General features: G+C 40.2%; 1 protein-coding gene and 3 long non-coding RNA genes across 5 annotated transcripts; 1 reads left to right on the top strand and 3 right to left on the bottom strand.

Annotated features, from left to right (window-relative positions):
• Positions 1 to 5421: 5421 nt before the first annotated feature.
• LOC306893770 lies at positions 5422 to 8386 on the bottom strand. The gene is made up of 4 exons (XR_013786623.1): positions 8344 to 8386; positions 8048 to 8190; positions 6191 to 7019; positions 5422 to 5871 (listed from the first exon to the last, which is right to left on the bottom strand). It is a non-coding gene; the product is annotated as an uncharacterized lncRNA (long non-coding RNA).
• Positions 8387 to 19381: 10995 nt separating this feature from the next.
• Positions 19382 to 25232, bottom strand: LOC306894096 (uncharacterized protein). The gene is made up of 2 exons (XM_079456338.1): positions 24247 to 25232; positions 19382 to 19704 (listed from the first exon to the last, which is right to left on the bottom strand). The coding sequence occupies exons 1-2, from the start codon at positions 24966 to 24968 to the stop codon at positions 19671 to 19673; spliced, it is 756 nt and encodes a 251-aa protein (XP_079312464.1). The 5' UTR covers positions 24969 to 25232; the 3' UTR covers positions 19382 to 19670.
• A 10764-nt stretch (positions 25233 to 35996) lies between these two features.
• LOC306894094 lies at positions 35997 to 38014 on the bottom strand. Its single transcript, XR_013786657.1, has 3 exons — positions 37794 to 38014; positions 37564 to 37688; positions 35997 to 37309 (listed from the first exon to the last, which is right to left on the bottom strand). It is a non-coding gene; the product is annotated as an uncharacterized lncRNA (long non-coding RNA).
• Positions 38015 to 38348: 334 nt separating this feature from the next.
• Positions 38349 to 44694, top strand: LOC306894603. 2 transcript variants are annotated; one of them, XR_013786708.1, is made up of 5 exons: positions 38349 to 38487; positions 40161 to 40368; positions 41364 to 41630; positions 42470 to 43310; positions 43728 to 44694. It is a non-coding gene; the product is annotated as an uncharacterized lncRNA (long non-coding RNA). The 2 variants fall into 2 exon arrangements; XR_013786709.1 differs by having other exon boundaries at positions 41364 to 42302; positions 42386 to 43394; positions 43476 to 44694.
• Positions 44695 to 72089: the final 27395 nt, after the last annotated feature.

Below are 72089 nucleotides of genomic sequence, written 5' to 3'. Positions count from 1 at the left end.
AGTAGCAGAGTTCAAATTAACTCGGTTATCAGTACTTTTTTTTTTTAATGCCACTTGTTCTATGTTTTATGTAATCATCACCATTGTATTTTAGTCAATGGCTGACATTTAAGTCCTTGTAACTGAAGTTTCTTTCTTTTTTATATATACATTGTTTTTTTTCAGGGCCCTGTTGCTTTTCTGCTGAGACATTCATGTTGAGCATTGACCAAAAGGTTGTCAATGACCACATCACTTCGTTCACCTCTGCCCTCTGCCTGATGTTTGGGAGTTTCTACTGCTTCAACATACACTACCCAGTGGAACTACGATCAACAATAGAGTTTCTCCAAAGGTACAGTTTATTTTTTGCTAGAACAGTAAGTTCTTTGATTTGGTATTTTCCGAAGTTTCTTAATGAGAAAAGTTTCTTTTTTTATTACAATTAATTGTTTTGTGATTGAGTCAACACTCAAGCTGTTCTATGCAGTTTTGTCAATAAAGTTTGAAAGAAAACTGTCATATGCTGTTGAGGCTTTTTGGAATACAGAAGTGGGTATGGTTTAATGTAAATTGGGTTGTAAAAGTGATAGGTGCTGTCAGGAAGGGGTTAAATAAGGTTAAGCTAAATGTTGATGATGTAAAAAAAGGCTGTGGTCATTTACTTTCAAGATATTTTTGGGGCTTTTAACCTTTATTTTAGGGAGACAGCTGAAGATTAAGAGGAAGGTGGGGGAATAACATGCAACCACAAACTAGAGACCTAGAGCATTTAGATGACGGATGGTTGACAATAAGGGAGTTTTTAAACCATTTACATAAGAGAAGTGCTGCGCATCCTGTCGCTTAAAAAAATTCTTCTAGATTTATCCAAGCGTTTTTGATGCCATATCACAATATTTCTCTGGTGTTTCCCAAGGTTTTGGTGTCTTTTAAACACCAAAAACAGTTTAAAGTCAACCTTTTTTTATCCATTTTCAACTGGTCAAAAATTGTTTTTTTTTGTCATGTCCATTGTATACTAATATCATAATGTGCATAACATCATCATGTGTTTATATATTCTAAATTTTAATTGGTGACTGGCCAATGTTTATTACGTATTTCTGAATAAGAATTAATCTTCAGATTCCCAACTTTTACATTATATATACAATTTCTGTGTGGAATACTGTTGACCTGCTATCTCTCCCTAAAAAAAGACACCTAAAATGTTCTGTTATTAAACGATATGGAGGGGTGGAGTGGAATGTTAAAGAACTGAGCTGGTAAGTTGGCAACTTATTTAAAATATATTTTTTAAATATATACATCGGATCAGATATACATCAGTCTCAAACCTCAAAGTATTGTTCTCCTTCCAATAGGCCAAGCCAAACATCTCCAAAAATCCTGAAATTGATTGGTGACATTATTATCTCAACTCAGTATTGTTCTCCTTCAACGTGGACAGGTTTCTGCATTCAGTCATGACGTTTATGGTAAGTAATTCCACACAAACAAGTTTTCCTAACTTGCTGCTGTAGAGTGACACTTGTGGGGCATTTGTTCAATCTATTATAAAATAGATCTGAGAACTTAATCTAAAATGCTTGATATGCTCTTGCTCTATAATGATGTTTAAACTTACTGTATTCCCCAGACAGAAAGTGAAAGAGAGAGACTGACAACACTCATAGACGAGAGAGGGGCATGTAAAGTATGGACTGAGGAGAACCAACGAATACCACGTTCACCATGCCACTGCACATGCAACAAAAGTCCTGTGAGTAATGGCCAATAACTGTTTTTTATTATGTATTAAATGTATTCCCTGCAAAAGAGACAAGGAAATAGTTTATTCTGGTAAGTCTGGCAAGGACTGATTTTTATAATATCTGATTTTAGGATATTATACCTTTGCCCCGCAACAAAGCTTTTTTTTACACATTTTTCAAAGATTTTGCCATAGCAGGCCATCATGTCAAAATGTTACCAGCAGAAACACCATGTGATTGTTCTCTCTGTTCTATCTCTGATGCTGGTGCTAGGTCCTGGGATCCTGATCTGCAATAACTCATTCCACCGAACCTGGCGGGATCCTCAATATTCACATACTGCTCCCTTGCCTCAACAACTACAGGAAGACAGCACCGTGGGAACATCTTTACACCTTGCTTATCTATTGAGGTCATTTGGACTTTTGTCTGTCTGTGGACTGTAGGAGGAAGTCAGGGCAACCCTGGTAATTCTATTCAAGCACATTTATTTCATTTCTCTCAAACATCCTGCTGAGCTATAAGTATCATACTGAGGACTGATGTATTTTTATTTTATTATTTAAGAGAAACATGATTTAATATTTTCATCATTAAAATATTTTAAAAAATGTTGACCTTGTATATATTTTTGGTGAGCTAAGTTAGACATTGAGGTTTTACTAAGAAAATTATTAATTATATTATAACAGACTGTTAATTGTGTAAAGTAAAACACTTTCACGTTTCATGGCAAAACCTTAGTTTTTGTGTGGCAGGAATTTATACAGAATAAAGTATTCTATATTGGATACTGTTAATTGTACAGTATAGCACTAATATTTATTGGTAAAACCTTTATTTTATGGTTATTCCTGTGGAATAAAGTGCCAACATTAATCTTTAAATCAACAGTACGAATATCTTAATACCGTAATAGTAAAAAAGTTCCACTGTATTTATTACAGTGAAATTCTGGCAACCACAGCTGCCAGTTTTTTACCGTTGAAACAAAAACATTTTCCCTTAATTATACGGTGAAACACATAAATATTTAACGGAAAACCTTCATTGATATTATATTTTAATGGAATTTATACAGAATAAAGTAGTATTTTATATTAAATACTATTAATTGTACAGTAAAACACTGTAATTTTTTAGGCAAAACCTTTATTTGATATAGTATTTTTATGTACATTTTAAAGCAAAACTATGTTTCTTTTGATGGAAAGAATATTGATTAATACGTTTAAATATGGAATAAAATACCAACATTACCTGTAAAATCTATAGTACAAATATCCTTTTACCGTAATAGCAGAAAAAGTTCTACCATAAATATCACGGTAAAATTCTGGCAACCACAGCTGCCGGTTTTTAACCGTAAAAATAACAGTTTTATTTTTACAATGAAACACCGTAATATTCAATGGCAAAATATTTAATTTATGCGGCATTCATACGGTATTTTCTTGTCAATTATATGGCAAAACAGCGTTTCTTTTTATGGAAGAACCTTTTATTTTTATGGTAAAATATGGAATAAAATGGCAATCTTAAATGTAAAATCAACAGTGCTAATGTCCTTTTACCGTAATAGCAAAAAATGTTATTCCGTATTTATTACGGAAAAGTTCTGGCAACCACTGCTGCCAGTTTTTTACCGTAAAAACTGCCGTTTAATTTTTTACAGTGTATGGCTTTTATTTGTTACTAAGATTCTGTGTAACTATACAGTAATGTACTTTTAAAATATAGCTTATCTTTGTAAAATAACCGAGAACAATGGATAAAACCCCAATAAGTACATAAAGTCAAAGACAAAAATATTAAATAAATATATTTTAACAAAATGTTTGGACAATGGAAAAATAATCATCAAATGTTGTTTCTCCCAGTAAAACAAAAACTATAAAAATGTAATGGGTCCCTCCAATCAAACAGAACAGTAATTTTTGTGAATTGCAAACAAACGTTTAATGTTAATTGGACAGTAGAAATACAAGCAGAGCATGAAAACATAGCTACATTATGATAATAAAGGCCTTCTTAAGCAAAGAGATGTGTTTGTAAGAAAAATATCCATATTAATAACTTATAATCGAAATGATCAAGCTTCTGCCAGACGACCGTATGCATTCATATGGTGTCAGAAGAATCGTCCATCATAGATTACACAGATTTCAGATTAAAAACAGTCCTCCATTTCCACACCTGGGTTGCCATGGTCATCTGATGATCCACAAGCACATGTTTATCTATAATCTGAAATCACAAAAGAGGGACATATTATAAAAAACTATTTAAATTTAGGGTTAGGGCTACACCTTACCATGAATGACTCTTGTATAGTTCACCTTTAAAGTGTAATGGATTAGTTAAAGCATTCTTTTAAATTCACAAACTCATTATGGAGGAAACACTGATTCCCCTTTTCCACCAAGGCAGAGCTGGTGCTGGTTCTGAGAACGCATTGGATTCGCAGTGTTTGGATGCCGATGTATTTTTCGCAAACCCATGAGCATCCATAGTAACGCAACCCATCGAAACTGCGGGAGTGTTTGAAGAGCATTCGACTCCTTGTGCTTTTGGATCGCTTTGGCAGTGCTTCGAAGTTATGATCGGTCTGTGAGAAGATGCATCTCGAACAAGCCTGGTGTGTTTGGTGCTGCGTTTCTGGGAAACATGAGATGTATGCAGTGACGTAAGATCTAGCTCTGGGGTGGCTCTCTAGCCGGTGGAAAGGCAAACCGGTTCTTAGTAAGCTCGTCAGTCGAACCAACTCTGAACCAGCTCTGGCTCTGAACCAGCACCCGGTTCTTGTTGGTGGAAAATGGGTTGTAGAAGTTGTAGAAATTCTTATAAAATGTATAGAAGTTATTGTATATATAAAAAGTTATATACATTTAAGAGGACTAACAGGCTAGGTGGCACCGGTGTCCTCATAAGATTCCATGATATCATTTATTTAGACATAGAATGGTAATATCGCGAGTGGGCGGGGCGCCGTGAGTTACGTTAAGTACGTAGTAACGTCAGTGAGTTGTCGTTGATATTTGAATTTGAAAAAGATGGATAAACCAAAAAAGCGGGTTTATTCGGGGGCTAAAAATAGAAAAAGAAAGATGGAAAAAGTAGATGGCCTGCCAAGGGATGCGACAGCAGCTAAATAAGTGGATGGTGAAAGGCAACAGGTAGGATTTCAAACAATATTCATGTTAACAAACTAACGTTAGCTAGCGACCGTGGAATCATGAATAGATTTGCTACCAAACTTGGAGGTTTGCAAATAAAAATGTTGACTGGCAAGTGTTTGCTAACTTAATGCAAAATAATGTTGCTGCTGATAGCTACATTTAGATTTTGGTTAAACCCTATTGTACCAATGCCATGCATGAAATATCTCAATTTTATTAAAGTAAAATCAGAACTGGTAAATATAAGGTAGCATGCACAATGAATGACTAGAAGCTGGAAAACATTACTTATGCAATAAGGCTGGTTTATCATGGATTTTTATTTTTACCATTAGCTTCTTTTAGCTCAGCTGTGCTGTCAGACATACAGGCTACTTTACATCTGCTGGGTAACATGGAAGCTGTTATTAGGGCCACATTTCTCTCTCTTTAAAGATCTGTGCTATATGTGTATTGTGGGACAATCTTAATATGTTCCTGCGTGTTCAAAATTGGAGGGAGGCCAGTCAAAGTAAAATCTTGAAGTTTATTGATCAGAAGATTCAAAAATACAACAGCTGTTGGGTCAGCTGTTGTATTTTTAACAGCTGCCTCAGAACAAAGGCTCAACCAACGCCCAGTTTTACAATTCTGGATATATTTATAGTATTTGTCGCCGGGTCTCTCTTCGTGCCTTTGAGTGACGTGTTGTCTGGTATTCGTCCAATCAGCTCTTAGTCCATTGTTCTCCGAGTTTCTGCAAAACATCAAATGACAACCCACACACCCCAATTCTACCCAGCAACAACATATTTTAAAAGGTCAGACAATGGAATATGTGTGTGTGTGAGCATATTTATCTTTTTCAGTTGCATGCATTCTGAGACTTCAGCTGTCTCCTGCGGCTTCCTCTATCTTTTGCATGCGACACCCACGCCCCACTTCCTCTTTCAAGTGCACTTAATATCAGCTCCTAACTTTCATGGTTAACACATTATTTGAGGTTAAGGGTTATTGTACGCAAGTAATAGAATAATAAAACACTTCTAAAAGTAATGATGCATATAGAATAATACTGCATATGAAGCATATGAATGAATAAAAGTGATAATGCATATGGAATAATACTGCATAGGAAGCATATGAATGAATAAAAGTGATAATGCATATGGAATAATACTGCGAAGCATATGAATGAATAAAAGTGATAATGCATATGGAATAATACTGCATAGGAAGCATATGAATGAATATCCCACAGTATTTATGTATGTATGTATATAAATCAGCACAGACCTTTAAAGAGAGAGAGATGTGACCCCTCCTTGAACCGCCACCTTAACGTGTTGGAGGGGTTTGAGTACCCGAGTGACCCTAGGAGCTATGTTGTCTGGGGCTATATACCCCTGGCAGGGTCTCCCAAGGCAAACAGGTCCTAGGCGACGAGTCAGACTAAGAGTGGTTCAAAAACCCCCATATGATGAGTAAGATTTCAAGGACCGTGACGTCGCCCGATATAGCGCAACCGGGGCACCACCCTGGAGCCAGGCCCGGGGTTGGTGCCCGTATGCGAGCGCCTGGTGGCCGGGCCTTTCCCCACGGGGTCCGGCCGGGCTCAGCCCGAAGGAGCGACGTGGGGCTGCCTTCCCGTGGGCTCACCACGTGCGGGAGGGACCATAGGGGGTCAGTGCATAGTGGATCGGGCAGCAGTCGGACCCGATCCTTGGACACGGAAACTAGCTCTAGGGACGTGGAATGTCACCTCTCTGGCGGGGAAGGAGCCTGAGATGGTGCATGAGGTTGAGAGGTTCCGACTAGAGATAGTCGGGATCACCTCTACGCACAGCTTGGGCTCTGGAACCACACTCCTTGAGAGAGGATGGACACTGTATTTTGTACAGTAGTGCAAGAGTGAGTGCAGGTGCAAAATAAAAAATGCATCCAGGGTACAACAATGTGCCATTTCCTATTGTGGACAGTTGAGTCCACACTTAACTTGGCATAACAATGCTGGATTATACCAGTTTGGCCAGAAGCTCCGTTTTCTGTCCCCCATCAAAGTGGTTGGGAATATATTCAAGATGGCAGGGCAAGACTGGTACATTATTCTTGGACTTGCTGATATCTGTAGAAAGATGTACAGTAAACACACATTTAATTACTTATGCATGTATATCGACATGTATTTCAATTTATAAGCCAAGTATTTACTTAAAAAAATAAACATTAGAGTCATATTGTCACAAAAAGGAATTTACAGCAGAAAGCACCATTTTAAGGACACACAGTAGGCCAACAAGGAAATTTTGCAAATACTAAAGACCTTCTATATCACAAACCTGATGGTGCAGTACTTGATCCACATGGATCCATTTTCTGTCCCTCTGGCTGTTCACCTCTCTGTCCCTGTATATTTTCTTCATCCTCACCCTCTTCTTCATGCTCATCACCCTCTGGAATTTCCCTCTCTGTGTCAGAGCCCTTACTTTAATCACATGCTCTCTCTCCAACCTCCACTGACTCATCTGGCTCTCCCTCTTCCTGCTCCTCAACACCTTGATTTGTTTCTCTCACTTTTTTGTTTATTCGGGCAAAAAAGGATGCTATGTCCCTTCCTCGTTTCATGATAACTATAAGAAAAATAACTTAGGGGCATGCATTACATTTCTTTGCCTATTATGGGAACATGTGTGCAATATATGTACACAATAAATTTTTGTAAATATAACATGTAATGCTATTTTTGTCTTCATTTATAAATATAACATGTAATGCTATTTTTGTCTTCATTTATAAATATTGTATATGTATTAGCCATTCATGGTCAATGCATATATTGCAGTATATTGAAAAATATAAGCACTAGTTTCCCATATATGGAAATGCATTATGTAATATATCGCATTACATTTTTAAGTATATTCCCATTTATTTTTGCTCCGTGAGGGCATTGTGTAGACCTAGTAGCAAGGATACTGACATTTAGATATTCGCTTCTGCTTCAATAAGTTTGCTTAGATATGAATATGTTTCTAAACATAGCGAAACCAGACATTTACAAAAAAAATTTTATTATCAATGTAAGGAACAAAAGTAACATGGTTATGTGCAAGAACAACAAGTCACTTATGAGATCAAATCATTTTTTCTTACCTGCTTCGACTCTTGCACCAGGAGAAATTGTAGCTCCGCTCTCCAAGAGTAGTTGCTGAGCCGAGCAGGACCGCAGGCGGCTACAGTGTTTGGGTGCGCCGCTTTAATTTACCCGTGTAGAACGTTGAGTCGTATTAGTTCCGCTTTTGGAAGTTTAGCGCTGTTTACTTGATTTATTCAAACAATATAATAATTTATAACAAAAGTATTTATGCCTACATTGTTAAAACTAATGTATGACTGAGTGTTTAATAGACCTCTAAAACAGAGTAACCTTGAAATAATGCGCAACACACCTGTGACCCTGCTTCTGTCTCTCCACCTGGGCTACAGCTGCTTCTGCCAGCTAATGAAATTATGCATCTTAACAATTCAAAGCTCCACCTCCTACTGTATATTTAGCCACATGGGTGATGAATCTGTGCAATAAATGAAATAAAATATTGGTGTAATGCCGCACACACCTCAAAGGATCAGAGCCCATGTTTCAGCTGGCGCTGCGTGTTCAGCTCCTCCAACATCTGCACTGAGCTCCTCTCTCTTCAAGATGAGCATAAGCATCCTGCTCTTTATCCTCCTCTTTCTAAATCCTATGGTGCTGCCCTGTAGTCTCTACAAATGTTAGCACATCCCTACACCGCTGACTTTCCCTCAAACCCTTTCCCAATATGTCAACCATGTTTACCGGCCCACTCCTACTGCTGTTACATAAATTGCTCATCATATTGACTACACTTAACAAAAACATGCTCTACTGTTTCTAACACCATGCACTCATCACACAACCCATTCTCATGCTTTACCATTAATGCCATTGTTGAGTTAAATCTTGTGTGTCCCAACCTTAGTCTTGAAAACACTACTTCTTCCTTTCTATGTCTACCATAGGAATGTTCCCTTTTCCCCACTGATTCCACAATATTACCAAACCACCTGTGCTGTTTTATCCACCTTTGTTGCCAAACTCGTGTTATTTCCTTATTAAACACAGATTTCATTTCCCTTCTTCCCAGAGGAACCTTAATATCAACCAAGTTTTTGTGTAATGCTTCTTTTGCTAATTTATCAGCCATTTCATTACTTTTTATCTCCATATGTGCTGGTACTGTTGTGCGAAAATTGATCTTGTAGTTTCAAAAAATTGCTCAAACAAAGATGGTCCAGGTGTCAAAGAGTAAACTTTATTTGTTCGAATCAAACAAAGTGAGATCTTCCCAAAGCATCTGAAAATACAGTGTTTTCAAGCCTAGTTATAGTAAAACTTGTGCAGGGGGGTTTGTCTGTTACACCAATCAGGTAAGTTCCCGTTATCTCTTATTTTTGATGACCAATAACTCTGTTTCTGCCACCAATAAATCCCAGGCAACAGGACACATTTTTAATTGTGGAATCTTGGTTGGCACATAGACAAATAATAATGTGCCCATATTTGAACACTTTTCCGGTTCTTTTCCGGCAAAACGACTTGGTGAACTCATAATGTATCTCTGACCCTATGCAATAACTCATGAGTTGTCCTTTAGCATACGATAGGGTTTTATTAAAGCTGTCCTCATGTTTTGATATACTAATGTTTTTTAGCGCATCAATGAGGCCATAAGTTAAATTTTAATTAAATTTGTCTTCAAGAATGTGTCAGGGGTACGTGCAGGTGCTCTATGTAAAAAGCAAACACGTGTATGTGGGGCCCACATGGGTTGTAAATGGGCTACAGGGGTTCAGACTGGGCATGGGCTCAAAATGGGCATCTTATCTGGGGCCCACTTGGGTGACCCAGATAGGACCTACATGGGTGAACCCAGGTGGGCTCCCCATGTGGTTTCTAGTTGGGCAATTCATGGGAAATGTGTGCATGGGTTTAAAATGGGCTACAGTTATGTCTTTTCACAAGGAAAATTATTTAATTAATTTGTTTTCTTTTTCTAGCCAAATTTAGTATCCACAAATGTACATTTCGAGGAGACAAACCTATATAGTTGTTAAGGCAGAAATCCTATCTAATTCAATGTAATGTTTAGCAAATATAAAAGTATTTTGTTACTTAGTGTTAATTTAACATTTTTTTTTTTTTATTTTGATATTGCTATAATTTAAATATTGTGTTTTTTGAATGTATTTGCATAATGTACCCAACATTTATTTTTGAATAAAAAAAGAATGGTCTTCACTGCGCAGAACGATTGGCGTATGTCATCAAAGTATCGCGAGATGTAACCCAGAAAGATCCGGTGAGATTTCCTATAGCAATTCCCATCCCCCTATTTGAATCGCGCATTTTCCTGCAAGTGCACAGACTTGGCAGAACTTTGCCTGCAGTTTATAGAAGGTAAGAATTACAAGTTTTAAAAAAAATATATATACACACACAATGTATATACTCTTTAAGTATGAAAATACTGTTTCATTATGGTTCAAAAACGTAGTTTTGATTCTTGTCATGATAGAATTAAGACTTATTTCTGGCGCCAATGCTAAACGATAATGCTGTAAATTATGCCTTTGTTCCCAACGCCGTATAATAGTTCAAGACACGAAAAAGCTTATACTTAAACTACAAGTTTGGCACCATGCGGTGTGCTCACGATTGAGGAAGATTAGCGTTATAATTAGATGAAAGGGCTCATAGCAGAGAAGCTAGTGTATAAAGCAGCTTGGGACAGATCTCTGTCAATGACAAAAAGGCTTTAACAACTTTTAACAATACATACAATTAAAACATTATTTCATATTTATCAAGCAAACAAATCGTTATGCAAGGGCACAAGATCGGTAAAAGACTCTTTAATTTTAAATCTTGGTGTTTGGCGCCAAAATGCTAACTTGACAGCTTGTTTTAACTGAAAAGTGTTATCATGGTTGAGTAATTATTGTCTTTTCACAGGGCTGTTGGGAGAGAGAGGAACGAGGACTGAGGAGCTGCACAGTTTTTTTTCCTGAAAATTGTATTAAAAGTTTAGATTATAATACACAAAGTTGTAAATGTACATATTTTTTTTTAAGTTCTAAATGTACATGTGTTTTATAAAGTTTGAATTTATATTTTATGTATGTATGAATGATGTATGTATGATTCAAAAGAAAAGTTTTAAATTGAAATAAACTTTGCTTAAAAGCATGCACTACTGGTTTTGATTCATTAAATACCTTTAGGATTTTAGTAAGATAAATGTATGGATTTAGCGTAAAATAATTTAACCCATACAAACAATACAGTATATACAAATAAATTAGCCCATATGTATACTAATTGTGGCCCATAAGAGACCCATATAAGACCTAGCTAGGTCCCATCATTAACCCATCTAGGCAAACTCCTGTAGACACCAAATGGGAGCTATCTGGTTAACCCAAGTGGGGCCTATATGGCGTCCATTAAGGGCCCATTATAAGCCCATGTGGGCTAACACATGTGGGGCCTCCATGGAAACTGCGGACAAAATTTGCTGGGTCCCAGTTGGGTTGCCCAGGTGGGCCCCAGATATCAGCCCAAGTGCAACCCATTTGGGCCCCACATGATAATGTTTGCTAGAGAAGAAGCCATAACTCACCAGGTTTGAAGAGTAATTCCAACTTACCAAGGTTGCTCGATGAATCTTAGTATATACGCTTAAAAGAGAAACCGTTAGCACACAAGAAAACTAGAAGGCAAGATGATATTTAGCAGTGTAAACAGAAAGCCCGCTAGCAAGCTTGTGCTATGCTAACGGCGCTGAGTGTTTTGGTTTAAGATCTTAAGTAAATAACCAGGAGGGGTTATTGAGATATCAGGATAAGTTAGCAACGACAGTGATAATTAACAATGTATGCTATGAATAAAATACACTAATATGAAAGAAGTGCAAGTTAAGTGATACAACAACCTGATTTTAGGGTATATTAAAACAATGCTTTATAAACAACAAAAATGCATAAAGAAAGAGCTCGCAGGAAAAGACAGGCAGGAAAGACAGGTTAACCTGAAAGGTAGTTGTTTTTAATGTATTTTCACATAAATGATCTGTTTTTCTACAGTTTGATAAAAATTATTAACAGTAATATACTATAATTGAATGAATTATGACTAAAATATTCTCTGTATTTTTACGTTTTTTTGTATTGTTATTTGACGGAATCCGTCTGGCAACTCTGCTCCCAGAGATTTACAGTTTTTTTACGTTTTTTTTTACAGTGTAGGCATAGCCTGCCAGGGCATGGTAAAACCCTAAATAAACCACATTTAAATTTTTAATGATAATTTGTAAAAAATAATAAATATAGTTAATTTGCAGCATTTGGAGTTTGCTATAATGTAACAGACATCGCCCACTGGAGAAAGTTATTCCTGGAGGGAACATTCAGAAGGGGAATACATATAAAACACTTTCAATTTACTGATTTATGTCATTTTACATACATTTCTGTCATGAACAGGAAAATAATCAATAAAACATTTACGGTAATTGTCTTTAAAAGTACATCTTTTAAATCTGTAAAAATTTAGAGTAATGTTCTGTAGAAAAAAAATGGAATCTGTAAAAATAGTATGAAATGCCTTTAAAAACATAATTTTTATGTCATTGTAAATTACAATACTGTCATTTTAATGGTAAAACTGTAAATTACAGCAAATATCTGCAAAACAACAACATTTTACTGTTTAATGAAAAAATACAGAATATTACCTGTAAAATAACGGTAATTTTTTCAGTGTGATCACTAGTTCTTCTATTGATATACATTACGCTGCCTTTCCAAACTGCACTTGAGCCTGCAATGATCCCAGACAATTTAATCCAGATATTCTAATCGTACAAAACAGCTGCGTTCAAAGAACCGAATTATCCAGATCATGATTTGTGTGAGGGTGAGTTCAGATTCTACATTACAAATAACACATTAGACAGGTTTATTTTTATCGTTGCTTCGTCAATATCCTTGTTACTTTATTTAAAATATAAAATATTATACATTGTCATTTTCAGAGAACCCAGTCATTCAGTGCAGTGCAGAGTATTGCATTGGATAAAAGTGTTTGCCATATAAGATGAACACCTCCCAAGAGAAAATTGAATCTAAATGTTTATGGTTTAAACAACTAGAACTTAAATACATTACAAAACAAGTTTTAAAGCTTGAACTGATGCATTTCTTTCATACAGTCTCCTGTAAAACATGTATGATGATTCAGTACAGATTAAAGACAAACACAACTAGAACAGTAAGTGTTATCTTGTGTTTCTTCAACTGTGAAATGTTTCTCTCCACTCTTGAGTTCTCGTATGCTTCTTGAGGTTACTCATAAATCTTTCCACACTGAAGTGACGCAAAAGACTGATGACACATGAAAGGTTTCTCTCCGGTGTGAATTCTCATGTGTGACTTAAGGTAACTCGTATCTGTAAATGTCTTTCCGCACTGTAGACATACATGAGGTTTCTCCCCGGTGTGAATTCTCATGTGTCTCTCAAGGTTTCCTGTTTGTGTAAAAGTCTTTCCACACTGCAGACATGCGTGAGGTTTCTCTCCAGTGTGAATTCTCATGTGTGTCTTAAGGCTACTCGGATCTGTAAAAGTCTTTCCACACTGTAGACATGCATGAGGTTTCTCTCCAGTGTGAATTCTCATGTGTGTCTTAAGGCTACTTGTATCTGTAAAAGTCTTTCCACACTGTAGACATGCATGAGGTTTCACTCCAGTGTGAATTATCATGTGTCTCTCAAGGTTTCCTGTTTGTGTAAAAGTCTTTCCACACTGTAGACATGCGTGAGGTTTCTCTCCAGTGTGAATTCTCATGTGTGTCTTAAGGCTACTCGTATGTAAAAAACTCTTTCCACACTGTAGACATGTGTGAGGTTTCTCTCCGGTGTGAATTCTCATGTGTGACTTAAGGTGACCCGTATGTAAAAAACTCTTTCCACACTGTAGACATGCGTGAGATTTCTCTCCGGTGTGAATTCTCATGTGAATCTTTAGGTGACTTGTTTGTGTAAAAGTCTTTCCACACTGTAGACATGCATGAGGTTTCTCTCCGGTGTGAATTCTCATGTGAATCTTTAGGTCACCTGTTTGTGTAAAAGTCTTTCCACACTGTAGACATGCGTGAGGTTTCTCTCCGGTGTGAATTCTCATGTGTGTCTTAAGGTTTCCTGTTTGTGTAAAAGTCTTTCCACACTGTAGACATACATGAGGTTTCTCTCCGGTGTGAATTCTCATGTGTTTCTTAAGGTTTCCTGTTTGTGTAAAAGTCTTTCCACACTGTAGACATACATGAGGTTTCTCTCCAGTATGAATACTCATGTGAATCTTTAGGTGACCTGTTTCTGTAAAAGTCTTTCCACACTGTAGACATACATGAGGTTTCTCTCCGGTGTGAATTCTCGTGTGTGTCTCAAGGTTTCCTGTTTGTGTAAAAGTCTTTCCACACTGTAGACATACATGAGGTTTCTCTCCGGTGTGAATTCTCATGTGTGTCTTAAGGTTTCCTGTTTGTGTAAAAGTCTTTCCACACTGTAGACATACATGAGGTTTCTCTCCGGTGTGAATTCTCATGTGTGTCTCAAGGTTTCCTGTTTGTGTAAAAGTCTTTCCACACTGTAGACATGTGTGAGGTTTCTCTCTGGCGTGAATTCTCGTGTGCTGTTTTTCACTCTTTTTGTCTCCTGTTCTCAGAGCTTCTTCAAGTGAAAGTTGCTGCAACTTTTGTGCACGTTGATGTTTCTGATCAGCATCTTTTACTTCATCTTGACTGTCCTTATTCTCTTCCATCATATCTGAAGTGAACAAAACTATCTGTTAAACACAGTTTTACAATTGTACAAAACAACAGCAGAAGACGAGATCTTAGTTTCATTTTCAGGGAACACAGTCATTCAGTGCACTGAGTATTGCTTTGGATAAAAGTGTTTGCCATACCAGATGAACACATCCTAAGAGAATATTTTAACTTTACTCTGTTTAAATTACAACATAAAATGAGCTTATACTGTACATTATTGACATTTGTATTTGATTGACAAAATGTATTCATTGTGCAATCCAGAGAGCAAAGGTATGTTAATTATAATAATTTTTGTTACAGAATTATGTGTTTTATAATTAAAATAATTACTGCCATGATATCTCAGTGGTTTGGATTGAATGAATCAAGTATAAATCAAGAATCAATGCGAAATATTTTCAGGTACAAAATAAAAGTCATCAGATGTGAAATAACACTACATAGTCTTCACTGTATAAATTGAATATAGATCAATTGTTGTTTTATTAACAATAAGAACAGACTGTGATTTATTAAGCTGCTGTCACTTTAAGTTCAGTACAGCAGAAACGATGCCCCCAAAAATATAGTCGAGTAAAAGAAAGAATGACAACTAAAAACCAACAGACTGTGTTTCATGTAGTCGAGTAAAAGAACAAATGCATGTTTTCTTTTCAATAAGACGATAAAAAAACAACAGACTGATGAAAATGTGAAACAAAGGGTCAAAATGCTGTGCTCTACAAACTCAAAGCAGAACGATGGTCACCTTGTATGGAAGCAGAAAAGAGACATAATGTTTTGAAATTTAATAGCCAATGAATACTTGAGTTTGAATTATTTTACTTTGGAAACCTTGTATCTGAATTTATTTGTTTCGAATTTACCTCTATGAAATTTAAATATGAAAATTCTTGATTTCCATTTTAAAAACTTGAATTTAATGCTCACAAATTCAGATACAAAACAAAATCAACTTACAGAATTTCAGATAAAATACATTCAGGTTGATCAAATTCGATTGCTCTTATTCAGATCTAAAATTTCAAGTTAATATTTTTCAAAGAAAACATATGTCTAATTCGACTGCTCAAATTCAGATCGAAAAATTCAAGTTAAATATTCACATGGTAACATCCGGGCTACCCAGGATAGGAAAAACAGTTGAGCCCAGAGCCCGTCTGCAATTGAACCGAACCATTGAACCGAACCAATGAACCGACGTCGGGCGGCCTATCAGAGCACGTCAACCTGACTGTCTGTCATGATCCAAGAAGAGGCAAAGTCACGTATATTAAACCTGTAAAGAAGATGACTTCTAGGGAAAACAAAGGCGCTCCGGTAGTTTGCTGTTTATGTACAATCAGACTCGACAGAACAAAAGTATGTTGTTGCTGATTATTTTTTGGAACACATAACTGTTAGCTATGGTTTGTTGTGTGACTCGTCTCTCTATGTAGGTAAGTCAGCTAGGCAACACGTTATAGCCAGCAGGAAAACTTCTCCGGTTACTTTCGTAACCTCGGTTCCCTGAGAAGCGAGAACGAGACATCTGTATAGGTGTCTGTGGCCTAGTGGTTAGAGCGTTGGACTTGTGATCAGAAATTTGCCGATTCGGATCTCAGTGCCAGCAGGTCATGATTGAAGTGCCATATATGCAACATTCTTGTCCATCACGTGCTTATTTGTACTTTTTCACGTTTTGGTATATAATTCAAATGTTTTTCACTCATGTCTATTAAAAAAATATATAAAAAATAAATTACAACAAAACGAGCAGTTTGCTGATCTTTGTCTTTATTGAACATTACACATTGTTTGGTCTGCTTTGTAACATGACTGCAATTAAAATCTCAGCGCTATGCATACATGACTGTCTCCATATATTATTTAATAATCCCTAAAGTACTTCATTCAGTTCTTTTCTCTCCTTGACAAGTTACAAACGCTGTCTACTGTTGTTAGCCGTTAGCACTAGGTATAAGGAGGGGCTCTGGCATAGATAAGAAACCCTTATTTTAGTTAGATCGAAGGGTCTTTAAGACATCCAACTGGAGAAAGCGTAAAAGCGAACAAAACCCATTGACATCCGTTTAAAAAACTAGCCTGTTGTCTCCTTTGCTGTGTTCCGATGAAGCCAAGGTGATAGCATTAGCCGTTGCGCTTTTGGTTTTGGCTCTGGTGTAGGGGAGGAGCTGAGGAGATTAAATCTCACGTCACACAACAGCAGATTCGACTAGGAGCAGGCACGATTCAGATATCTTAAAATATAATTGAGACTAGTCGAAACTGAATTAGAGATATCTTTAAATACTTTGCGTATTTGTGACGCGATAATTTTAGATATCTATGAGGTCATTACAGATATCTAAAATAGAGTTTTGACTAGTCAAAACATATTTACAGATATCTCGAATCATATTTCTTACTAGCGCAATTATAATTGCAGATATCTCTAATTATCAATTTGACTAGTGAAATTACAATTTTGACTCGTCGAAATACAATTAAAACTATCTAAAATATATTTTATGGATAGTCAAACCCAAGGTTTTTATGTCAAAACGGCTTGCCATAAGAAGTCATCTTCTTTACAGGTTTCATATACGTGACTTTGCCTCTTCTTGGATCATGACAGACAGTCAGGTTGACATGCTCTGATAGGCCGCCCGACGTCGGTTCATTGGTTCGGTTCAATGGTTCGGTTCATTGGTTCGGTTCAATGGTTCGGTTCAATGGTTCGGTTCAATTGCAGACGGGCTCTGGGCTCAACTGTTTTTCCTATCCTGGGTAGCCCGGATGTTACCATGTGTATATTTAACTTGAATTTTTCGATCTGAATTTGAGCAGTCGAATTAGACAAATGTTTTCTTTGAAAAATATTAACTTGAAATTTTAGATCTGAATAAGAGCAATCGAATTTGATCAACCTGAATGTATTTTATCTGAAATTCTGTAAGTTGATTTTGTTTTGTATCTGAATTTGTGAGCATTAAATTCAAGTTTTTAAAATGGAAATCAAGAATTTTCATATTTAAATTTCATAGAGGTAAATTCGAAACAAATAAATTCAGATACAAGGTTTCCAAAGTAAAATAATTCAAACTCAAGTATTCATTGGCTGTTAAATTTCAAAACATTATGTCTCTTATTTGCTTCCATAACCTTATAGCAAAACATGTGATTCTATTGAACCTTTACCAGATCACAACCAGATCAAGTTATGATCACTTTATGCAGTTTAGTGATTCACTTTCAGTTCTAATCTTCTGCATTTGTGGTTTATCAAATAAATTAAAGCTTAATAATTCCTCCACTGTCAGAAATAAAGATTTAAAAACAGAAACCAACCTCTGTGTTCTTTAGTCCTCTGAGTTTCTGTTGTGTGTAGTTCTGGATCTCTCGTGTTCTGTTGAACATTAAAGCAATGTTCTGCGCGTTCTCTTCTCCATGGTGGGGTCCAATCAGATCGTCTCCCCTTTGTCTGCTCTCCAGCCAATCAGCTCACTGCCTTGTTTTTCAAATCCTCATCTGTAACAGATTATACAGGGGGCCCAACATGCTCTGTGCGTAACCTGATCTTAACACACATACATAGTATTTCCTATGGAAGAATACACTCAATATCAGCCCTTGGTTCTTGGTTAACACAACTCACACACTTGGTTATATTTTCAACATGTTATGCACAGTTGGTTAACAATAATGGAATCCTAAAGCATATTGAATGTAAAGGCACGTTTAATACCACAATAAGATAAAATCCTTCAGTGTGCACAAATACCACAATAAGATGCTTCTTGTTCCCCCACACACTTAAGCAGAACATGCAACCCCCACTTACTGACCACATCTTCACAAAACAGATGTTTGTGTTTTAAATAGGCAGAATTTGATATCGATTTTAAAAGCTCAAAACTTCTGTGATTTAAAATACCAGACAGTTTTATAACCTGAGGGTCTTGATGTAACCGGTCAAATCAAAGTCCTTCAGAAGTTATTGAATGATTTAACTCTCATTCTTTTCAATTGAATCGTTTTTTATTCTGAATTTCGATTTGCAGCCAATTTCTGTCGGTTGTGCAAAAATATCGATAGACTACAGCGCAATATTTTTTCATGATAGTGTATCGATAATCCAAACGCTACAATCTGTGATATTTTTCATTGTGTTTTATCGTCATATATGCTACAGTACATATGGCCAATGTCTCAAGAGGGAGACTTTTTATTTGTATTACATTTTATTAGTAAAAATCTATTGCATTTTGACTTAAGGTGATATGTATCGTATCACAAGGCCTTTGTCAATACACAGCGCTAATATAATGAGAGTTAAAGTTAGAAACACTGTAAATAATAAGGAGTTGAATATTTATCCATCATGAATAAGAAATTGAACATTGTTAGATGTTTTTATGACAACTGCTCTCACTTTGCTTGGGTTTCTGTAGTTGATATGTGATGTGGCCGAGATGTTTTTGTCATTTATGTTACACATGGAGATAAATATTGGTATTTGATATAGTGGACAGCATCTTGGTCAATGATGAACATTAAAACAATGTTCTGCGTGTTCAGAATTGGAGAGAGGCCAGTCAAAGTAAAATCTTGAAGTTTATTGATCAGAGAATTCAAAAAATACAACAGCTGCTGGGTGAGTTGCCTCAGACTCAGTCTTTCAAGAGAACTGATATCTCACACAGGACTCACACCCAAAGAATAATTTTACATGGTATTTATAATCCTTTTTGGTGTCCCTTTTTAGCTCGAGAAGCTACTGTCCTTTTGCGGATGTGAAATCCTGGGAACACGTCCAATCCGCTGCCTCTCCTTTGTTCCTCAGCTCACGCTGCTTGTCCCGACTATTTGTGGAGACCCCATACATCACCAAATTTCGATGAGCTCTGCGCAATCTGATCTTTACACACACACATATTATTTGGGTACAGAAAGTTCCCTCCAAATAAGTCCTTAACTCAACTCACACACACTGGTTATATTTTTAACATATCATGCACAGTTAATGATCTTTACTGAAATCATAAAGCACGTTTAACCCATAATAAAAATCACAATAAAAATCCTATATCAACAATTGTTGTTTATAGTGATGTTATATAAGTGAAGCTGAGTTGAGTTATTGACAATGTCTCTCTAACACCTCCAGTTCACACCAACATCAAACCACCAATAAATACCAGAAGGCAATGTTTAAGATCAATATATAAATGAACGAGTGTTTTTGTTTTAATCAATGTATAAGTTTAATAGATGTGTTTTAACCATATAAACATTAAGATTTTGTTTCATTTAATTCCGTTTAAGTTGTTTGTCACATGTTATCTGGAAGAGAGTTGAAATCATGACACCAAGAAAGGGAACAAACACCTAGTTTCTAAGAAGTGCTGTGTAAAATGGAAATGGAGTCAAGGGAGGTGGCAGAACCTGATTGGTTGCTGGGGGAAAATACTGCCCGGAGACTGAGGAGGAGTCAAATACTGTAGAAATATGTGTTAAAGAGAGATCTGGGTTGTTGTGGAGACACATCTTCTCTTCGGTTCTTCAAATTTTTTAACATGCAGGACTACATGAAAAGTCCAACAACAACAAGCAGAAGAATCACTTCAGGTGTATGAACTGAAATCTTCACACAGTTGTTGGAGTTTGTGGAAGAGAAGCTTGAGAATTGAGGAATTTAAGATCAATATATAGATCGATATAAAATGGATGATTGATTTTGTTTAAATCAGATGTATTTTCCTACATGACATGATTGTGAATGAAAGTCTGAAGCTGAGAGTTCTACAGTTGTTAGATTTAGCCTAACGTTCTTTATCTGAGCGATTCTTTGAAACTACAAGATCAACTTTCAATGACAAGTGTAAGTGGTTTGTACTACTGTCAAGTGTTTTTGTTTCGCTTAAAATAAAATTCAATAGCCTAACGTCACATTTGTCACTTACCTGTTATTAGCCTAACAGTGAAAACACATCCATTGGTGTTAATAGAGCTGCCGGTCTTCTGCTGATGATCATGAATGTTTTCTTTTTGTTTCAGTATAACAGACACATCAGTGTTAACAGCTGTCATTATTCTACACCCATAGTTCCCATTTTCACCTCCTTCATTATGCTGATATCTTAAACTCTCATGGAAATGTCTTCACAAAACAGATGTTTGTGTTTTAAATAGGCAGAATTTGATATCGATTTTAAAAGCTCAAAACTTCTGTGATTTAAAACACCAGACAGTTTTATAACCTGAGGGTCTTGTTGTAACCGGTCAAATCAAAGTCCTTCAGAAGTTATTAAATAATTAAACTCTCATTCTTTTCAATTGAATAGTTTTTTATTTTGAATTTCGATTTGCAGCCAATTTCTGTCGGTTGGGCAAAAATATCGATAGACTACAGCGCAATATTTTTTCATGATAGTATATATCGATAATCAAACTGCTACAATCATTGATATTTATAATAATATAATAAATAATAAGCAGTTGAATATTTATCCATCATGAATAAGACCAAAGAAATTGAACATTGTTAGATGTTTTTATGACAACTGCTCTCACTTTGCTTGGGTTTCTGTAGTTGATTTGTGATGTGGCCGAGATGTTTTTGTCATTTATGTTACACATGGAGATAAATGTTGGTATTTGATATAGTGGACAGCATCTTGGTCAACAATTGTTGTTTTTAGTGATGTTATATAAGTGAAGCTGAGTTGAGTTATTGACAATGTCTCTCTAACATCTCCAGTTCACACCAACAGTGATTGACACCTTCAGTAAAGCTCCTCCTACATCAAACCACCAATAAATACCAGAAAGCAACAAGCAGAAGAATCACTTCAGGTGTAAGAACTGAAATCTTCACACAGTTGTTGGAGTTTGTGGAAGAGAAGCTTGAGAACACGAGAGATCCAGAACTACACACAACAGAAACTCAGAGGACTAAAGAACACAGAGGTTGGTTTCTGTTTTTAAATCTTTATTTCTGACAGTGGAGGAATTATTAAGCTTTAATTTATTTGATAAACCACAAATGCAGAAGATTAGAACTGAAAGGGAATCACTAAACTGCATAAAATGATCATAACTTGATCTGGTTGTGATCTGGTAAAGGTTCAATATTCAATTCAATTTTATTTATATAGCGCTTTTCACAATTTGCATTGTTCCAAAGCAGCTTTACAGGGGAAAAACCCAAGAAAGGGTAAAACACACTACATGGTGTGTTATATAATAAATCCAGTTATTCTAGTAAATAATATCTAATGTCAGCATCTCCTGGTGGTTTATTAAGCATATTTGCTTTAAGTGAATGCTTGGCTGTAAAGATGTGTCTTTAGTCTAGATTTAAATTGGGCGAGTGTGTCTGATCCTCGAATAGTGTCAGGAAGGTTATTCCAGAGTTTAGGTGCTACGTATGAGAAAGCTCGACCCCCTTTGGTGGATTTAGTTATTCTAGGTGTTATCAAAAGTCCTGAGTTTTGAGATCTTAGAGAGCGTGATGGGTTGTAGTGTGATAGAAGCTCTGTTAGGTAGGTAGGGGCTAAACCCTTTAAGGCTTTATAAGTGATTAAAAGAACTTTAAAGTCAATACGATACTTAATGTGAAGCCAGTGAAGGGTTGATAAAATTGGGGTTATGTGATGGTATTTTCTGGACCTGGTTAGAACTCTGGCAGCTGCGTTCTGAACTAACTGTAGTTTGTTTATTGATGATGGAGGACAAACACTAAGTAGTGCATTACAGTAGTCAAGTCTTGAGGTCATAAATGCATGAATAAGCTTCTACACGTCAGCAACACACAGAATATTTCGTAACTTTGCAACATTTCTTAGGTGGAAAAAGGCTGTTTTTGTGACATTTGAGATGTGATTTCGAAATGACAGGTTGCTGTCTAATATAACGCCTAGATCTTTTACTGTATTTGTTGGAGTAACGGTACATCCTTCAACTTGCAGTTTATAATCAGAAATATTTGGTTTGCGTGTCTTTGGTCCGATAAGTAATATTTCTGTTTTATTAGAATTTAAAAGAAGGAAATTACAGGTCATCCAATGTTTTATATCTTCAATGCACTCTGCCAATTTGGATAGCTGGGAGGAATCATCTGGTTTTGATGAGATATATAGCTGAGTATTATCTGCATAGCAATGGAAGCTAATTCCATGTTTTTTAATAATGTTTCCAAGGGGAAGCATGTATATGGAGAACAGCACAGGTCCCAGAACCGATCCCTGAGGTAATCCATAATTTACTTGCGTTAGATTGGATGATTCCCCATTTAAATGGACAAATTTATGTCTTTCTGACAAGTAAGATCTAAACCACTGTAGTGCCTGTCCCTCAATACCGGTATAGCTGTGTAAGCGATCTAGAAGTATGTTATGGTCTACGGTATCGAACGCAGCACTAAGGTCAAGCAGGACCAGGAGTCAGATGTTACCTTTATCTGATGCTATAAGCAGGTCGTTTGTAATTTTAACGAGCGCAGTTTCAGTGCTATGATGCCATCTAAAGCCTGACTGAACTTTTTCGTCCATGTTGTTATTTTGTAAGAAAGAGCACAACTGAGTACACACTACTTTTTCTAGTATTTTAGACAGGTATGGGAGATTTTAAATCGGTCTATAGTTTCCAAGTTCATTTGGATCTAAGTTTGGTTTCTTGATTAGAGGCTTAATGACGGCCATTTTAAAGGGTCCTGGGACATGGCCTAGATTAATTGACGAGTTGATAATGTTATAAATGGGCTCAATTGCAACAGGTAGTAACTCTTTTAATAATTTAGTTGGTATGGGGTCTAATAAGCAAGTTGTAGGTTTAGAAGTTGCGATAAGTTTAATTAAATCTTCCTGTTATATAGGTGAAAAACGCTGGAGCCTTTGTTTTTGAGCGATGGTTTGTGCTAATTCATAGGACAGATTTGGAGGTTGAGTTTTTACAATTTTGTCACGAATGTTTTCGATTTTCTCTGTAAAGAATTTCATGAATTCATTGCTACCGAGGTGCGGCGGAATAGCCAGGTCAGGTGGTGTCTGTTGTTAATTTAGCGACTGTGCTAAATAGAAACCTTGGATTGTTTTTGTGGGTTTCTATGAGGTCACCCTTTGCTGCTTTTAGTGCCTTTTTATAACAATTTGCACTCTCTTTCCACGCCATTTTAAAGACTTCTAATTGCGATTTTATCCATTTGCGCTCTAGTTTGCAAGTTTCTCTTTTAAGGGCGCGAGTGGTGCTATTGTACCATGGTGCAATATTTTTCTCATTAATCTTTTTTGACTTCGTAGGTGCAACAGCTTCTAATGTATTAGAAAATAGTACCCAATTTCCTGGTCATGACATCGAGCGATTCTTTATTTATTGGTATGGTTATTAAAGGAGTCAGATCTGGCAAGCTCTTTGCGAAGCTATCTTTAGTAGCGGAGGTAATTGTAAAAGTCTACTGAACTTATCATTCCCTCGTCGGTAGGTAGGCAGTGGTCCTGATAGGATAATCCTCGCTGTGGGCGATGCGTTGCGTACCGTCTCGATCAGACTCCTGAAGTCCCTCTTCAGGATCTCTGACTGCCGCATTCTGACGTCGTTCACTCCCGCGTGCAGCACGACAGCTTCGACGTTAGAGTTGTCCTTCAGGATCGCAGGTACATGCGCAGACACATCAAGAACACGAGCGCCGGGAAAACAGTGAGTGCGCACCTTACCTGTAGTAGATGTAGCGCGTATGTTCCGGACGATCGAGTCTCCGATGATCACAGCGTTGCATTCGGTCTCGCAGAGGGCGGCAAAGCGGTTCCTGGTCTGGATCTCGAAGACCGGTGGCGGCAGCTGAGTCATCTCAACGGTCCTGGCTAGCGCCTTTCGCCGTTGGTGTGCCAGTGCGGGGCTGAAGTTCATTTGGGCTGGTCGTGTTCTCGTAGCCTGGGCTCTGTGCAGAGAAACACGCGGAGTTGAAGTGGAAGAAGTATTATAATCACGATGAAAACTTACTGCGGATTTGCGAGCTTCAGCACGGGGTGTTTCCAGCGCTGTTATACGTTCTCGCAGCCGTGTTTGCTTCTCAAGTAAACCCTGGATCTGCTTTTCCACAGCCTCCAATTCCGACTGAAGCGCAAGCGTTTCCTCATCTGCACTCAAAGGTACAAACACGTCTGAAGCATTAGCATTAGCCATTAGTGATGTAATAATGAGAACAGCGAGTTAAGCAGTATGCAGGCTGGTAATGCTAATAGCCTAAGGGCTAACACAGAATGATCCGATACAAATAATTTATCAGTACGTTTAACAACGATATTTGTTTATGCTATGCTTAAGGATAGGTTTCACTCTCGCTTAATAACAATTTAAGACACAATTCTTCAAGATGTAACAAGAATTATTAGATTTGAAAGAGCTCCCGCTCAAACCACGCGCTCTCAGTAAACTCTCCGCGAACTCGCAGCAAACAGGAAATTACGTCAGTGCCAGCTTCCGTGAATGTGTATACCAGGCAAGGGTCATACACAGGCAGTCCAAACAAATAGGTACAGGTACAATAGAATCACATGTTTGGCTATAAGGTGACGATCGTTCTGCTTTGAGTTTGTAGAGCACAGCATTTTGACCCTTTTTCACATTTTCATCAGTCTGTTGGTTTTTTTATCGTCTTATTGAAAAGAAAACATGCTTTTGTTCTTTTACTCGACTACATGAGACACAGTCTGTTGGTTTTTAGTTGTCATTCTTTCTTTTACTCGACTATATTTTTAGGGGCATCGTTTCTGCTGTACTGAACTTAAAGTGACAGCAGCTTTATAAATCACAGTCTGTTATTATTGTTAATAAAACAACAAAAGAAAATCGTCACTCAAAGCTCTTGACTGGTGTGACTTTAATAAGGATTGATCTATATTCAATTTATACAGTGAAGACTATGTAGTGTTATTTCACATCTGATGACTTTTTTTGTACCTGAAAATCGTTTGCATTGATTCTTGATTTATACTTGATTCATTCAATCCAAACCACTGAGATATCATGGCAGTAATGATTTTAATTATAAAACACATAATTCAGTAACAAAAATGATTATAATAAACAATCCTTTGCTCTCTGGGTTGCACAATGAATACATTTTGTCAATCAAATACAAATGTCAATAATGTGCAGTCTAAACTCATTTTATGTTGTAATTTAAACAGAGTAAAGTTAAAATATTCTCTTAGGATGTGTTCATCTTATATGGCAAACACTTTTATCCAAAGCAATACTCAGTGCACTGAATGACTGTGTTCCCTGAAAATGAAACTAAGATCTTGTCTTGTGATGTTGTTTTGTACATTTGTAAAACTGTGTTTAACAAATAGTTTTGTTCACTTCAGATATGATGGAAGTGAATAAGGACAGTCAAGATGAAGTAAAAGATGCTGATCAGAAACATCAACGTGCAAAAAAGTTGCAGAAAGGTTCACTGGAAGAAGCTCTGAGAACGGGAGACAAAAAGAGTGAAAAACAGCACATGAGAATTCACACTGGAGAGAAACCTCACGCATGTCTACAGTGTGGAAAGAGATTTACACAAACAGGTCACCTAAAGATTCACATGAGAATTCACACTGGAGAGAAACCTCAAGCATGTCTACAGTGTGGAAAGACTTTTACACAAACAGGAAGCCTTAAGACACACATGAGAATTCACAATGGAGAGAAACCTCATGTATGTCTAATATGTGGAAAGACTTTTACACAAACAGGAAACCTTGAGACACACATGAGAATTCACACTGGAGAGAAACCTCATGTATGTCTACAGTGTGGAAAGACTTTTACAGATACGAGTAGCCTTAAGACACACATGAGAATTCACACTGGAGAGAAACCTCACGCATGTCTACAGTGTGGAAAGACTTTTACACAAACAGGTCACCTAAAGATTCACATGAGAATTCACACTGGAGAGAAACCTCACGCATGTCTACAGTGTGGAAAGACTTTTACAGTCTTGGGTAGCCTTAAGACACACATGAGAATTCACACTGGAGAGAAACCTCATGTATGTCTACACTGTGGAAAGACTTTTACACAAACAGGTAACCTTGAGACACACATGAGAATTCACACCGGAGAGAAACCTCACGCATGTCTACAGTGTGGAAAGACTTTTACAGATACGAGTAGCCTTAAGACACACATGAGAATTCACACCGGAGAGAAACCTAATGTATGTCTACAGTGTGGAAAGACTTTTACACAAACAGGTCACCTAAAGATTCACATGAGAATTCACAATGGAGAGAAACCTCATGTATGTCTACAGTGTGGAAAGACTTTTACAGTCTTGGGTAGCCTTAAGACACACATGAGAATTCACAATGGAGAGAAACCTCATGTATGTCTAATATGTGGAAAGACTTTTACACAAACAGGAAACCTTGGGACACACATGAGAATTCACACTGGAGAGAAACCTCATGTATGTCTACAGTGTGGAAAGACTTTTACAGATACGAGTAGCCTTAAGACACACATGAGAATTCACACTGGAGAGAAACCTCACGCATGTCTACAGTGTGGAAAGACTTTTACACAAACAGGTCACCTAAAGATTCACATGAGAATTCACAATGGAGAGAAACCTCACGCATGTCTACAGTGTGGAAAGACTTTTACAGTCTTGGGTAGCCTTAAGACACACATGAGAATTCACACTGGAGAGAAACCTCATGTATGTCTACACTGTGGAAAGACTTTTACACAAACAGGTAACCTTGAGACACACATGAGAATTCACACCGGAGAGAAACCTCACGCATGTCTACAGTGTGGAAAGACTTTTACAGATACGAGTAGCCTTAAGACACACATGAGAATTCACACTGGAGAGAAACCTCATTTCACGAGTTCACCTGCGCAGATAACAGCGATGTTGATAGGGATAATAAAGCAAGAGCTTGGTTATGAAGGTTATGCGTATTTGGCGTGCTGTCCGGGAAGCGGGCTCCGAGCTCGCCAGATCTATCCGAACCCGAAACACTACACCTTGGTCAGGGTGAGTGCGCCGAGCTCGGAACCGGTTTGAGCCCAGAGCACACCCCCCGGGGCTCTTGCAAAAGAAAAGTGAGTTTGGGAGAGGAGCCGGGGTGGAGGAGGGATGCTTAATCTTAGGAGATCGAGCAGGTAAGATGGATTCTCTATTTATGAGCGAGCTCGCTATGGCTAATTGTGTATGTGCAGTGATTGCTGATTGTGGACCAGCCGGCTGATTATATGCTACGGCTCCTCCCGAACTTTGTTAATTAAACATCATTTCACGAGTTCACCTGCGCAGATAACAGCGATGTTGATAGGGATAATAAAGCAAGAGCTTGGTTATGAAGGTTATGCGTATTTGGCGTGCTGTCCGGGAAGCGGGCTCCGAGCTCGCCAGATCTATCCGAACCCGAAACACTACACCTTGGTCAGGGTGAGTGCGCCGAGCTCGGAACCGGTTTGAGCCCAGAGCACACCCCCCATAAAGCAAGAAGTTGGACAGCCGCCGGAGTACGCATACCCCCCCAAAACGCGGTGCTGGACAGTATGGAGGCGTGGACTGCGTTCGGGTAAGGACAAGAGGATGGTGACTCCTTAGAAGGTGTGGTTTGAGATGAGGCAAGACTGGGGCAGGGGTTCCTCCAAGGATGTTTGAGACTGATATGGAGAGAGGATGCCTGCTGTCTTCGTGGGTGTCCCTGGATGAGGACTGATGCTGGGAGGGGGCTACTGAAGGAGGGATCCAGCTGAAGTAGAGCACCTGATGGAGGTTCCTGCTGGGGAGAGAGCTGCTGTTGTTCTTGATCCTTAGAAAGTTGTAGATGGCAGAACACGAGATGGAAGCACTGGCCTCTGCGGAGGCGATCGCTGCGGCGACGCAGGCTTCGACGTCTTAGATGGAAGCGCTGGCCTCTGCGGAGGCGATCGCTGCGGCGACGCTGGCTTCGACATCTTAGACGGAAGCACTGGCCTCTGTGGAGGAGATCGCTGCGGCGACGCTGGCTTCGACGTCTTGGATGGAAGCACTGGCCTCTGCGGAGGCGATCGCTGCGGCGACGCAGGCTTCGACGTCTTAGATGGAAGCACTGGCCTCTGCGGAGGCGATCGCTGCGGCGACGCTGGCTTCGACATCTTAGACGGAAGCACTGGCCTCTGTGGAGGAGATCGCTGTGGCGACGCTGGCTTCGATGACTTGGATGGAAGCACTGGCCTCTGCGGAGGCGATCGCTGCGGCGACGCTGGCTTCGATGACTTGGATGGAAGCACTGGCCTCTGCGGAGGCGATCGCTGCGGCGACGCTGGCTTCGATGACTTTGGATGGAAGCACTGGCCTCTGCGGAGGCGATCGCTGCGGCGACGCTGGCTTCGATGACTTGGATGGAAGCACTGGCCTCTGCGGAGGCGATCGCTGCGGCGACGCTGGCTTCGATGACTTTGGATGGAAGCACTGGCCTCTGCGGAGGCGATCGCTGCGGCGACGCTGGCTTCGATGACTTGGATGGAAGCACTGGCCTCTGCGGAGGCGATCGCTGCGGCGACGCTGGCTTCGATGATTTGGATGGAAGCACTGGCCTCTTGCGGAGGCGATCGCTGCGGCGACGCTGGCTTCGATGACTTGGATGGAAGCACTGGCCTCTGCGGAGGCGATCGCTGCGGCGACGCTGGCTTCGATGACTTGGATGGAAGCACTGGCCTCTGCGGAGGCGATCGCTGCGGCGACGCTGGCTTCGATGACTTGGATGGAAGCACTGGCCTCTGCGGAGGCGATCGCTGCGGCGACGCAGGCTTCGACGTCTTAGATGGAAGCACTGGCCTCTGCGGAGGCGATCGCTGCGGCGACGCTGGCTTCGACATCTTAGACGGAAGCACTGGCCTCTGCGGAGGAGATCGCTGCGGCGACGCTGGCTTCGATGACTTGGATGGAAGCACTGGCCTCTGCGGAGGCGATCGCTGCGGCGACGCTGGCTTCGATGACTTGGATGGAAGCACTGGCCTCTGCGGAGGCGATCGCTGCGGCGACGCAGGCTTCGACGTCTTAGATGGAAGCACTGGCCTCTGCGGAGGCGATCGCTGCGGCGACGCTGGCTTCGACATCTTAGACGGAAGCACTGGCCTCTGCGGAGGAGATCGCTGCGGCGACGCTGGCTTCGATGACTTGGATGGAAGCACTGGCCTCTGCGGAGGCGATCGCTGCGGCGACGCTGGCTTCGACGTCTTGGATGGAGGCTTCTGCTGAAGAGTCTGCTGTGGCACAGCCTGTGACTTGGGCGATGGCCCCTGCAGGCTGGGTCTGAATCCCTGGTGATTGCTGAGGCGGTTGCAGTGACAGTGAGATCTCCCGCTAGGGAGATGAAGGCTGAATAGTGGAGGTTCGAGCCCATGTGGGTGAAGGATGGATTCTTAGATGATTCGGGAAATGAGGGTTCGATGGGCTTCCCTGATGATTGAGAGATCTGACCTGATGTAGCTCTTAAAAGCTTCCGACGTCCAGCGCCCTAGTGCTTGGATTTGAGACTGCGATAGGCCTTTTTGGGCGGCTGTAGTTGCTGCGCCTATGCGGAAGGAGTGGCCGGAAAAGTGGTCTGCGGGAATGCCAGACAAGAGCAATACGGCTTTGAGGTGTTTTTGGAACCAGAAGCGTGTGGCTGGGCGGTTAGATTCATCCACGAAGAGAGGGTCTGATGTGGTTTTGGTCTGAGATTTCCTGAAGTGAAGGTAGGCTAGAAGGGTCTGATAAGGCTGAATCGGTGACTGGAGGTTGAAGATGTAGATGAAATGTCCCCTTCTGGTTTGGTCCGTCTTGCTTTGTTTAATTAAGAATGAGATCGTCTCTGAATCGAGTACTGATAGGTCGGATAACGTTGGATGTATTACGGGGTTGAAGATGGACGTGGTGGAAATTTCAGAACATCTTAGAAAGCCGAAAAAGGCTAGGATAAACATGGAGTCGAGCGTGCGATCTACGTGCTTGGAGTGATATCCTTTACGGAGGGTGGAAATGCATCTGGTCAGTATATCCAGGGTTATAGGTTGCCTGGCGTCTGGGCGAGCAGGCTGGGTTCTTTGAATGCCCTTGATGAGCATAGATGTGTGGGAGCTGGCTATTGCTGCGGATGGAGAGTTGAATATGAGCTTGTGGAAGAACTGGACCCCACTCATGTAACCTTTAATTGAGCTTGCTTGGAGGTTTTTTGACAAGTTTAGGAAGGAGATGAAGGAGGTGATGGAGATTACGGAAAATGAGGGAAAGGGAATGTTGAACGCGTGGTGAAACGCCTTGAAGCTTTTCCATGCGGTGAGATAAGATTGGAGGGTCCTAAGGGAGACGGCTTGGATGATGGAGTTTCGAGATGCATCGAGGAGGGTTTTTAGTGGGTGGTTTACGGGAATATCAGCTCCGAATAGGGAGGTATCGGTGTTGGCAAGGGGTCTGCTTCGGGCGCCAGCTGCCTGAATTTCTGGAAAGCGAAACGAGAAAGGGCATCAGCAATCTGATTTTTTGCTCCGGGAATGTGTTTGGCAGTTAGAATGAACTGGTCACAGGCTGAGATCCAGATGAGGCGTCTGAGGAACGGCATTAAAGCGGGGGAGTGAGAGCGGCCTTTGTTAATGCAATGAACCGTGGCCTCGTTATCGCAATGTACGGTAATACTGGAAGCCGACCACTCTTTCCCCCATAGGGATGCTGCGACGACCAGTGGATACAGCTCGAAAAGTGCAGAGGATGCTAAGGCCTGCGGAATCTCTAATAGCTGGGGGGGCCAAGAGGATGCAAACCAACGACCTTGGTAAAAGCCTCCGAAACCTACAGAAGGGGCGGCGTCAGTGAAAAGGTGAATATCGACGGGGGAGGAGGACATGTCACTGTAGAAAAATGACAAGCCGTTCCATTGCTTGAGAAATTGTATCCATAAGCTCAGCTCGTCAAGGCAGGGGCTGGATATGGATAACATGTCCTCTAAAGCGTGCGCGGAGGACGCGAGAGAGAGGAGGTGTGAGACGAACGGGCGACCTTGCGGGATTATTCTCATCGCGAAATTCAGATGGCCGAGAACGGACAGGAGCTCGCGTTTGGAGCAGCGGGGATTAGCTAACAGCGAGGAAGCGATGACGATTGTTCTGTCGATTTTCTCTTTTGGCAGTGAAGCCTGGAATTGAAGAGAGTCTAATTTTATTCCGAGAAATTCGATGGAAGTGCTCGGTCCTGAAGTTTTGTCTGGGGCAAGGGGGACGCCGAGTTTTTCAAAAACCTGTTGGACTTTTGCTAGATGCGCAGCTGGAAACGAGTCGGGAGACGAGATGATTAAAAAATCGTCTAGTAGGTGGATTAGGTAGGGAATTGCATAATTGTTAGAGAGAATCCAGCAAATTGCCTCTGACAACATGTCGAAGATTTTGGGGCTGCTTCTGCAGCCGAAAGTGAGGCGGACAGAAAAGTAAAATTTATTGCGCCATTGAATGCCGAAAAGGTGCCAGAAGTCTGGGTGGATGGGCATGACTTTAAATGCGGATGTAATGTCGACTTTGGCTAGCCAAGCTCCACGACCTGCATGTTTTATTAAAGTAATGGCTTGATCGATGTTGTGATAGTGCAGCGAAAATTCCTCAATTGGAATGAGGCTGTTGATGCTTGGAAAGGCCGAGCCGTGCGGTGACGAGAGATCGAAAATGAGGCGCTTTTTGCCAGAGAATTTACGCGTTGCTACGCCGATGGGGCTGATGCGAAATACGGAAAACGGGGGAGCTTCGAAAGGGCCGATAATGAATTTTGCGTCAATCTCCTTTTTAATAAGGAGATCGACTGACTCTGGTTCGGAAAGCGCGGACTGAAGGTTGGGGCAAATTAAGCTGCGTGATGGAAGACTGATAACGCCGGGGTCGAAGCCGTTCGAGAGACCGGTCAGAAGGTAGTCCGTGAACTGAATGTCGGGGTGCGAAGACAACTCGAAAGACAAACAAGAAACGTTCACGGGAGTCGAGAGGTAATTTTTTAGATTTTTATTCTGCATTTGGGACATCGGGCATACGATGCGAGCGTGTGCACCGCTGCAGAAAAGGCACACGTGCAGGTAGCGACAACGCTGCCTGGAACATCTGCCAGAATTGAAACTCCTGCATGCTTCCAGACTGCTGGGTTGCCCGTGAGCTTGGTTTGCTGGGCGGTTTGGCAGGCGCGGAACAGAGGAAGTGGATTTGGGAGGCGTAACTGGGCGTGAGGGAAGAGAGGGGGTGACTAGGGGACAGTCGATAGTAGAATGCGCTACTGAGCGACATACCGCGCAGGAAATATTCCGAACGCCTAAGAAAACCCTGTTATGCAACTCAGTGTCCAGTGCGCCCCAGTAGGGGCACTGGTTCCACTGAGCCACACGAATGGCACATTTGGCGGAAAAAAGTTTGTGGTAAGTGTAAAAATGCGCGCCCCCGTAGGAGAGAGCGAGCTCTGCCACGATGGCGAGGTAATCGCCCAGCTCGCGTCTCCTATGAGGGAACGCAGTGCAGATCACGTCAGTGTAACGGGAAAAAGCAACGGTAAATTCGGGGAAAGACAGTGTGCGGGTGTGGTTGGGTGACTGATTTTTAAATGTGAGTGATAGATCACCGTAAGTGATCTGCCGCTCGGTTGACGGGGGTGATAATGGTGAGAGGAGAAAATAAAGGTCTGTGTCCGCACCTGTCAAGATCTGTGCTCTTATGTTCCCCGAAACAGGAGGCGGTTCCAGGGCTGGTGCGTTGATTGGCGCTGGCATAGCTGTCGCCGAGGCCAATGAGAAGCTCGATCGAGCCTGTGGAAGAGAGAGAAGGGGGGGAATGGCGGCCGCCTGAGCGGCTAGCGGAGTCATGCTCGCGCTAGCAGCGGCTACCAGGGTGGCTGGGAAATGGCTAGGAACCGGCGCCTGCATCGCTAGCTGAGGCAGCCTCGCGCTAGCGGCGGCTACCGAGGGGGTTGGGAAATGGCTAGGACCCGGCGCCTGCATCGCTAGCTGAGGCAGCCTCGCGCTAGAGGTCGACGCAGGCGCCGTGGGCCAAGAGCCAGGGGCAGGAAATGGGTGGTAAAGCACCGGAGCTCCAGGTGCTGGTGAGCCAATGCTTTGAGGGCGGCCCGCTACTGCTGGCGGGGTGTTTGCAGGTGGCCGAAGCTGGCCAACGGCGAGAGGGACCGGTGGGTCCGTGGCGATACCTGCGCTCGCGGAAGCCCTGCTGTTCCGGCTTCCCCGCGGGCGGCCGCGACTAGCTGCGGAGGTGGATTGCCCGGGTCGGGAATACGGAGAACCGCGAGCCGTGCCCGGCTTGGTGGCGGAACCCCCGGTAGCGCCCTTCGGTGAGGCGGTGTCCGCCAGGGAAGAGGCGTAGAGGCCGTAAAGCTCCGCCTTGGTCATCCGCCTGTGGAAGTGGACGTCCGCGTTGGACAGAGCTAGTCGTAAGCCCTGGACGGTCCATTTCTGTATGGCGGGGATCGCGTTGTGAGCGGAAGTGTAGGAAGAAGCCGGGGAAGCAGGTGGACGTCTCTTAGAGCCAGGAGACGATGTGCCACCTCTGGGCTTAGCCTTCCGAGGTGTAGAACGGCGGAGCGGGCGGCCTCGTGATGAATCCGGAGAATCGCTCGCTATATCCGATCCTGAGCTGGATTGATGAGCGCTCGGCAGCGCTAACAGGTTGTCGTCGATGACGTGGGTCTCAGACATCGCGTTGATGCTTAATCTTAGGAGATCGAGCAGGTAAGATGGATTCTCTATTTATGAGCGAGCTCGCTATGGCTAATTGTGTATGTGCAGTGATTGCTGATTGTGGACCAGCCGGCTGATTATATGCTACGGCTCCTCCCGAACTTTGTTAATTAAACATCATGTATGTCTACACTGTGGAAAGACTTTTACACAAACAGGTCACCTAAAGATTCACATGAGAATTCACAATGGAGAGAAACCTCATGTATGTCTACAGTGTGGAAAGACTTTTACAAAGACAGGTCACCTAAAGATTCACATGAGAATTCACACTGGAGAGAAACCTCACACATGTCTACAGTGTGGAAAGACATTTACACAAACAGGTCACCTAAAGATTCACATGAGAATTCACAATGGAGAGAAACCTCATGCATGTCTACAGTGCGGAAAGACATTTGCAGTCTTGGGTAGCCTTAAGACACACATGAGAATTCACAATGGAGAGAAACCTCATGTATGTCTACAGTGTGGAAAGAGTTTTTTACATACGAGTCACCTAAAGATTCACATGAGAGTTCACTGGAGAGAAACCTTTTGCGGGTCATCAGTGTCTTTTGCGTGACTTCAGTGTGGAAAGATTTATGAGTAACCTCAAGAAGCATACGAGAACTCAGAGCGGAGAGAAACATTTCATAGTTGAAAAAACACAAGATAAATTGAAGATATTTTGAAATGTTGGTGACCAATAACAGTTGTTCCCTTTTAACTTCTATTGTATGGACATAAATCTAATGCAAGTGAATGGGGACCAAATATTTTTCCAAAATGCGTTCTGCAGAAGAAAGTCATAGAGGTTTGAAGTGACAATTGGTTGAGTAAATTATGAAAATGTTTTGAAGGCAAAATATTCCTTATTCTTTTACATTTATGGCAATTGTAGTGTAGTTCAATAACATTCTGCACACCTAAGTTGTTCCAGATCTTCTGACCTAATAACAGTTCCATATCACTTTGCCAAGATTAAATAAGGATCATAGTGTAGTTTACACGCCTTCACGTCACACAGCACCCTGCTCTTGATCTGTCAAACTTTACTGTTAATGCAAATGAGTGCATTTCAAAAACGATATACATATATTAAAATGGAATAAAACTATGAATTCACTAGAGGTGCGTAATGGTTTGTTTTCCCAAATATATATAAAACATATTGTGATGGATTTCTTTCAAAAGTTTGTGTGGGTTTTTACTACTGTACCAACAATACGAGGTATAAATGTTATCACTGGCTTTTCTGTCACATTACTGCAAACACGCAGGTGTGCGGCCGCTCACTCGTAAACCACGTGGCTCAAGCTTCAGATTCAGTTTGCAGAGTCCTGTGAAATATTTGGCATGCTAAATATATGCACCTGCTGTGTGAAATGACTTTTGACTGAATGACGTCGGCGATAACCTACAGTCAATGAGAAAGCAAGATATGTAGCGGCCCCTTGGTTATATTCATCAAGACGCAGAGTTTCAAACGGGTGTCAATTTATTTACTCCTCTCAACGAGCACCATGAACACTGTGAAAACTATAGAAGAAATACAAAATGCTTCTATGTAGCTTCACATATGAATCATGTTTACACACAATACAAATAATTGTAACAAATTACCAACATGAAATGAAATAAAATGTTTTATATTGATAGCATGTGCAATAAACTCACAAACAAATTAAGTACTGACATTCTCTTTAACTTAAAATCCGTTCTGACAATAATATAAAATCTACACATTTTCCTTCATACCTCATTCCGCTTCTCCAATGACCCCGTCAAACTACAGTCTTTTCAACATATACAAACAAAATATTATGTATCTTATAAACTGTGTAGGAAAATATTAATTTGATTTATAAGACATTTACAAGATACAAGGCAAAATTATGTTCGAGGAGGAGACTGTAACACATACTGATCTCTAGAATCCATCGATATATGAAACACTCCACACAGACAGCCCGGTACAGTTACAACACAACTTTATTTCTCCTACAAGCTACACACGGCTCCTGACTTGGCACGGCCTCTAGTGCTACAGCTTTACTATCAAGAAGACTTGGAAACATTTTTGTCATACTGTGTTGATGAACAAGGTCAATGCAATGTTCTACAATGAGGAATGTAGTGTGTGTGTGCGAGTAAGAGATCGTGTGAGTGAGGAATGGAATAAATACATAACTTATGTTGTGTTTCTTAAATGCAGACATGTGTTAAACAATCTAGAACAGTTAAGTAGACCCCTCTTTAGAAAACGAATTGAGATAATCTGTAAACACATCTGTATTTTCCCATTTCTGTCTAGAGAATTGATACAATTCAGTTTAATTTGACCATTTATTTAATTCAACAAAGTTAATTTGTGCCATATATTAACCGAATTTGAACCGAAATGGATTCAGTTACTTTTTATAACAAACTTCAAACAAACAGGCATTATAATGCAGCAACAATTTAACAAACCAAGAAATATCTCAGCAGCGTACATCAAAAAGAAACATATATGTGGCCCGGTACGTGAGGTAGTGACAACACCGGACACAGAATGAAAAATATATAAAGGGGTACTTTATTCCAGACTGCACTTGGAACAGCGCAGCGTTAATTAAGCAAAATTTCGGGAACTTCAAAGTAGAAAGGGTTATGTAAAGTGAGTAAAATCAATAAAGTTTGCTTCTCACATCAAAATGAGTCTCTCTATCCCTCTTGTTCTCAGTTACAAAATTTAAATGACTCTATCACAAAAACTAGGCTAGCTAACATAGACAACAGCAGCAGCCTCTCATTCTAGAAAACAAATGCACAAATAATTATAACATTTGTTAGCACAGAATACCAGGAAAAGGTTACTTTATGTTACATGCAAAGTACATGGCAATGAAATTAGAAATTACATTGAGTATTTGGAATACCTTTCAAAAATGATTAAACAATTTAACCTAGTCTTACATCAGCAAATAAACACTTGTACAACTTCAAACATTAAATCAAATAAACACTTGTACAACTTCAAACATTAAATGAATGATATTCAAACTTACTTTTCATCACCACTCTATAACCTGTAAACGCTTTCACAGTGAAAGACACACTCGATTTTCCCTCTGATGTTTCACACTAGCCCCAGACACACACTGAGGGCCTACACAGAGCACTCTTCTCCCCTCTTAATTAGGCAAAATAACCACAAATCAAAAACACTGGATCACATCAAATTATACACAAAATAATCTTAACACTACACTGGTATTGGTGATAGTTCATCACTTACGCTTCGATAAGAGTTGTGTTGTTGTGATTTCCCCACACAGAAATGACCATCAATCACCATTAATCAACACAATACACAGCCATCCGGCCAGCAAACACTGAAGTGCATATTTCTCACTATTGTGGTTATATAATCGACTTTTGTGGCCTTGATTCGACACAGCGTCCACATGAGCATCATCCGGAAAACCGTTGGAGAATCGCGCTCCTCTCAGACCACTCTCGCGACACTCCCATACAGTGACGTTTCTTAAAGGGCCAGCGTAACATTCCATCCATGAATGAGAAAAGCACTAAAACATTTTATATGTGCAGTTCACTTAACCAAGGGCTTTGATAACCAGTCCAGTGATTGACTTTAGTAACTTTTGACCTGGTTACATATATAATGAATACACTTATTAATAAATGTAATACAAAATGTATAAAAACACGTTGAGCGTATCGGGTAACGAGTGTAAAACAACAGCAGTCACGGTATAAATAATACCCGAAACTGCCGTAAAGTCTTTCGATGTATTTCAGACAGGAAGTGACGTCAGTTTCGCGCATGCGTGTTTCCGGACGGATCGGGTAGCAACAGGCTAGCAGCAGCAGCACAAAGAGACTGAACGTCGATGACCGACACGATTGTGAAGCAGTGACGGGAAAATACTGAAGCAGCTGCGGGCCTGTCCGTCACTACTCAGGCTAATGTACATAGCGGACATCCTCATGAATCCTCAGTTTTACAGATGTTTGATGTTTGTCGTCTTTCGTTGGGACAGTGAGGGGCAGATCGGGTCACTATGAGTCTGAGGGGTCTTGTCTCCCCGTCACTATAGTGCTGTCTGCGCGCCTGTATGCGCTGTTTGCTGTGACCGGTTTCAATGAGTCTGTTGACGAACAATGTGACATTTCAGACGTTTAAAACTCAACTAATCGCGGAGAAGTTCAGGGAACGAATTTATTATAAGACGCCGCTGTATCGTTTCAAATCCGTTCAGAGAGAATGAACGACCGGCGGATTCTCTCGTTAAGTTTCATTTCAAGGATTCTTGACGGTCTTGTGAACATGCGGAAAAGTGTCATTATTACAAACTACAATCAACATTATAACGTAACGAGCCTTAATAATACAGATTAAATATAAAGCCTAGTTTCCTTCAGTATAATATATAATGTGGTCTTGACATGATGCACCTTTTCTGTTGGATCAGATGAATTCAGAGGGATTTGGTCTGATGTATTCAGAGTTGAGTCTTAGCACAAGAGATGAACACAAAACACAGGAGCACAGTGAGGAAGATATAAAACATGTTTAGTTCATATATACTGAGACTTAAAATCCTGATTTGTATGTTTGTCCTGAAAGGTTTGTTTCATTAGTGACATTAGCCTAACAGTGAAAACACATCCATTGGTGTTAATAGAGCTGCCGGTCTTCTGCTGATGATCATGAATGTTTTCTTTTTGTTTCAGTATAACAGACACATCAGTGTTAACAGCTGTCATTATTCTACACCCATAGTTCCCATTTTCACCTCCTTCATTATGCTGATATCTTAAACTCTCATGGAAATGTCCTCACAAAACAGATGTTTGTGTTTTAAATAGGCAGAATTTGATATCGATTTTAAAAGCTCAAAACTTCTGTGATTTAAAACAAAAGACAGTTTTATAACCTGAGGGTCTTGTTGTAACCGGTCAAATCAAAGTCCTTCATAAGTTATTGAATGATTTAACTCTCATTCTTTTCAATTTAATCAGTTTTTTATTCTGAATTTCGATTTGCAGCCAATTTCTGTCGTTTGTGCAAAAATATTGATAGACTACAGCGCAATATTTTTTCATGATAGTGTATCGATAATCCAACCGCTACAATCTGTGATATTTTTAATTGTGTTTCATCGTCATATATGCTACAGTACATATGGCCAATGTCTCAAGAGGGAGACTTTTTATTTGTATTACATTTTATTAGTAAAAATCTATTACAAAATGTATAGTATAAAAATCTATTGCATTGTGACTTATGGTGATATGTATCGTATCACAAGGCCTTTGTCAATACACAGCCCTAATATAATGAGAGTTAAAGTTAGAAACACTGTAAATAATAAGCAGTTGAATATTTATCCATCATAAATAAGACCAAAGAAATTGAACATTGTTAGATGTATTTATGACAACTGCTCTCACTTTGCTTGGTTTTCTGTAGTTGATTTGTGATGTGGCCGAGGTGTTTTTGTCATTTATGTTACACATGGAGATAAATGTTGGTATTTGATATAGTGGACAGCATCTTGGTCAACAATTGTTGTTTTTAGTGATGTTATATAAGTGAAGCTGAGTTTAGTTATTGACAATGTCTCTCTAACATCTCCAGTTCACACCAACAGTGATTGACACCTTCAGTAAAGCTCCTCCTACATCAAACCACCAATAAATACCAGAAAGCAACAAGCAGAAGAATCACTTCAGGTGTAAGAACTGAAATCTTCACACAGTTGTTGGAGTTTTGGAAGAGAAGCTTGAGAACTCGAGAGATCCAGAACTACACACAACAGAAACTCAGAGGACTAAAGAACACAGAGGTTGGTTTCTGTTTTTAAATCTTTATTTCTGACAGTGGAGGAATTATTAAGCTTTAATTAATTTGATAAACCACAAATGCAGAAGATTAGAACTGAAAGTGAATCACTAAACTGCATAAAGTAATCATAACTTGATCTGGTTGTGATCTGGTAAAGGTTCAATAGAATCACATGTTTGGCTATAAGGTGACCATCGTTCTGCTTTGAGTTTGTAGAGCACAGCATTTTGACCCTTTGTTTCACATTTTCATCAGTCTGTTGGTTTTTTATCGTCTTATTGAAAAGAAAACATGCATTTGTTCTTTTACTCGACTACATGAGACACAGTCTGTTGGTTTTTAGTTGTCATTCTTTCTTTTACTCGACTATATTTTTGGGGGCATCGTTTCTGCTGTACTGAGCTTAAAGTGACAGCAGCTTTATAAATCACAGTCTGTTATTATTGTTAATAAAACAACAAAAGACAAAGAAAATCGTCACTCAATGCTCTTGACTGGTGTGACTCTAATAAGGATTGATCTATATTCAATTAATACAGTGAAGACTATGTAGTGTTATTTCACATCTGATGACTTTATTTTGTACCTGAAAATATTTCGCATTGATTCTTGATTCATACTTGATTCATTCAATCCGAACCAAAAGATATCATGTCAGGAATGATTTTAATTTATAAAATACATAATTCGGTAAAAAAAATTATTATAATAAACATACCTTTGCTCTCTGGATTGGACAATGAATACATTTTGTCGATCAAATACAAATTTCAATAATGTACAGTCTAAACTCATTTTATGTTGTAATTTAAACAGAGTAAAGTTAAAATATTCTCTTAGGATGTGTTCATCTTATATGACAAACACTTTTATCCAAAGCAATACTCAGTGCACTGAATGACTGTGTTCCCTGAAAATGAAACTAAGATCTTGTCTTGTGATGTTGTTTTGTACAATTGTAAAACTGTGTTTAACAGATAGTTTTGTTCCCTTCAGATATGATGGAAGTGAATAAGGACAGTCAAGATGAAGTAAAAGATGCTGATCAGAAACATCAACGTGCACAAACGTTCCAGAAAGGTTCACTTGAAGAAGCTGGAAAGACTTTTACACAAACAGGAAACCTTGAGACACACATGAAAATTCACACTGGAGAGAAACCTCACGCATGTCTACAGTGTGGAAAGAGTTTTACAGATACGAGTTACCTTAAGACACACATGAGAATTCACACCGGAGAGAAACCTCATGCATGTCTACAGTGTGGAAAGACTTTTACACAAACAGGAAGCCTTAAGACACACATGAGAATTCACACCGGGGAGAAACCTAATGTATGTCTACAGTGTGGAAAGACTTTTACACAAACAGGAAACCTTGAGAAACACATGAGAATTCACACCGGTGAGAAACCTCACGCATGTCTACAGTGTGGAAAGAGTTTTACAGATACGAGTTACCTTAAGACACACATGAGAATTCACACCGGAGAGAAACCTCATGCATGTCTACAGTGTGGAAAGACTTTTACACAAACAGGAAGCCTTAAGACACACATGAGAATTCACACCGGGGAGAAACCTAATGTATGTCTACAGTGTGGAAAGACTTTTACACAAACAGGAAACCTTGAGAAACACATGAGAATTCACACCGGAGAGAAACCTCACGCATGTCTGCAGTGTGGAAAGACTTTTACAGTTAAAAGTAACCTTAAGACACACATGAGAATTCACACTGGAGAGAAACCTCATGCATGTCTACAGTGTGGAAAGACTTTTACACAAACAGGAAGCCTTAAGACACACATGAGAATTCACACCGGGGAGAAACCTCATGTATGTCTACAGTGTGGAAAGACTTTTACAGAAACAGGTCACCTAAAGACACACATGAGAATTCACACTGGAGAGAAACCTCATGCATGTCTACAGTGTGGAAAGACTTTTACAGAAACAGGTCACCTAAAGACACACATGAGAATTCACACTGGAGAGAAACCTCATGTATGTCTACAGTGTGGAAAGACTTTTACACAAACAGGTCACCTAAAGATTCACATGAGAATTCATACTGGAGAGAAACCTCACGCATGTCTACAGTGTGGAAAGACTTTTACAGATACGAGTAGCCTTAAGACACACTTGAGAATTCACACTGGAGAGAAACCTCATGCATGTCTACAGTGTGGAAAGACTTTTACAGATACGAGTAGCCTTAAGACACACTTGAGAATTCACACTGGAGAGAAACCTCATGCATGTCTACAGTGTGGAAAGACTTTTACACAAACAGGAAGCCTTAAGACACACATGAGAATTCACACTGGAGAGAAACCTCATGCATGTCTACAGTGTGGAAAGACTTTTACAGATACAAGTAGCCTTAAGACACACATGAGAATTCACACTGGAGAGAAACCTCATGCATGTCTACAGTGTGGAAAGACTTTTACACAAACAGGAAGCCTTAAGACACACATGAGAATTCACACTGGAGAGAAACCTCATGTATGTCTACAGTGTGGAAAGAGTTTTACACAAACAGGTTACCTTGAGACACACATGAGAATTCACACTGGAGAGAAACCTCATGTATGTCTACAGTGTGGAAAGACTTTTACACAAACAGGTCACCTAAAGATTCACATGAGAATTCACACTGGAGAGAAACCTCATGCATGTCTACTGTGTGGAAAGAGTTTTACAGATACGAGTTACCTTAAGACACACATGAGAATTCACACCGGGGAGAAACCTCATGTATGTCTACAGTGTGGAAAGACTTTTACACAAACAGGTCACCTAAAGATTCACATGAGAATTCACACTGGAGAGAAACCTCATGCATGTCTACAGTGTGGAAAGAGTTTTACAGCTACGAGTAGCTTTAAGACACACATGAGAATTCACACTGGAGAGAAACCTCATGCATGTCTACAGTGTGGAAAGACTTTTACAGCTACGAGTAGCTTTAAGACACACATGAGAATTCACACCGGAGAGAAACCCCATGTATGTCTACTGTGTGGAAAGACTTTTACACGAACAGTTCACTTAAAGACACACATGAGAATTCACTGGAGAGAAACCTCATGTATGTCTACAGTGTGGAAAGACTTTTACACAAACAGGAAGCCTTAAGACACACATGAGAATTCACACTGGAGAGAAACCTCATGCATGTCTACAGTGTGGAAAGACTTTTACAGCTACGAGTAGCCTTAAGACACACATGAGAATTCACACCGGAGAGAAACCTCATGTATGTCTACTGTGTGGAAAGACTTTTACACGAACAGTTCACCTAAAGACACACATGAGAATTCACACCGGAGAGAAACCTCACGCATGTCTACAGTGTGGAAAGACTTTTACACAAACAGGAAACCTTGAGACACACATGAGAATTCACACTGGAGAGAAACCTCATGTATGTCTACAGTGTGGAAAGACTTTTACAAAAACACGAAACCTTAAGACACACATGAGAATTCACTGGAGAGAAACCTTTCGCTGGTCATCAGTGTAGTCATCAGTCTTTTGCGTGACTTCAGTGTGGAAAGATTTATGAGTAACCTCAAGAAGCATACGAGAACTCAGAGCGGAGAGAAACATTTCATAGTTGAAAAAACAAGATAACACTTACTGTTCTAGTTGTGTTGGTCTTTAATCTGTACTGAATCATCATACATGTTTTACAGGAGACTGTATGAAAGAAATGCATCAGTTCAAGCTTTAAAACTTTTTTTGTAATGTATTTAAGTTCTAGTTGTTTAAACCATAAACACTTAGATTAAATTTTCTCTTGGGAGGTGTTCATCTTATATGGCAAACACTTTTATCCAATGCAATACTCTGCACTGCACTGAATGACTGGGTTCCCTGAAAATGACATTATTTAAAATATAAAATATTATACAAAGTAACAAGGATATTGACGAAGCAACGATAAAAATAAACCTGTCTAATGTGTTATTTGTAATGTAGAATCTGAACTCACCCTCACACAAATCATGATCTGGATAATTCGGTTCTTTGAACGCACCTGTTTTGTACGATTAGAATATCTGGATTAAATTGTCTGGGATCATTGCACGCTCAAGTGCAGTTTGGAAAGGCAGCATACTGTATATCAATAGAAGAACTAGTGATCACACTGAAAAAATTACCGTTATTTTACAGGTAATATTCTGTATTTTTTCATTAAACAGTAAAATGTTGTTGTTTTGCAGATATTTGCTGTAATTTACAGTTTTACTATTAAAATGACAGTATTGTAATTTACAATTACATCAAAATTATGTTTTTAAAGGCATTTCATACTATTTTTACAGATTCCATTTTTTTTCTACAGAACATTACTCTAAATTTTTACAGATTTAAAAGATGTACTCTTACAGACAATTACCGTAAATGTTTTATTGATTATTTTCCTGTTCATGACATAAATGTATGTAAAATTACATAAATCAGTAAATTAATGTGTTTTAAATGTATCCCCCATCTGAATGTTCCCTCCAGGAATAACTTTCTCCAGCGTCCGATGTCTGTTTATATTCGACCAGTGATTAAGCACATTATAGCAAACTCCAAATGCTGCAAATTAACTATATTTATTATATTAACTATAAATTATCATAAAAAATTTAAATGTGGTTTATTTAGGGTTTTACCATGCCCTGGCAGGCCATGCCTACACCGTAAAAAAAAACGTAAAAAAACGGTAATTCTCTGGCAGCAAAGTTGCCAGACAGATTCCGTCAAATAACAATTTCAAAAAAACGTAAAAATACAGAGAATATTTTAGTCATAACTTCAAAAATGTTATCATGGTTTTCTCTATACACGTCATACCACTCTGCCTTTGCCCTCGAGCAGAGGCCAAGATGTTCTGTTTGAAATAACGGGCATTACTTCTCGTAAACCAGCTCGGGATTCTGGCTAGGGGGCAAAGGGAGGGGGTGTCACGTTTTAATATATAAACTCTGGGTGCAGGAGGAAAGAGCACCATGCATGTGATGCAGACAGAATGTCAATAAAATATAAAATACCTTGCAAGGTAACTCATCCTCTCTGTGTGTTGCATTTGTCTAAAGTGTTTAAAACTCACCTAGATTAAGGAATAAGAAAATTCCACAACAGTATATTACTGTTAATAATTTTTATCAAACTGTAGAAAAACAGATCAATTATGTGAAAATACATTAAAAACAACTACCTTTCAGGTTAATCTCTGTAAATGTATGGCTTTTATTTGTGACTTTATTAAGATTCTGTGTAATTCAGGGTTCGAATTACGGGGGAGCTAAGGGGAGCTCGGCTCCCCTGAAAAGGACCTGGGCTCCCCTGAAAGCCTACTTTGAGACATTTAGGGGGAGCTCTAAAATACTGTCCATTTTTTGTGTCGCATATAGATTTTATTTCCTGAAATAAATGATGATATTAAAAATGTGTCAATGTTGTGTGTTTATTCGCTCATTACCTTACTATTTCCGAACATCTGTCTCCACTAATAAATGTGTCTCCTGCTGTGACCATCCATGCGTGGCGGCGCTGCACTGAAATTACTACGTTTACGTCACCAATTGAACTTAGTATTTGAATGTTAGCTTAAATTCAAGCTCAAAACATAATTTCGTATTTTGGAACACTCTGTGGATACTAAGAATGTCAAAAAGAAAGCAGCCAAACCTCAGTCAATTTGGATTTTTTACTAAACAAACGAAGAGGAGTAATGACAGCGCACCAGCTACATCTAGCTTGCCGGTGTTACCGCCGCCGCTGCTAAAAGTTGCTGCTAGTGACTGCACCAGCACCGAGGATAGCGAGACTTTGGCGCCAGAAACCACCACTGCGACCTGCAGCAGACCAGGCGATCATGCAACAGCACCACCTTTCAACTGGACAACAAAGCAATGGAGTGAGTGGAGAATCAGGAATACATGGCTCTACTCCAAAAATCAGAAGTTAGGATGTACAGTATGCATGGAGGCAAAAAGCCTGTTGCTCGCCGAAAGAGCAACGGGAGTACATCTGTCAGAGGAATGGATGAATGGAGAGGTCAGCAGCGAGTCACAGAATAACCTGCGGAAAAAGATTTACAAGCATCGGGACAGTTTGGCACACAAAAGAGCGGTTGAGATTTCGGAGATGAAGGAAAGGGATGTGCTCCCAAACAAGGTGCTTGAAGTAAATGCTAATTTAATGCAAGAAACAGCTACGTCTTTCAGATCTGCTTATATGGTGGCCAAGGAAAAAATGGCCTACAGGAAGCTCCCTGCTGTTATGTCCCTTCAAAAACTTAATGGTGCAAACGTGGGAAATGTGCACAAATCAGACCATGCTTGTGCTGAAATAATCGGACATATCGCCAGTGAAATGAGAGCTAAATTTGTTTCAAAAGTAAAAGAACTGGGATCACGAATCAGTATCACGATAGATGAGAGCACAGTTCATGGCCTGGCTTATATGATCATTTATGTGCGGTGTGACATGACAGGAGCGGGGGAAGTGGATAATGTTTTTTTAGATATCGTTGAGCTTTCAGAAGGCACGGATGCCGAATCGATATACAAAAGTTTGAGGAAAAGCTTGAGACAAGCGGGACTGGATGATGAGTTTCTGGGAAAAAAATCTCATCGGCATTGCAACAGATGGAGCAGCGGTACTGACGGGCAGAGTCGGCGGACTCGTCACTAAACTCAAACAAGATTTCCCCAAAGTTCATTCAATACACTGTCTAGCTCACCGACTTGAGTTAGCTGTCAAAGACTCACTTAAGGAAGTAGCTGGATGTAACCAATTTGAGTTTTTTATCTCAAAACTTTACACCCTTTATAACCAGTCATCAAAAAACGCCCGTTTGCTCCAGGAGGCAGCTACAGGTTTAAACATGCAAATCCTAAAAATAGGTCAAATCTTTACAATTCGTTGGGTGGCTAGTAGTTTTCGCACTGTGAAGGCAGTATGGAACGATTATCCTGCACTTGCGCACCAATTCAGAACAGCCATGGAAGACACATCTCGCTGCGACACAGAGAGGCAGAAATTCAGGGGCCTGCACAAACTCCTTACAAGCACAGGTTTTTTGGCTGATTTGGCATGTATGAAGGATGTCCTGCGAGAATTACAAAATCTGTCGCTAAAACTGCAACGCAAACAAACATCTTTAGTTGATGCAAGTTGCCACATTCAGCAGACCATTGACGTCTTGACAGCCATGAAAGCAAGTGGAGGAAAATCCACACAAAAAGCCGAACAACGCATATCGACTGGCCTGTTCAAAGAAGTTGAGCTTTCAGAGAGCAGGCCGAAGATAAACCGTCTTCAGTTCAATCAGTCTATTATCAACAGCCTAAAGAAGAGATTGCCCGAACCGGACCTTGTCCAGATGCTGAAACCGCTGGATAAACGCTTTTGGCCACAGCAACATAGCGCCCGTATCCTATATGGGGAAACTGAAGTTCGAGCATTGGCAAAAACACTGGGAGAACCGGCCCGAGAGGCTGTCGAGGAGTTCCGGGACTTTAAATTGCAAAACAGAGCACCAGGGAAAACGCTTGTCAAACTTCAAACAGCAAGTCTGACCTACTTGCCGTCCTCAGCTGAGTGTGAGAGGGGATTTTCTGCCGTGAATTCTACTGACAGCAAGTATCGCAACAAGTTGCGTGAACAAAGCCTCTCCTCGCTTCTCTTCGTGGATCTGAATGGACCCCCTTTGGAGCAATTTGACCCTCTGCCTTTTGTATCATCTTGGATTAAAGCCGGTCACCGACCCTCAACATCCTGGGTTACAGGACGGAAAGCATAGACAGAAGACCCCAGGCCTCTGTGGTCACTTCTGATTTAAGGTAAGAATCGTGGAATTACTTACTTGATCTGTGCGTTTGTGAGGATTGGCCCTAATCCTATTTAATATCGATGTATTTTTTTATAATTGTTATGTGAGTTATTCTGTTTTTATCAAAATTTGCATGATGTGGGCCTAAGCGCGGTTGATTCAGAACCGTGGACAGAGCTGTTTGCCCTAACACTGACAACACTGACTGAAGCTTGCGTTTTGAAGTAAACGGTTAACTAAGTAAACAATAGGTTTACTGTAAACCTATTGTTTTAAATGCCCGAACATACACCAAAAGCGTTAAAGTCGGTCAGGGTCAGGGAGGATCGGAAAATAGGGCTCCCCCGAAAGCCACTTTGTAATTCGAACCCTGGTGTAATTATACAGTAATGTACTTTTAAAATATAGCTTATCTCTGTAAAATAACCGAGAACAATGGATAAAACCCCAATAAGTACATAAAGTCAAAGACAAAAATATGAAATAAATATATTTTAACAAAATGATTGGACAATGGAAAAATAATCATCAAATGTTGTTTCTCCCAGTAAAACAAAAACTATAAAAATGTAATGGGTCCCTCCAATGAAAGAGAACAGTAATTTTTGTGATTGCAAACAAACGTTTAATGTTAATTGGACAGTAGAAATATAAGCAGAGCATGAAAACATAGCTACATTATGATAATAAAGGCCTTCTTAAGCAAAGAGATGTGTTTGTAAGAAAAATATCCATATTAATAACTTTATATTCTAAATGATCAAGCTTCTGCCAGACGACCGTATGCATTCATATGGTGTCAGAAGAATCGTCCATCATAGATTACACAGATTTCAGATTAAAAACAGTCCTCCATTTCCACACCTGGGTTGCCATGGTCATCTGATGTAGATCCACAAGCACAGGTTTATCTATAATCTGAAATCCCAAAAGAGGGACATATTATAAAATATTATTTAAATTTAGGGTTAGGACTACACCTAACCATGAATGACTCTTGCATAGTTCACTTTTAAGGTGTAATGGATTAGTTAAAGCATTATTTTAAATTCACAAACTCATTATTGAGGAAACACTGATTCCCCTTTTCCACCAAGGCAGAGCTGGTGCTGGTTCTGAGCCAGAGCCTAGTTTCAAATCGGTTCTTTGTTTTTCCACACACAAAGCTCAGAACCAGAAAGAGTAGTAGCACCAGATCATTGCTGGTCTAGAAAAGAGCCAAGTAAGAACCGCTTGCGTCAGGGGCTGGGTTACCGTGACCAACAAGACGAATAGAAACTTGTGAGCGACATTTTTAAATGCAGCATGTCAAGTTAATAGCAGCTTGATTATAATATCCTTTTTATGTAAGTTACTGCAAGCTGCACGAACGCATTTGATTCGCAGTGTTTGGATGCTGATGTATTTTTCGCAAAACCTATGAGCATCCATAGTAACGCAACCGATCGAAACTGCGGGAGTGTTTGAAGAGCATTTGACTCCTTGTGCTTTTGGATCGCTTTGGCAGTGCTTCGAAGTTATGATCGGTCTGTGAGAAGATGCATCTCAAACAAGCCTGGTGTGTTTGGTGCTGCATTGCTTCTGTAAGGTGCCCGCTAAACACAGTGCTCACCAATAATGCTCAAGACAGCTGACAAATCTGTGACTATACCAATCAACCAAGTGCTACACTGTCATGAAAGGTTATTGTTAGCAAGTGTTGTAAGCTTTAATATCTGAAAGAAAACTGAATTTAGTTCTGTGAGTGTAAAAACAAGGCATCGCATTTTTAAAGTTTGAATGTATGTTATCAACAAGAAGCCCTCTAGAGGATTTTAGATATTTTGGTAGCCCTCGCTTACAAAAAGGTTGGAGACCCCTGCTCTGAACTTTGATCCAGGAGAGCAACACTGCTATTGGCTGGTTATTATGTCAAAAGACGCAAAACTCAGCAGCAGTTGCAGGAGTCCACATCATGTAAAAGGCATTAATCTGCTGAGTATGCACAGAAATGTAGTACAGAGGTGAGGAAAATATGATTTTATTGTGCTATATTATTGTTTTTAATGTATTGTGCATTATTGGTTTCTCTCCACACAAGACGCAGAAACTTTTGAAGTCTTTAAAGGTCGATTACATGCAAAAAAAGCCAAACCTAGAGATTTAGTTTTTAAAAGAATGAAGATTTTAAACTATCTATTTTTTCAGACCTAACATTTCTGATTGCTGGTAAAATATGACACTGATGACTCTATTATTCATGAAGATAAACACTTAAATGCATGTGGGAATAAGCATGTCTGATGTTTTTATTTTTTTTAATAATATATAAAACGATATTCCAAAAGTAACATTAAGAAGCTCAGTCCAGTGGTTTAAGTGTAGTGGTTAGGAAATCATCATCAGGCTGAATCTCCATCACGGGTCTCCTCTCTTTTCTGATGAAGTGTACAGACCCTGTCAGGTTCATCCCTTAGACTCTATATACACTGAAATCCTTCATTCCTATCAGTTCCCCAAAGGTCATTTCATGAATCTGTTCTGACTTGAGCCGCAGTGTAACAGGTTTGGATCAGCAAATGATGTCTTCAAACAGTCCCGTCATAAATATGACTGAAGATTGTTGACTTGTGCAGATTCAGGTCATTTGGCTTCAGTGCTGGTAGGTGCACATTAGGTCAAACACCATCTGAGAGATGTAATCGATCAGCTTCCTTATCGATTCAATTACTTTTTGCTTAATATTATTACTATTATTAATAATATTACTTCCTGTAAATATGATCATTTATTTTCAGAAAATAATCTGGGGCCTATAATGCAGTTTATGACATTAGTCAAGACTGAAATACACATACTATATACATTGATATGATCATGACTGCATAATCTATAGTTTCTTTCTATAATATATATTGGTAAGAAACAGAGATACAAACTGGGGTCTTAAGAGACTGAAATACCACAAATTTGCAAATGGCAGGGCAAACTGCATTTCTATATATACTGTATATATACACAAATGCACTGTCTGAGCTTTTATATATATACAATATGGTGTACAAATCGATTCCTGAATTCTACCTAGTACAGTCTTCCAATCTGATGTGCACAACTGACAGCTCTGGGTCACTCTTCAGTCCTTTTGAACTCCTCCCCCTCAATTTCCTGCAATTAGAAAAATATTGAGTATAGACCATATTGTCCTTGAATAAATACACACACAATTAAACCGTAGCTATAAAATAAAGAGAATACATGTGAACTACATTTGACCTCTTTATTATATACTTAATACTTTTTTAACCCAAATCAAAGAAAATTTGACTTAATATAGCAGGTTATTTTTGCACTATATAAAAATACTAATTCAAGATCATTTAATAGCTAAAGTATATTAATGATAGATAATCCGTGCAAGAATTAATACATGAGTATACATGAACATGTAAAGAGGCAGATCTGTACAGATTACAGAACTTCAGATGAGACTGTTAATGTGACATGTGCTAGAAGTTTCCGCCTATGTCTGTCTGTGTTGCCCCCTCGGACAATAATAACGACAGCGTTTTGTTTTCTGTAGTTTTATTTGCCCCGGTTGTTTTCTCTTTTGTTTCTGTAACCGATTCTGGGGCGGAAAGTTTTAACATCAACATTCACATGCGTTGACCGCGCTTCTTCTTTTCTTCTCTTACTCACTAGTCTCTTCTTCTCACAGCGCCCCCAACAGTACACATCCTTTCTGAGACTTTCTATATTTATCCTTAACATTATATAACTGCAAATTATCTACAACAAACAAAGACATGAAACAAATTATCGAATTACTTGAGGTCATTACACCCTCCCCCACTAAAAAAAAAAAAAATGTTACAAAACATTTTTAATTTACTATCTCTGGGTAAATACTGAAAATGTAAGTTCCAATAACAGTGTAATGTACATGCTTTCTCACAGCTTAACACTATAGTTCACTTCCTAACAACTGTGACATAATAACAATGATCTAAACTTTTAGATTTGTTGCATGTTGAGAGGTGTCTTGTCTTTAGGATCGCTGGTGGGCCCCCCAGAACATCCTGCAATGACAAGAGGACACAACCACATACACCTCCACAATGTACTAACACATTTCAAATGTCACTTAAGTAATGTATTTATCTCTTTGTGTTCCATCAAGCCTATCAAATATACCTTAAGCTGACCAAACTATCACTCTCCTGTAGAGCAATATTACCACTGTAAACTTACAAAACCCTCAACTATTTATAACTCACTTACAAACTAACCAAATTATTACTTTGAACATTACCATTTCAACTTAGTATGAAGGATACGGATTCAGGTGATCAATGCTCAGCTGGGGTTGTAGCACGTCAGCATTTCCACAGCAAACACTCCAGTTCACTGGTCGAAGCGTGGGCACACCCAGGGCGTCATACGTGTATAAATTCCTAGGTTGCCTGGTTGCCCAATTCGACTTCTCTGTCTCCTTTAGAGTCCTCAACATCCCCAACAATGTCCTATTAAACCGCTCTGCCGGGTTAGCTTGGGGATGGTAGGGAGTTGTACGTGAATGCCTAATCCCACAGTAACTCTGTAGCTTTTGGAACAGGCTGTTCTCAAACTCCCTCCCCTGGTCATGGTGGATCTTTCCAGGATAACCAAAGCGCATAATGAAATCTTCAAAGATCTTCCGAGCTGCTGTCTTTCCAGACTTGTTTCTGGTGGCGTAAGCTTGAGCAAACTTTGAAAAATTGTCTATGACCACGAGGATATACTCTGCGCCCCCTCTGCTTTTCTCCAGGTGCAGGTAATCAATCGAGATCATTTCAAATGGAGCTGTTGTCTCAATGCTCTGGATTGGAGTTCTGGTGATCCGGTTAGGTTTCTTTTGTCGTAGGCATCGACACACTCTAGTGACATAATGCTCCATCTCCTCTCTCATTCTCGGCCAGAAGAAACGTTCACGCGCTGCTGCCACCATGCGATCGGCGCCTAGGTGGGCCATGTCTTCATGCAAGTACTTGTATATCACACATTTCAAGTTTTCTGGTATGACTAACTGAGTTCTGGTCATTGTTTTCCTTTGCAGGATACCTTCCTCATTAATCTGCAGATACTGCCATTCTCGTAAGAATTTTCTCACAGCTTCTGGTTCCCTCAATTTTTCTTTGTGTTTGAGGTTGATTTGTTTCTGTTTCAGGTTAAGTATTCGGCTGATGACCGGATCACTCAGCTGGGCACTTCTGATATCCTGAGGCGTTAACCGTCGACAGGTCTCTGATCCACCCTTCAACTCCTCTGGTAAAACATCTATGTTGCAAGTAATTGCAGATATCCAGTCCACTTCCCCACGTCGTTGTGCTTGTAGGACTTCCCCAATTGATCCCAGTACTTCTGGCTAACATTCCTGAGTACACTCTCTGACTGTGACTTCAATGGGCACTGGTCTCCGTGATAAGAAGTCTGCATCTCGATTTGCTGTTCCTGGCCTATACTTTAAAGTGAAACGGTAGTCTGCCAGCTCGGAAACCGACCGTTGCCCTGCTGCATTAAGCTTCGCCGTTTTCATGACATATGTCAATGGGTTATTATCACTGTAGACAATGAAATGTGGCGCATGAAACAGATAGTGACGGAAACGCTCTGTGATTGCCCATTTGAGTCCCAGGAACTCCAACTTTCCAGAATGTAGCTTGTAGTTCCTTTCGGCTGGGGTCAGAGTCCGAGACCCATAACCCACTACTCTGAGTTTGCCGCCCTGTCGTGGTATAATACGGCTCCTAGCCCTTCTTCTGACGCATCAACATGAAGGACAAATGGCTTTTCAAAGTCGGGGTATGCCATAATGGGTGGGCTTGCCAACTCCGCAATCAGTTTCTCCAGCGCTTCCTGGTGTCTCCCAGTCCACTCTACCGGCTGTGAAGGAGGTGCTTGCGTGGAAGAGTTCCCTCTTTTCCCGGAGCCCTTTGTCCTCCACATGCTGGGCTTTGTCAACAGTTCATATAGAGGCTTGGCTATTCTGGCAAAGTCAGCAATGTATGATCTGTAGTATCCAAGGAAACCCATGAGCTTCCTCACCTCACGCACCGTGCTTGGTATTTCCCCTTTAAGTGCTTGCACAGCCTCTTTTTCTTTGGGGTTCATGCTGTACCCCTGTTCAGAGACGATACGGCCTACATAGCAGACTTCCGGCTTAAAAAAAATCACATTTCCTTGGCCTTAGCTTGATACCACACTGCTCCTGTCGCTGTAGCACTTTCTTCAAGTCTTCCAGGTGCTGGTTGAAGTCCTTGCTGAAGACCAACACGTCATCAAGATAGGGAACACAAATGTCATCCCTTAACTCTCCTAGACACTCTTCCATGTACCTCTGAAAGGCGGCGGGAGCATTCGTGAGGCCAAACGGTATCCGTACCCACTCATAAAGTCCCCAGGGTGTTATGAATGCAGTGTATGCCCTACTGTCTTTACTCATGAAGCCCTGATGATAGGCTTTACCCTGGTCCAACACAGTGAACCAGGAGTTCCCCCCTAGATTTTCTAGGATTTCTTGGATTCGCGGGATGGGATGCCTGTCAGTGTAGGTTTTCTCGTTGAGCAGCCGGTAGTCCACACATAGACGCAAGCTCCCATCCCTCTTTCTCACACACACAACCGGCGAGGAATAGGAGGATGTCGACTTTTGGATCCATCCCTGACTCAGCAAGTTCTGGATGTGGGTCTTCACCTCTTGATACAAGGGTCGTGGGATTGCATTGTACGTCTTTTGGACAGGTGTGTTGTCTTTCAAACGAATGTCCATTCTGAGATCCTGAATACAGCCAGTATCCCAGTCATCCTTAGCAAACACTCCGCTGTTCTCTCTCAACAGCTGCCTCACATGTTCCTGTTGTTCCCCAGGTAAGTGACTGAGGTCCACTGGAGGGTCCCATCGTTGCCCTTCCTTAACCATGGGCCCAGTCTCTGGAGGCATGTCGTTGACACATTGTGATAACTGAAGTTGAGATTCAGATGGAGGTGGTTTCACTTCCAGCGGATGGATTGCATCTACCGTATGCAGCCACCCCAGGACAGTCCGGGCCGTAAGTGTCACATCTTCTTCTGTGGTATTTTCTACCATCACTTTAATGTTGTCATTATCATTCAGAGGCATCTGAATAAGCTGTTTGTTTACCTTTATACCTGCAGGCCAGGGTACTTCTGAATTGGGCTCTAGCATCACATGTGTTCCAAGAGTAACTGTTTTTTTCAGTTTGCCACAGCTGACATTCACTCTCGCACACCTTGGAAGGATGGTGGATTTTCGTCCAAGTCTTGCAATATGACAGTCGCTGCTGTTTTTACGTTTCTTCAGGAGTGATAGAACGGCTTTTGCTTTCCTAGGGCTAACTTCCAAAGATGAGCTCAGTGTGTTCACAAGGAAACTCAGAGGAATCTGCTGGGCTGCATTAGCTTGGACCAATTCCTCAATCACATTAAAGCCGATTATTGGTTTCTCCAATTCATTGGATGCAATGAGGATTGGTGCCAGCAGGGGTGTGCCCCTTCCTTCCCTGTCAGTATTGCCAGACAGAAAAAACTCCACTTCAATCCAGCCTTCATATGGGATGCTTGTCCCATTCGCCGCTGTAAGGTTGAGTTCTCCCTCCTCAAGCAACTCTTTCACTGGTCTCACCACTGCGTCAGGAAGATGTTTCTCCTTCCACTCCGAGCCCACGATTGAAACCTGTGATCCCGTGTCCCAAAGCACTGATGTATTAACACCTCCAAGAGAACATTGCACTGTGCATCGGCATCCCACCAAACTGGCTGTTTTCTCCTGTTTGTTCACCCATGGTCCTTCAAATAAGCAAGCTCTTGGTGAACTTTCAATGATGTCTGAGGTAATCCCAATCTTGTTTGACATCACGTTGGTCCCGGTTCGTTTCCGACAACCAGCTGCCCAGTGCTCGCTGCTGCCACACTTGTAGCAGTGTTCACATCTTCCCTCTGGGTTGAACTGCTCACATTGGGTACAACGCCTGATGGTGGCTCGAACAGGTGGAAATTGATTACGAGTGAATCTCTGGTTACTGTTTCTGGTTGTCTGAGGTCTTGATGTTTGAGCAAGGCTTGCTACTTGAGATGTAAGGCTCTGAATTGCTTCACAGATCACTTTGTCTCTTGCATCCAGTTTTTCCATCAGGGTGTTAGGCTTTGGAGCTTTTTCTTTTTTCACGCTGACACCTTTATCTTGTTCAGCATGTGCCGTTCCCTCCTCCATAACTCCGGCTACCTTGGCTATTTTTGGTCGAGTGGTTGAGAACTTTGATTTTCGTTCAAGCTCCAGACTATATGACATGTTCATTCTCTCCAAAAGCACTTCATCTTCCACGCGTGGGTTTTCCAGGTATGGTTTTAGATCTGTGCGTATGCTGTCATCATGAAGGCCAGTCATAACTGTCTGCAAAAACTGATTCTGGATTAGATCATAATTATATCTTAGTCCCGTCTTTACGTTTTCAGACGCTGACAAAACCCTCTGTCTGAGATCCATGGCTCGAACTAAGAACTGGATAGGCGTTTCTTTGGGTTCTTGAACTGCACGTGTGAGTGAGTGATACAATTCGGTTGGATCCTTTTCAATAAAATGTGCTCTGAGAATTTGTTTAAGGACAGGCAATGTTAAGTCTGCTCTACTCTCCAGATAACTTCTCAAGTTGACACCTGGGATGATGGCTTGAATGACTGCTTCAACGATTTCGCCCTCATCATAGCCCCTTTTGCATGCCCTGTGGATCTGTCTGTCCAGGCTGGTAAAGTTTAATTTATCTCTCTGGCCAGGTTCACCAATTTGTCCAATTATTTTGAGTTATTTTTTATACACTGGATGCACCAGTGTGACATTTTCTCCTGAAACTGATGAATTTGGCATTGTCCGGTTTGTTCTGGCACGTACTGATTCTGTTGCAGTGATTATCACGGGCTTTTCTGATGTAATTCCACTAACGTCCACAGTGTGGTGCTCTAGGTCATCTTTTCGCTTTCCCTCGATGGTTGCTTCATCCTCTGCACTGGATGATCTCTCGGTTTTCTCTTCGTCAACCTTCCTCAAACTGTCAATTTTTTCCTTTGTACATAATAATATAGCTAGTCCTTCATCTTCAAGTGAAACAACATCATCTCCCTCTAAATACTGCAGAATGCGTCTTCTCAGCGCGCGAGGCGTGCGTGTCTCACCCTCCTCCACCTTTAGCATTAGCATTTCACACAATTCTTTCAGTTGCGAAGCAGATAACTCGAGTAAATTACTCTCTATTTCATCCAACGTAGCTTCCCACACAGACGACATTATAGCCCCTCAATGGACAGATGTACTCACGTTTTCAGTTGTTTTTCCGCCGTTTCAAAGTCCACTCTCCGTGATTCGCGGCTCGTTTTTCAGCTCGCACTCGCGGGTCGTTTTTTTCCTCCCGAAATCCGTCACAGACCGGGCGGAAACACCAATTTTATGTTGCCCCCTCGGACAATAATAACGACAGCGTTTTGTTTTCTGTAGTTTTATTTGCCCCGGTTGTTTTCTCTTTTGTTTCTGTAACCGATTCTGGGGCGGAAAGTTTTAACATCAACATTCACATGCGTTGACCGCGCTTCTTCTTTTCCTCTCTTACTCACTAGTCTCTTCTTCTCACAGCGCCCCCAACAGTACACATCCTTTCTGAGACTTTCTATATTTATCCTTAACATTATATAACTGCAAATTATCTACAACAAACAAAGACATGAAACAAATTATCGAATTACTTGAAGTCATTACATCTGCACTTTCTATTTTAAAATGTTTACTTCCAGCATTTTAAATGGCGTTGTCAGTAGCTTAGTTTTATTCACAGGGCAGCTAAACCTCTGCAACCAACGATTTTCATTGTGTACCAATGGCTGCGGTCGGCCAGGGACTATTTATTCCAGCGGAAGGATCGCCATTAGGTATTTTACTAACTGTGAAAGCAAAGAAGGAGTTGCGGGCACAACGCGAAGCAGGAAAAGCGCTTCAAACATGATTTATTCACCATACAACAGAGCCTCTCATAACTTATTTGCTTACTTTAATGCTCCTTACCTGATCAAATGTATTACTGGATGATCGATCAGACGCTGTGGAGGCCGTAACCTTGTTTAAAATGCGAGCGGAAACAGTTAAGCAGCGCAGGCAAGTTCAGAAACATGTCAGAATATCCCTACACGCGGGTTATTGCGCAAGCCACACCGAATTAACATTAATCGGTTAAACAAGTCAAGTCAAGTCAAGTCAAGTCAGCTTTATTTATATAGCGTTTTTTTTAACAATTTTCATTGTTACAAAGCAGCTGTACAAGAAAAAAGGACTATAAGTAAAACATAAAAGGTTATGCAATTCAAGACACAGGTCAAATATCAGACACACAATAAATTTCTATATGCAGTGTTAATTAAATAAGACTACCAAATTCTAGCAGCCACCCCGGCCAGGCAAAACAGTGCAAAACAGTATGCAAACGGTGGCGAGGAACCCAAAACTCCATTGGAGGAGAAAAAAAACCTCGGAGGGAAACCAGGCCTAGCCAGGGGATTCCAGTTCCCCTCTGGCAAAAACTGCAGCCTCTGCACAAGCTCAACAGTGCTTGCACAACAAGGCAAAATAAAAAATTAGATTTAAAATTATCATTAATAATCTAATAGTGGCTGAAGTTTTGTAGGGACATCACTTCCTTCGTCCAGCATTAGTCAGGTCTGGGAATGGATTGCGTCCTGCCCGCTCCGGTAACCTTGGACTGCATCCTGCCCGCTCCAGTAACCTTGGAACAATGAGACAAGACTGGCTGAGAGTAGAGTACTGTTCTGCACTCTTTGATGTAACAAATGCATCAGTTGTTATTGGAAGTGTCCCTGGTTCCGGTTGATCTAACTAGTGCAGCCTAGATCTTTAAAATACATATATTATGATAATGTAGTGTATGCAAGATTAAAAAGATGCGTCTTTAGTCTAGATTTAAACTGACAGAGTGTGTCTGCCTCCCGGACAGTGCAGGGAAGACTGTTCCAAAGTTTAAGCGCTAGATAAGAAAAGGATCTGCCGCCTGCACTTGATTTTGAAATTCTAGGTATTACCAACTGACCTGACGCCTGAGAGCGTAGTGCACGTGATGGACTATAATACGTAAGAAGTTCTCTCAAGTAGTGAGGAGCTAAACCATGCAAGGCTTTATAGGTAATAAGCAAGATTTTAAAGTTTATGCGATGCTTTATAGGTAACCAGTGCAAGGTTGACAGAACCGGGCTAATATGATCCAGGTCCGTAGCCAGCCAGTTGAAAGGGGAGGTTCTTATTTTCAAAAAGTGGACCTTTTTACAGTTTTTCTCCTCCTTTTGTATTAATTATGAGGTTCAAATACTTAATTTTGGTGACCTTTTATGCACTCATTTGTGCTGGATCAGCTTGTCTGCTGGTATCTTAACCAGCACGCTTTTTGATGCACCTAAAATATTTATTGCATTGTTGTCAAATTGCTTCCTCATGTAACACTTTTGTCAGTCCATACACAGTTCATAAGTTTAAAGCCACACTAACAACAGAATAGATTTAATGAACTTTAACTGAAATATTAATAATATTTCTTCTAATCATCATTTCTTTACTCTCTGTCAATGCCTCTTTGCTATGTTTTATTATTATAATTACGCTACGTTTATATGGCTATTATATGGTAGACCAGGGGTCCCCAAACTTTTTTCTGCAAGGGCCACATAATTCTCCCTGTCTTTAATGGGGGGCTGGGTCGGTTTGTAACAGAAAACTACACAGGCCGGAGGTACTACTTGAATTATTGTGGAGATTTAATTATGATTTGAAATGTATTTTTGATGCCTCCTAATGGTATAATAGTTTATTAATAGTTAATAGTTTAGTGCTACTCAAATTCAAAACATTTTCTTATGCATATTATTTAACCTTTCTCTTTCCCAACCGCTTGGCCATTTTGTCGTCTCTTTGAAATTTTCTGATGGTTCGCGCGTCAGTTCTATCGCAATGGTACGTTATGAATTAAAAAAATTATTAGGCAATGTGAGTAACTTAACTTAAACAAACTAAATTTGGGTCTGAAAGCCAATATTCGGACGCTCGCTCACGGCCCTACTAGAGCAAGCTCCCCATTGTTTAACGCTGCGCGAATTTTCGCCAAAGTTCAGATTTTTCACTAATTTGCGCGAATCGCGCTGCAAGTAGGTCATCGCATCTTTGCATTTACTTAACATGTAAATCACTCGCACTTAACGCTTCATTTGCGTTTGGTGTGAACACACTATAAGGCATCGTTCAGAGGGCCGGTCCAAATCTGTGGGCGGGCCACATTCATATATATATATATAACCCCTCCCCCTGCATCATTCAGAGGCGATGCTTCTTCACGTTGCTTTGAAAAGTGTATTGCGAGAACTCTCTCTGTCTGCGCACGCACACACACGCGTCCTGCAATAATAATCATATTAATTTGAAACAGCAACCAAGAAATTGGTCACATGCATTGATTAAAACAATGATGACAATAATCAAATGAAAAAACCCGACTGAAATTCTGGACCTTTGGCATTGAGGGGGGGGTTCGTTCGAACCCCCCCTGCCTACGGGCTTGTGATCATACTTTTTTGTACGTGTAAGAACTCGAGCTGCCGCATTTTGGACCAGTTGGAGTTTTTGTAATAGGCCTGCAGGGCAACCACCTAATAGTGCATTACAGTAATCTAGTCTTGATGTCATAAAGGCATGTATAAGCTTCTCCGCATCTGATGATGACAGCATATGACGTAATTTAGATATATTTTTAAGATGAAAAAACGCAATTTTACAGGTGTTGGCGACCTGGTTCTCAAATGACAGAGTACTATCGAATATAAAGCCAAGATTCTTAGCTGAAGATGAGGGTTTTATGGAACATCCATCAATGATAAGCAGTATTCTTGGTTGTTACGTAGGGCGGTTTTCGGTCCGATAAGTAACACTTCAGTTTTGTCCGAGTTCAGTAATAAAAAATTGCTACTCATCCACTTTTTTATATCGACTATGCACTCCACTATTCGATGGAATTGCTGTGTTTCATGAGGCTTCGAGGAAATATAAAGTTGCGTATCATCAGCATAGCAGTGAAAGCTTACTCCGTGTCGCTTTATTATATCTCCTAGAGGTAGCATGTATAATGCGAAGAGCATAGGCCCTAATACTGAGCCCTGTGGTACACCGTACTGGACTTGCGATTTGCGTGATACCTCATTGTTTATTTTTACATATTGGAAACGGTCGCATAAATAAGTTCTAAGCCATTTCAGAGCTATTTCCTTAATACCGACATCATTTTCAAGTCTATGTAGGAGCATGCTGTGGTCAATGGTGTCGAATGCAGCACTAAGATCTAGTAGCACCAATAAGCGGATACAACCTCGGTCGGACGCCATAAGCAGATCATTTGTGACTCTAATCAGAGCAGTCTCTGTACTGTGATGTGCTCTAAATCCAGACTGGAAATCTTCATTAATCTCATTCCTTTGGAGTAAGGAACATATTTGAGTTGAGACTACTTTTTCCAGAACTTTAGATAAGAAAAAAAACAGCATCAACTAGCCTAGCACACCCAAGTACCGGTAATAAGGAGCGAGAGGACGCGGAAGATAAAATGTCACACATAAAAGTTAGTCTATCGTCAATTTTCGTATTAAAAAATACAAATGTGACGCAAAATATATAACGTTACTGTTGCTCATGCTGTTGTTCATTCAGTTGTACCAGTGAAAATAAAGAAATGCTTGTGAAAAACATTGTCGAATACTTACATGAAAAAGACAACCTGTCTAGAAATACACGACAACCTGAAGACATCTGTCTTGATGTAAATATATTAAGCTATTGAAACAGTTCTAAAATACAGCGACATGGGCCCTAACATTCGCTAAACATATATGATCGAGAAATCATAATATATATATACTATAAAACATTTAGAAGACAATTAACTTAACATACCTGCTTGTGTGGATGATATCCGCTCCCTCAGAAATGATCCCTCAAATGGTGGGAGTCACGCGCATGCGCATTGATGAATCCTTAGAGAATTCTCTTCTGTAATATATCTGTCTAGAAAATATCGAACTAAATATAACAAAATCATTTGCTATTCAGTAGTCCAATCAAATTTTTTTAAAGTACATCGAAAAATATTTCGAAATGACAGCAATTAGGTCAATGAAAAATAGAAAGGCACCAGGCCCAGATGGGTATCCAATTGAGTTCTATAAGGCTTTTGCCTCCAAGTTGATACCTTTACTGTGCCTCGTTTACAATGGATCACTCAAACAAGAGAAGCTACCTACATCTATGACCCAAGCCACAATATCTGTGCTTCCCAAAAAGACAATGACCCCACTAAATGCGAGTCCTATTGCCCGATCGGCCTACTCACATGTGATTATAAAATACTTACACAGATTCTTCCTTAAGATTGGAACCTATAGTACCAAAAATTGTGCATCCTGGTCAGACAGGTTTTGTAAAGGGCAGGCAGTCTTTTCACAATTTACATCGCCTCTTTAACATAATATATTCTAAACATTCAACTCACTCGCCAGAATTAGTAATTTCACTAGACGCGCATAAAGCTTTTGACCGAATTGAGTATAAACACCTATTTAAAACTCTAAGCAAATTCAGCTTTGGTCCAGTTTTTGTATCTTGGATTCAGACGTTATATGCGGCACATCAAGCCAGAGTGAGGACTAAGAACTTTAATTCTCAATGTTTAGATTAGATTAGATTAGATTAGATTAGATTCAACTTTATTGTCATTACACATATACAAGTACAGTGTAACGAAATGTAGTTCAGGTCTAACCAGAAGTGCCATTAGCAAGTGCAGGATATACAGTTAAAATAAATACAGAATACAATAAGAAATATAATACAGTGGGCATGGACTATAAAAATATTTTGCAGTAGGTATGTTCTATGAAAATATGGCAGTAGGTATATACTATGAACAATATATGCAGATGGCTATATACTATGAACATTAATGTGCAGGTGGATATGAACAGATAATAATTTAGACTAAAATACTGCAAGTGACTTAGGTATGCATAAATTATTGACATTGGCTATTAAAGTTGCAGTGCAATAGGTGAGTTAATGCAGTTAATAGGTTGCAGTCCAGAAGATGAGTTAATGCAGTTAATAATGTTACAGAGCAGTAGATTAGTTAATGCAGTTATTGAAGTTACAGTGCAATAGATGAGTAAATGCAGTTAATAGAGTTACCGTGCTGTAGATTAGTTAATACAGTTATTGAAGTTACAGTGCAATAGATGAGTAGTTAATAGAGTTACAATGCAGTATAAGTGGTCCATTAGTGCAAATGAGCATTCAGTTAAATATTCCTGGTGTGCAAGTGAGCAGTATAGAGTGCAAATGATGCTGTGTGTGTGTAAACTGTCCGGTAGAGCAGATAACATAAAGTACTGGTGTGTACAGTTCAGTCATGCATGCAGCTCTGTAGTGCAGTGTAAACAATGTAAACAATATTGTAGCAGCATTGGAGTTAAAGGTATGAGAGGTAGTGGAATCAGTGGGGGGCAGAGTTCAATAATGAAACAGCTCTGGGAAAAAAGCTGTTTCTTAGTCTGCTGGTTCTTGTCCGGAGGCACCGGAGGCGCCTACTGGAAGGCAGGAGAGTAAACAGTCTATGAGCAGGGTGAGAGGAGTCCTTGAGAATGCTGCGAGCTCGATGCAGACAGCGTTTCTTCTGGATGTCCTCAATGGCAGAAAGTGTAGTCCCTGTGATGTGCTGGGCTGTTTTCACCACCCGCTGCAGTGCCTTGTGACACAGTTGGTCAGGATGCTCTCTATCGTGCAGCGATAGAAGTTCACCAGGATAGTTGAAGACAGTTGGTTCTTCTTCAGTGTCCTCAGAAAGAAGAGACGCTGGTGAGCCTTCTTGACCAGGCATGAGGTGTTGGTGGTCCAGGACAGATCCTCCGAAATGTGAGTCCCCAGGAACTTAAAACTGGAAACACGTTCAACAGCCATCTCACTAATGTGGATGGGGTCGTGTGTGCCTCCTTTCGCCTTGCTTAAGTCCACGATGATCTCCTCTGTCTTGGAGGTGTTAAGGAGCAGGTTGTTGTCTGAGCACCATGTGGCCAGGTGCCGGACCTCTTCCCTGTATGCAGTCTCATCGTTGTTGCTGATGAGACCAATCACTGTTGTATCGTCTGCAAACTTGATGAAGGAGTTAGATCCGTTCACAGGCCTGCAGTCGAGTGTGAAAAGGGAGTAGAGAAAGGGGCTCAGTACGCAGCCCTGTGGTACACCAGTGTTGAGGGTGGTGGTGGTGGAGCAGATGGGGCCTAACCTAACAAGCTGAGGCCTGTTCGTCAGGAAGTCCATAATCCAGTTGCAGGTAGGGTTCTTAATGCCTAGGTTTCCAAGTTTGACGATTAGCTTGGAAAGGATGACGGTATTGAAAGCAGAACTGAAGTCTACGAACAACATACGTGCATAAGTGTCCTTGTTGTCCAGATGTGTGAGCACGGAGTGCAGCGCCATGGACACTGCATCATCAGTACTCCTATTGTTGCGATAGGCAAATTGGTATGGGTCCAGTGTGGCTGGAAGACAGTCCTTTAGGTGTGCCAGGACCAGCCGCTCAAAGCACTTCATAACAATGGGTGTGAGTGCTACAGGGCGGTAGTAGTTCAGGCACGTCGGGTTAGAATTTTTTGGAATGGGCACAATGGAGGTGGATTTAAAACATGCTGGAACCACTGCTTGGGCGAGGGACAGGTTGAAGATGTCCGTGAAGACCCCAGCGAGCTGCTTTGAACATGCCCGGAGTACGCAGCCAGGGATGCCGTCTGGGCCGGCAGCCTTGCGCGCGTTGATCCGACTTAGTGCCTTGTGAACATCAGTGGAGTTAAATGTGATGATTGGGTGGTCAGCAGAGGGTGTGAGCTTGGTAGCTGTTTCCTTGTTGTCTCTCTCAAAGCGAGCATAAAAGTCATTTAACTTGTTCAGGAAGACGGCATCTGTGGCTATTGGGGTGGAGTGTTTGGGTTTGTAGTCACTGATGGCCTGGATGCCCTGCCACATGCGTCGAGGGTCGGAATTGGAAAAATGCTCCTCTAGCTTCAGTTTATAGCAGTGCTTGGCCTTTTTGATGCCCCTCTTCAGATTTGCCCTAGAAGTACTATAGGCCTGTGCATCATCCGATCGGAAGGCAGTGTTACGTGCTTTCAACAGGAGGCGCACTTTCTTGTTCATCCATGGCTTCTGATTAGGGTACGTGGTGATCTGTTTCTGGGTTGTGACACTATCAATGGTGGAATTTATGTAGTCCAATACAGAGGTGGTGTAGCTTATGATGTCCGTGTGAGAGCCACTCCAGTCTGTGTGTAGAAACCTTTGCTGGAGTGTAAAGTCTGCCCCCGCAGGCCACACCTTGATGGTCTTCACTGATGGCTTCACACGATTAATGAGATTAATGTACTTGGGGGTGAGGAACAAAGAAAGGTGATCAGATTGACCCAGGTGGGGGAGGGGGTGGCGGCATAAGCCGCTGTGTAGCCATGTTTCCGTGAAGATTATGACATTGCAGTTCAAAAGTATTTTGCTGTTGATGATGCGGAGTCGAATCTCATCCATTTTGTTCACTAATGATCGAACATTAGCAAGGAAAATGCTGGGTAAAGAGAGCCGGTGTGGTGTTAGCTTTAGCCTAGCTCTTAGCCCTCTGCGCTTCCCCCGCCTTTGTTTTACGATCTCGACACCGCCGGCGAGCACTTCCGCCCGGCCGTGTGGCGTGGGTAGCATTGGGTGTTCTGATGATCTCAGGGACGAGTTGAATGTTGCTGATAAAACTTCCGGACTTGCGTAAACTGATATCCAAAAGCTCCTGCAGGGTGTACGATGTAAATGCACAACTGTTCTGAACCAACAGACCCGAGATGAGCAAGAAATACACTATATAAATGCTAAAACTGGAGAGACGCTGAGCCTCGCGATGTTCACGCGCCGCCATCCTGGTCTTTTGTAACCCAATAGAACTAAAGTCCTATGGAGAATTGGGTTAAAACCTTTGTTTTTTAGTTTTTACTGTGTTTATTATCTGTATGTAGCCCTTATGTTTTAGTCTCTAATTCAGAGATGATGTTTACTTTAAAAACTATCACGTTTTGTACGTAGCCTACAACGTTCATTATGCCTTTCTACGTAAGGGTTGGTAGATTTTACAAACGTGTGGACAATCAAGTGTGCTGTGTCTCATCTTATCGGGTTATTAACGTTAGGGAGATGTTAAATAAATTAAAATCTATTATAGGAATTTCTCTAAATTGATTGGTATTTTATAATAAAACTTTTTTTTAATTGATGGCGTACCATAAAAAATGGAGGCGGCAAAATGCTCAATTGCATGCAATGACACTGTCTAGCAGTGAGTCAGAGGAAGATCATTTATTTGCTGCTGGGGATTGATGGGACATCAATGATATTGTGTATAAGGATGGCCTGCCCTACAGTATACCAGTGAAAGTGATGACGTTGAAACATGCACCTCTTTAGATTAATTAAGTGATTTGCGGAGCGATTTGGTGAAATGGGCTGTGAAGAATAAAGCAACATGGGCATTTGTTCTCCGTGTTAAGAAAATATGGTCATCGGCTGCCTAAAGATGCGAGAACATTGTTGGAAACTCCACACCAAGTTGAAGTACAATAATTATGTCGGGGTCAATATCTATATTTTGGTCTTGAGGAATTTTGAAAATATTTTCCCAGTATTCAGATGAGTTCTCCAAAGAAAATGATGTACTCCTTAATTTCAACATCGATGGCTTGCCATTGTTTAAGTCATCAAATGTCCAGATTTGGCCAATTCTTTGTAGTGTTAAAAGGTTCCAGACTTTTATGTAGCCATATTTTGAAGCTATGAAAAACCAAATTCTGTGAGAGATTTCCTGGCAGACTTCCTTGAAGAGCTGACTAGGCTTCAACAGGATGGAATTTCTTTCAAAGATGAAACCTTGAAGGCTAAAGTAAATGCTTTCATTTGTGATGCTCTTGCAAGAGCTTTTTTTAAATGCATTAAGGGGCACAATGCATACAATACAGTGGTGTGCGGTGGATTTAAAAAATGAGGAGGCAGATTTCTACCCCTTGTAATTTTTGTTCATCTCTGCACTATTAACAAGTGCGTTTGTCAGAAAACCAGAGTCATTTCAGTGTTTATGTGTGAAAAATTCCTTTTAATTACTACAAGTTCATTACAGTATGTACTTCTGATTTTTGTAGTTTTATATTTTCCCTGCTTTGGGAAAAGGTACATCAACACCACCTTCATCTTCCTCTAGTACTATATTTCCTATATAAGAATTACATCATTACAGGGCCAGACGGAATCTGAAGACTTTTTTTGTTAATTCTGCGCAGAATTTTTTTCTTAATCTGCGGCATTCTGCGGAATAGTTTTTATATTGTTTGAAATATGTTATAAGTTGAAAAAAGGTTTTAAAATAAATTTGATAAAAGATTTGAGAGAATGGGCCTTTAAACTTTACAAAATAAAAGCATTTACAAATCAGCTGTCAAAATTGCAATTAAACCTAAATAAAAACGTTATCAACATGTTTTATAAACACCATTATTGAATATAGACCTACTTGTTTATTTATATTAAACTTTTAACATGCAGAATGACATTTTTTATAATGATGATCATACATGTAAACGCTGTTCACAGCTTTAAACTATGACGATCTCCGTCGTGTTTTTGACTACTTCAATGGATCTTTCAGTGATACTGTTCAGCACATGAGATGAAGAAGAAAGGAATTTATGTGGAAAAAAACATAAACGCTTTAACAAACTTATTCGCTCATTGCATTATTGTGTGTGAGTTTGCTGCGTCTGATTACGCAGCGCTTCTTAAACCCAAGTTTTATGTGTAGGATAAGCTTGCTTTTATCAACAAAAACATGTGATGCAATACGAACACGACAACCATATCATGTGGACATTTATATAGACAGGTTGCTTCATTAGTGGTTTTTACTTTTGCTTTGCGTGAGGTAAAATTCGCTTGTTCTGTAGCCTATTTTAGAAACGATCACGATCTATAAGATTCGCTTGAGAAGTAGACTGTGGGTGTCTTTGGAATCGATCACGCCATAAAATCATCAGATTGAAACACTAAACAGCAGAGTACTTGATGCGAACTCTTCCGCGGAAATATCCGCGGGTACCCGCGGTCCGCGGACGCACATTCCGTCTGGCCCTGATCATTACCAATACCATCAATTTAATTATTGGCAGTCCCAGAAATACTCAAAGCATTTAAGAGATCAAATCAAATAGATGTGACTTACTTTAAACTTGCTCTTATCCTGAGCAAGCCTGATCACAAGCAAACGTTTTTTAACAAATCTGAACCACGTAATATTCTGTCAACAATCGATAACTCCTCTGCCTCCGCCATCTCCGACACGAATCCTAAACTCCGATTAATACAACTAATAAAACAATTTAATTAACGTTCAATCTAATTTAGCGCCCGCAGTTTAAAATGAATGACGAAGACGAGCAGGAAGGCGGGATCTCGCTGATGAGTTAATCCAATCATAGCCCGTTGGAGGCATTGCCTCCTCTCACGTGGCTTTTCTCCATTCTTTTCAATTACCCCCACTCAAACTCACAGCACGCTTTAGCGGGTATATGTAAAGTCAATGAGCTTAGAGGAGGCAAGAGAAACGCTACCTCCCTTTGGAATACTTTCGAGCGGGGTCGCTGTTTCACACTGTTATACACGCTGATTTATCTCATATTTAGCTCACTACGTTATATCCGCTGTCCTATTCTATTTCTAAACTGTTAAAAATATTCTCATTCGATTATTTTCGAGGGGGAGGGGAGGCACCGCCTCCCTTGCCTCCTCGGAGGAAACGCCCCTGATACAATAGTTGCGAGCATTGCACTATTAAAGGACAATATGTAGACCACAGGGTTGTGTTCAATTACCATTCACAAGAGACCACTGCGTTAAGAACAAATGAGGATTTCAACAGGCTCTCTTACTCTTCTCACAAAAGTGGACACTCACCCCTTGTTGATGCACGCTTGTCATGTGTACATTCATTTGCGTTGGACTATATGCACCTGGTATGCCTAGGGGTGGTTAGACGCTTACTGAACTTTCTCAAACAGGGTCCACGAGCATGTAAACTTTCTCAGAGACAAATTGGTGAAATATCATCCAACCTTGTGTCTCTCAATGGAAAACTGCCAAGAGAATTAGCACGACAGCCACAGTCTCTTGCATTTTTGGACAGATGGAAAGCAACTGAATTCCGTCAGTTCTTACTTTACACTGGACCTGTTGTTCTACGTTCAGTTTTGCCTCAGAGCTTCTATCACCACTTCCTTACACTTACTGTTGCCATGTCTATACTGTTGGACTCTGATGATAAAGCGAGGAATACATATACTGCCTATGAAGAGGAACTACTGATGTATTTTTATAAAACATCTTCTAAGCTCTACAGCCACATCTTTACTTCCTACAATGTCCATTCTCTTGTCTACCTAGCAGAAGATGTTAGGAATTTCTGAACGTCTTTGAATGAGATCTCTGCTTTTCCGTTTGAGAACCATCTGCACATAAAAAAATTGCTCATTGATACTTAATGGAATCTTATGTGTTTTGGCTGACCACTTGTGACTGGATCACCAAAAACACACTGTGGACATCGGACAAATTTAGTATCTAATACTTAAAGGGATAGTTCACCCCAAAATGAAAACAGTTGTCATTTACAGTTATAAGTTACAAACTTGTGATAATGTCTTTATTCTTTATTAATTTTTAAAGATTGTTGGTAACGAAGCAGGTTTCTGCAGAACAATAATATGGGTTTGGAACAACTCAAAGATAAGTAAATGATAACATTTTTTGTGAACTAACCTTTTAATCTCAATCCGACTATTTCCTGCCAATATGTTATGTAACCAGTAAATTATTGAATTGCCTACACCAGGGGTGTCCAGTCCTGCTCGTGGAGGGCCACTATCCTGCAGAGTTTAGCTTCAGCCCCAACTGAGCACTCCTGAACCAGCTGATTATGGTCTGTGAACATACTAAAACTTTCAGACCAGTTTGTTAAGGCAAACAGCTGGACAGTGGCCCTCCAGGACAGAATTTTGACACCCCTGATCCACATAATGTCACAACTTTTAAGTAATTGGGTTCTGTTGTTTACTGAAAGACAAGAACAATGTGGGCCAGAGCTGTATGGAGAGAAGGCAAAGCCGAAATGGAGGAAGTCATTCCATCCCGTTGGGTTAAGAATGGTTGTGTGTCCTGGCCTGATCAACAAGTCAAAAAAGCAATGAAAACTTTTCGAGTGCCTGAGGATGTGTGGATGAAATTTCTGCTTATAAAAGTTAAAATTCGGTCAGGTATGTAATTTTTTACTCTTTACATTAGGGCGGGAAAATTGGAATCAGAATTGTAGTTATCATTTCTATAAACCCTAATTTATTCTTCTATAAATTATTATATCACATGACAAGTAATATTACATTTAATAAGTTAATATAAGTAACATGATACCTGTGCATAACACTGGCTTTCAGATAACAGGCAGGAATGTGAAAAATAGGATTTGACCACTGCTGACGAAGTGAGCTGCCCAGAGGGAGAGCCTATAACGGTTCCTGAAAAGAGGACACCAAAGAAGAAGAGCTACCCGGACTACCAAATGGTTACAATTACTTACCAGCATTTGTTCTCTAAGTAACCATCCAGCACTAGCTATTTTTTTTAATTCTCATAAAATGTGATGGCCCCAAGAATATTATGTTGTATAAATAACTTTGTACGAATCAGATTTCAAACAGGGGTTTTGCAAATATTGCAGAGTTGTGTACCTCTTTGTGGGTTTGCCATTTCCCTCTGTAACAGCAATTTAGTTTCATATGCTGTTGAATGTTTGTTGAACACGTTATCTTATTTGTGGAAGACGGTTGTTGTTGAATCTGTTTCAAAAATAATATTAAATATAAATGATTGCAGATTACCTTCTTGTCAGTGATTTTACAATGGTCTCTCTCAACAGATTTGCCCACAGGTAAGTGACAAGGTTTTAAAAAGCTTTTTCATAATGTTTATAGCAAATAATAATAATGAGAAGTCATTTTTAAGTCAAATAATAATGAGAAAAAAAGAAGCTTGAATACAACTGTCTGTGTATATGTATAATTGTTAGTGATAGTGATATGTATAAATAATGGTGGTTTTCTTTTCCAATGTAGATGATCACCCTCTGCCCTGTGTACCCAACAAAGTTCAGAAGAATTTGCAGTCTGGCTGCTATTTTAACTTAAATTATTTTATCAAGTAAAATTAAGTGTAAAATATAATCAAATGATTAAACTGCATTATTTGCATTACTTGCTTATTTAGTTATTTTTTATCCGCAATCAAGTCAATATTGTATATATTTAGAATCTGTCAATACAAAGTCCTGATCCGGTGCTTGTAAAAATATTCGATGCAGACTTTTGTAATGAATCACAGTCCATTATTTTCTTTCCCCCATTAGACTTTTGAGACATTATTGCATAACACATCGCATCCCTTTTCTTTTAGATATCTTAGTTTTCCCCTTAATTTGCATGCTAAAATGTCAAGTGGATGCATGTCATTTCTAAACTCGACATCATTTAACCATCTCTCGAATCGTATTTAAAATTAAATATGTATCCAAAGTTAACCAATCAAATCGATAGAAAAAAGGGTCTATAATTAACATAAAGGTTTGAGCATTTATTAAGCACAATTTTGTC

Source organism: Barbatula barbatula, assembly GCF_947034865.1.
Source record: "Barbatula barbatula genome assembly, chromosome: 5".
Taxonomy (NCBI): Eukaryota; Metazoa; Chordata; class Actinopteri; order Cypriniformes; family Nemacheilidae; genus Barbatula; species Barbatula barbatula.
The sequence above is the reverse complement of the archived record's forward strand: the minus strand, read 5'-3'. Positions and strand labels throughout refer to the sequence as shown.

Coding starts and splice junctions, on each gene's coding strand:
- LOC306894096 (XM_079456338.1), bottom strand. CDS start 24,968: ATGGCTAATGCTAATGCTTCAGACGTGTTTGTACCTTTGAGTGCAGAT. Junction 19,705..24,246: donor TACCGACGAGGGAATGATAA/GTTCAGTAGACT, acceptor GTGTGTGTAAAG/ATCAGATTGCGCAGAGCTCA.